Genomic DNA, 71085 nt, shown 5'->3' with positions numbered 1-71085 from the left:
TTTTTTCACTCTAAAGAAGTGATAATTACTCATTTATTATCATGTTTCATATGTACAAACTCAGGACGATCCGTATATCATCACCAACAGTAATTACTATTTTTTTAAAGTGATAATTGAGCAATTATTCCCACTAAATACCCCAGGGTACCAACCATCGGAGTGAATACGATATGCCAATGCTAAGAAAAAACCTTGTGTACTAGTAGTGGTATTTGACCGAGCATGCACGGACCAACCGTACCCTTGAGCTTCGAGACCACATGGGCGTGCCGTCGACAGCTGCTGATGCGCGCAGCGCTAGCGAAATGTTGGGGCGCGAGTCACTCGCAAGCAAAGCGCTTTGTTTGCGCGCGCGAGTCCCGGCGTGCAAACAGAGCTTCGTCAGCGGGTGCGTGACGCCGGGGCGCAAAAGCTTTCTACGTGTGATGCTTCGGGTGCATGCGATTCCGGGCCGGCCGTGCCGAGCTGCGCCTGCGCGCGTGTGCGTTGGAGAGGTCGCTGCTCCCTGCCCAGCGGCTCTTTCTTTTTCCTCCTCCACCTCTTTCTTCTCCTTTCCTTCTCATTTCTCCTTCTCCTCCACCTCTAATCTTCAATGGAGTTTCAGGGGTTGGATCAGCTCCTGCTGCCCAGAAGTCGCGCAGGCGATTTGTGTTTCCCTCGGACGAGAACTCTTCCAACCACCGTAACATTTTCTGATACAAGTACAACCAGCTCTGTCGGACAGAATCCGGTTTGGGCTGCAAGGGGAGGTCGGGGTCGATAGTTGCCACCGGCTCCGAGCACTGAACGACCGAAAAAGTAGCTCGCGTAGCTAGGCTACCGACCTCCGAGAGACGCTGCACAGATGCCAGTTGCAAGAACGGCGGCGTTTCAAGTCTTGTCGTGGCCGAGAAACGAGCCCCGATGGTGTCGACACGAATTCAGCAGGGAACAATGGCATGCTCGCCCATTCCTGTTCTTTTTCCCATCTTTCTAGCTCGTAATGGCATGACAGCAGAGCGGCCGCCGGGGGTTTGAGGCGTGTCTCAGTCCGTCGTCGATCCTGCCGGCGTGGAGTTGAATGGGCCGAGCCATTTCTTCGCCTCCTTCACATAGGAGCAGCCAAGAATGGCCTCAGTGAATCCATTGCTTTCTAGCGCGACCAGGAGCGAAGCTAGAAATTTAATTAATGGTGGAATTCACGATCCAAAGTAAATATTCATCTTAGAGCTTAATTTATAGTAGTGTATATATAATCAAAATAAGATAAATAATACTAAAATTTTGATTTACATAGTGCACTGCCATAGGGTACCACACCCTAGCTTCGCCGCTGAGTGCGACTCTGAGAATGATGCCAGTGCCTGGCCGAGGAATGAATTCAAGTCCGCGTTGGTTGACGCCGCACAATTACAGCATCAAGGTTGCCTAGCAACTATGTGCTCCTATTTTTTCTTCTTAATGGTTGTGTAGGAATGGAATGAACAATGCGGTTGAAAGCAAATCTAATCAGCTTGCACGTAGCAATGGCATGTGCCACTTGCATATATACTAGCCCTACTAAATAAGTGTACCTCGTCCCACAATTTGATTTCAGTGTACTTTGGCCATTCATTTTTAACATATTAATATGCGAATAGTTCAAATTATTATTAAAAAGTATGTTTGACGGCAAACCTAGCAGTACAATTTTCAGCTAATTTCATAATGTTTAAAAGTTGTTGTTAGTCAAATTTTGAATATTTTGCTTATTGGAAAACGGTGGGAGTACGAGGTATGAATAAAATCCGTTCAAATAAATGTATTAATAAAGGCATGGGCTACAACTGGGCCTGCACAGTACTACCAGTATGTGCACAGACACATGCGATTGAATTGAATCGGGCCGTGCACTTAGAACGCACGAAAAAACCGTAATGGGGTGGGTAAGGACCGGGTGTAGCAAGAACATATCTAATCCGAAAACCGAATAAAAAATCTAGCTTGAATTCAAACTACCAGATGGGTGCAAAATTACATTCGGTTTTGAACCCAATGAAGACCTAAAACTTAATGAGAACCCACCAATGTGACCCCTCTATAAGAAAACACACAAGTATGCATTGAAAAACTATCGCTTAAGACTTTATAAGAAAAAATCAATCTAACAAGCATATAATAACGTAAGAATTTATAGTACCATGATTAATATTTTAAAATAATCAAATAATTAGATAAACTCATAAGGCAAATAAAAAAGAATCCAAACCACCTAAAGGTACAAAATTACCTCCGACTTCAACCCGACCACCAACCGGCTCCCGACCCACGACGGACTGAGATCCTCTGCATTGGAGAAGCCAATGCAGAGAAGTTACAGTTCTCTGCATTAAGGTGAAGGTGCACCGTCCGATCAAAAACAGAGAGCCCAAATCTGTCGCTACAGTATCATGTGAACAGTAAAGCGCGTTGCTACAGTATACCGCAGTACTGTTACTACAATATTCACTACAGTAATATTAATTAACTAATGCAGACTACTATAGCTACCGGCTCATTACACTGTTTACACATTGATTCTCTGTATTAATCGCGATTAAGACAGAGGATCCAGGTCCACCCACGACCCCATTGGACTAAAATTGCACTCGCCCGCCATCACGAAAGGTAAAACCCAGGAGGACCCAGCCCGACCTGAACCATTGCTAGGCCTAGCTTGGCCTCCATCTGCTACAGCTCACACTCTGACACGCGGACCCACCAGGACGACCCGGTCCACCCCAGCCTCCGCCCGCCACGTCACGGCCGACGCCTCCTGCAACAGAAGCAAATCCAGAACGAGACCGAGCCAGCTAAGGAAAGGCAGCTCCAGACGAGACCCGACCAATCCAGAACGAGAGCGCCAACGCGACGCGGACCCGGAAGTCGGAGCCCGCCTCCCTTCTTGCGGCAAAAGAAAGGCGAACCGAAGCCGCGTCGGCAACGGCGACGCGCCGATGCCCCCAGCGCAAGCTATAAAAATCCACCACCGTCTCCTCACCGATCGCTCGCTCATCACGCAACCCAATCGCGGACGCCACGAGAATTCAGAGAAGCTTAGGAGCGCGGGCAAGAGGAGCGAGCAGAGGCGGCGATGGCGCGGCGGGGCACCGAGGCGTTCCCGGACCTGGGCGCGCACTGCGACGAGGCTGACTGCAACCAGCTCGACTTCCTGCCCTTCCCTTGCGACGGCTGCGGCAAGGTCTTCTGCACGGCGCACCGGACGTACCGGGACCACGGCTGCGCCAAGGCCGCCGACCAGGGCCGCACCGTCGTGGTCTGCCCGGACTGCGGCGACGCCATCGAGCGGGTGCCGGGGCAGGACGACTGCGGCATCCTGGAGGCCCACGCGCGGTCGCGGCGCTGCGACCCGGCCAGGAAGCGCAAGCCGCGGTGCCCCGCGCGTCGGTGCAAGGAGGCGCTCACGTTCTCCAACACCAGCGAGTGCAAAGGGTGCGGCCAGAAAGTGTGCCTCAAACACCGGTTCCCCGCGGACCACGACTGCGCGGCGACCGCCCGTGCAGCGGCTGGAGCGGCGGCCGCTAGGAGGGCCGGTGCAGAGTGCGGCCGCGGCGCGCAGACGAAGGACGGTGGCGCGTGGGCACCGCCGGTATCCATCCGGAACTTCAAGATATTCTGAGGCTTGAACCAGGGACATATTGCAGCCAGGCTTGCGGACTTGACAATGTTCACGGCAAATCTCACAATTCCCGTAGGGTCTTGGGGAATTGGGGAAAACTCTCGCGTATGGGACCAGTGATTGATATGATTGGCATGGATTGCCTTGTGTAAATCGTACAATTCCCATATCTAATTTCAGGATTTCCTTTCACTGACATGTGAGACCCATACAGAATAGAAGATGAGAAATGATCAAAATAACAAAAATTCGCAAATTTCGGTATTTTGCGGATGAACGAAAAAAATTATAAAATAAAATTGAAATCACTGCTCGTGTTTACAGAGTATCATGGCTCAGAAACGACTGATTGATATGATTTGTGTCTATTTGTTTCATGTAATTGCTTGTTGGATTACAACACGGACGGGAATATATTCCAAGTCGTTTCTGTCTCAATTTTTAATGGTAGGCCCTAAAAGTGCTCATACATGCTTGATTTTCTTCTCAAAAACTCAGAAAATAGAAGATGGTTACGTACTCCACTTCTGCTCGTAGACCAATGCTTGAAATGGTGCACACCGTATATGAATCAAAGAATCGCCACAATGCAATTAGAATTTCACAAACTTTGTCATTATTGATAAAATCATAAATAAAGAAATAGGGGCACTATGTCTTCGGTTTTTCCAAATAACAGAAAGAGTAAGAATTTTAAACATTATATCAGATAGAATATGAATTACAAATCAACTTATCCTATTTCATGTATATGACATTTTTGAAATGTAGAGTATATGAACCAAATAAATATGTACCGATCAAAGCAAGACCACTTCTTTCGGATCCAAAGTTAATAAAAGTAAAGAAACCCATTTTTTCAAAAGAAAAAAAAAACAAGTGAAAGTCTGATGCTGGAAGCTATATGAATTCTGTGGTTCAAAATTGGAAGTATAGTTGAATTGCTTGAATTGACAGTTCAAAGTAAACGATGAAAGTATTTTATCTGCATAGTTGAAAGTGCAATGAATCTGATGAAATGATGAAGCAGGATGTACAGTTTGGGCACATGTGGGCGAGTTTCTTGTGGACATTCGAATGCCCGAATGAAAATTGAGCCGTCGCATAGTCCCGAAGCATCAACATGTGGGTTTTAGACACTAAATTAACATGAAAAATTCCTCAAAAATACATGTAGATATACTTGTCAGATTACTTTATCTACTTGCACAATTGCAAGCTCAAATTCAAAGCCATGTGAACGAAGACAAGTCCATACATATATTTGCACAACTGATTGGCATGAATTGCTCAGGAACAGCTGATTGATATGATTGGTCTGTATTTGTTTCATGTAATTGCTTGTTGGATTACAATACGGACGGGAATATATTCCAAGTCGTTTCTGTCTCAATTTTTAATGGCTGGTAGGCCCTAAAAGTGCTCATACATGCTTTCGGATCAAAGTGTTTTAATGGCTGGTAGGCCCTAAAAGTGCTCATACATGCTTTCAGATCAAAGTGTTTTAATGGCTGGTAGGCCCTAAAAGTATATGAATCAAATAAATATGTACCGATGAAAGCAAGACCACTTCTTTCGAATCCAAAGTTAATAAAGTAAAGAAACCCATGCTTTTCAAAAGAAAATTTAAGTGAAATTCTGATGCTGGAGCTATATGAATTCTGTGGTTCAAAATTGATAGTATAGTTGAATTGATTGAATTGACAGTTGAAAGTAAACGATGAAAGTATTTTATCTGCATAGTTTAAACTGCAAAGAAACTGATGAAATGGTGAAGCAGGATGTACAGTTTGGGCATATGTGGGCGAGTTTCTTGTGGACATTCAAATGCCTGAATGAAAATTGAGCCGTCACATAGTCCCGAAACATCAACATGTGGGTTTTAGACACTAAATTAACATGAAAAATTCCTCAAAAATACATGTTGATATTTATGTCAGATTACTTTACCTACATGCACAATTGCAAGCTCAAATTCAAAGCCGTGTGAACGAAGGCAAGTCCATACATATATTTTTACAAAATAGAATCGGTACATATTTTTACATTATGCCAGAGTGCCATACAGTACTAGACAGACATAAATCATCCAAAGTATTTTCCATCGAAAACCCAAGAAGGGCCAAAGCTCTTAACATTACTCCTTATTCTGTTTGGACGGGCTACACACAGATGATATAAAACAGGTGCTTAAAACGTATATATGTATACTGCTAAGAAGAGCAATATCAAACCTTCATAAATTTGTAGCATGGAGAGGAAGATGGTAGCTAGTCGATGACTTCCTCTCAGGCAGTCAGGTGGCACAGCTCCACCAATTTCCATGACTCCACATGTCCAGGTTCCGTATTGTAAAGCGCAAGCTCGGAGATCTCAAATTGCAGTCCCCGTATGTCCTTGTCCAGCTCCTCGACCTTCTTCCTTGCCGCTTCGTCGTCGTCCTCCTCTCTTCGGTTTCCGTACATGAGGCTGAGATGCGGCACGTATGCTGCAATGACCCGAATTAACTCATCATGTTGTGATTTTTTCCCGGCTGAGAACAAGATTCAACTACCACACTCACGGGCTGGTCTCTGATAACCGAAGTGGCTGCAGCAGTGATCGCTCGCTGCCATTACCTGACAAAAATTCAGAGAATTTGATGTAACAAAACCACCGTGCATGCAAATGGTTCTAAATCATACTGTACACGGTGGCATTTTATCTGGGGTTGCACATCCAATTGGAAGCCCCAGCCAACTGGGCAAAGGAAACCTTTGGATCCATAGACCAGTCGCTGCGTCGCATTCGCGAAGCCGGAGAATCGATCGCTACGAGGAGATGAGATGTGAGGCGAATTACCTCGGGGGTGGGTTCCAGTAGGAGGCGGCCGCGGCGGTAGAAGCCCCGAGGGTCGCCAGCGACGCGTGCGGTGTAGGGGCGGACGCCTGCGGCCGCCGCGCGGAGCGCCTCGACGGCGACCGACCGGTGGAGACGGATGGCGCCGACGACGGTGGCGTGCGGCTCGAAGGCCGGGCCGCCGTGCGCGGCGCCGAGTCCGGCCATGAGGCGGCGGAGGCGGCCGCGGACGGGCTCCGGCGGTAGGGCCCACACGGAGTACACCTCCTCGGGCGACTGATCGGTGGAATCCATGCGGGCTAAGCCACTGACCACTGGGGTCCGGGTCGGAGACGAGAGCGCGGCCCGGAGGCGCGGGTTGCCAAGTAAATAGGTCCCACCATAACAAGAAGAGGATTGGTTTGTAGAAACTCTCCTACGGTTATAAAATATTAGGAAATAATTTTTTACTGGTAGGATAATAGGATTAAACACAGTTTTTAAATAGGTATTGAACGGATGACATTTACCGTTTATATATTTATACCCGTTTGCTTGTTTGCAAACAAAAGATTTTTCCTAAATAAATATGGATGGGAGCGCTTCGCCTCGCAGTGATGGGATAGTAGGATTAAATATAACCTTCAGATATGTATTAGATGATGACATTTACTGTTTGTATATTTGTACTGGTGGCTTATTTACATCAATAATATTTCCCAGTAAATCAATACTATATATTAAAGCTATAAGAATTGGAGCGATTCTAGGTCCAAGATACTGTAGCTATTGTTTATACGAGTCCTGTGTATGTATATATGTATATATACGGATACATATATATACATATACATATATATGTATATATATAAATATCTGTATATATATATATATGTATATGTGTATATATATATACATATATATAAATATCTGTATATTTACATGTATAATATAATTTTTGGAAATTCCAAAAAATAGCGAAGGTATAATAGTTATATCGATAAACCGGTTGAAATAATCTAAAATGCACAGAAAAATATCTATAACTAAAAAAATATGAAACAAATTTTGTTAGGTTTGTATTAGTGTCATCTACATATTAAAATTATGTGTATACATAAAAATAATATTATTTTTCTCATAATTAAATGAATGTGTTAAATATTAATAAATTCATAAATAAATATTGAGATGCCCAAAATTGGTGAATATAATTTTTTTAGACTTCTTTTGTTATGTTCTGTGAAAAAAATAGACGCGGCGTAGGTGCGCCAATCCGCCTAGTATGGATGGGAGCGCCCCGCCTCCTGTGCAATCGACGTGGTGCCTTGGATATGACTAGTGGGTCCGTGATTGTGACCAGGGGCCAGCGGAGCCACAGTCAGTGGGAAGTGCTCCTCTCTGAATACAGGGATACTCATCAGGTAATCTTGAAGGGCATCTTTAGCAGAATCGGTAAAATCGATCGTAACACTGTGGCGATTGGATTTCTTGTCCTTTTATCGATTGGAGCCGAAAGCAACGTGCTCCAGCAGCACCGGTATCCAGCAGCATAGGGATACGGGCAGGAGCAGACGGCGGCAAATTTGCCGACCGAAAAAGGAATCTGCATCACTGTAGCTAAGGATGATTGTAGGTTCGAGGAGAGATAGAAAGTAATAGAAATTAGAAAATAGTGTAGCTACTGAGGATGAAAAAAATAAGAGATGTTGTAATAGTGTTAAAGAATACTGTAATAGTATTATAGGTGATAAATTTTTAAAGTATCCGCTAAAGATATTCTGAAGGACCATAGAAACATTTGTGCCTGTAGTAGTGGCCTTGTTTATAGCTCTGGCAATTTTGACAAGGTCCATTTCCTATCAGGTAGTAGACATTTGATAAGAAAAAATAACATAAGGTTGAATCATTCCAAGGGATGACCAGAAAAAAGTAAAAATGTACGATGTTTCACAAATTTGACAACATGACTAGTAAGTTGATACCATAAATCCAAGGTAACAGGAGGCACAACATGACCAATAGATCATCTTATCTATGAAGTTTGTACATCAATTTGTTCCATTGAAACAATATCAGTATAAACCAAATGGAATACCACACACAACTCTTTGTATAATCTGAAACCCACCTATGGCATTTTGATTCCTAAATTTCCTAGAAGACAAATGTAAAAGAGCAGCACTGTATAAACATATACATTACGTGACAAGCAGCCTATGAGCAGAGCAATATTGCATGGTAGCACTTAGATTTCAACTAAAACAGATGCACACATTATCCAAAGAAACGAATATAAAGCAATCACAAATAATAACTCTGAGATTACAAGGTGTAACCAACATTAGGTACTATCAGAAAATAGAAACTGAAAATAACATTCACTCCAGTCAGTTTGCAGGATTACCAACAGTGACAAGTCCCTAATTAACAACTGAAGGCAAATGATTAGATAACAAATACATCTCTGATGCCAGCAATTAACATAATTCAGCAGTAGCTACTAGCTCAGCACAAAAAATTGAGCAGATTCTGAATGTGCCAAGATTAATACAGAGAAAAAGCTAACTATGAACCAAGTGCTACTACTAGAATTGATATTAGTGCAGCTAGTTATCAAATTCGCAGAAATCAAAAACTGAATTGCTGAACAGTCCTCTTCAACGAACTACTAATCAAATCTATCAAAATTTTCAACAAAATCAACACATGTCACTGTCGGATGTACCACAAATCAGCACCAATCTACCTCTATTACCACATAATTTGAGGTACAAGAGTAGGATTTTGGTTTCACACCTTCCGCCGGTGAGAGAAGCAAGCCAATAACAGAAAGAGGAAGCAAGAAGCTTGGTGGCCAACGCCGCAAACCCCGACCTTCCCCGTTGGGAGCCAACCCTGTTGTAATCCTCTGCCACCGCACAACTGAGTCAGATTAGGGTTTCATGTTTTGTGATGTCACACAACATAGAGGGAAGGGAGGAGGAGCACGTGGTTGTACCTGGCATCCGTGTAATGTCTGAGATCGCACCAAGGCAAATCTTGGCAGAACAATAGAGGTAAATTCGGTCCTAGGGATCTATATTGCTATAGAACCAAAATGTTCACCGGCAGTTCGAAGGAAGAACAACAGAGAGGTAGATTGGAGAGCAAGTAAAGGGAAAAGAGTCTGATTACAACTTGTTTGTTATCTCCTATGTGTCTACCATATTTCAACCAAGGGACCATGGCTTGTAGGCCAGATTTCACACACCTACGTGAACAACAACCCAAAGCCTAACTGGATTCTTGGGCGCCAACTCTCCCGCTAGCCATTCCCGCCTCCACAGCTTCCCTGGCGCCTAACCTCTATGGTGTGTCTCGTCGTTGTCGGCAGGCGCGACACTACTCCCCCCTTGAGGCGCAGCGTGTCCCCAAGCTGTAGCCGATGGAAATATATCCTTTAGGGCATAGTAATCTTCCCATATCGCCATGTCTTCAGAAAAAGTAGACCACTTAATCAACACTTGTGTAACTATAGAATTTCCCTTGTTAGTTAGTCTGCGATCAAGGATTTGTTTTGCTTCCACTTCAGCTGAATCCAATGCTGACAGATTGGGAAGATCATTGAAAATCAGGGAGTAATCAGTTGTGAATGGTTTGAGTTGAGAATAATGAAAGACATGATGGATCAAACTCCCATTGGGCAACTCAAGTTTATAAGCTGATTCTCTAATTTTATCCAATATTGTGAATGTCCTGAAGTATTTGAAAGCTAGCTTTGGATAAGGACGACTCACTATTGAAGACTAAGCATATGGTTGAAGCTTCAATAGTACCTTCTCACCAACCTAGAACTTTCTATCAGATCTTCTAGAGTTGGCCTGAATTTTCATCTTGTTCTGAACTCTAGCAAGATGTTCCTTGAGCATTTCAGTAAATAACTGCCTTTCCATCAATGTGTCAGTTACTTCTGTGCTTGCTAAATTGGTTAAATGAGGAACAATGCCGTAAGATGGATTTGTGCCATATAATGCTTTAAAGCGAGAACATTACAGAGCTGTATGACAGGATGAGTTGTACCAAAACTCAGCTAGAGACAACCATTTGACCAATTGTTTAGGTGTAGACTGAACCTGCATATCTAGGTAACATTCGAAGGCATTGGTTAACCATTTCGGTTTGAACATCAGTTTTGAGGGTGATAGGCCGAGCTCAACTACAGTTTTGTGCCCATTAACTTAAACAATTCCTGCCAAAATGTGCTGGTAAACATCTTGTCCCTGTCAGATACAATAGATCTTGGAACTCCATGTAATTTAACAATATTGCTCAGGACAAGCAATGTAAAGGGACGTTTTAATGGAAATAATTGTGCATATTTTGTAAACCTGTCCACCACAACTAGGATGACTCAATAGCCATCTGATTTAGGAAAACCTTCAATAAAATCCATAGAAACATATCACCATGCATTGTCAGGTACTGGTAATGGTTGTAGCAGGCCAGGACATTTGCAATTTTCATGCTTGGCATGTTGTCATATTTGATATTGTTTGACAAATGTCTCTACCTCTTGTTTGAGTCCAACCCAGTAGAATATTATTTTGATAAGTTGATACGTAGCCTAGATACTAGAATGTCCACCCACTGTAGAAGAATGAAAAGCACTGATAATTTTAGTATGCAAGGCTGCATTGTTACCAAATACCTTCTTCTTGTATCTAATGAGACCATTTGTCAGAGAGTAAACCTATGTATTTGGATTCACAATGGACAATTATGTGAGAAACCAAGTTGAAATTGGCTTGGTTTATATGTGATGAGTGATTGACAAGTGTGTTGATTTGGTTTGATGATTTTTGGATGGCATAAGCATATATGTACTGCAATTATGATCATAACTAACCAAAGTTGTAGAAAAAATAGATTTTATATTATTGTGACTGAGTCCAGGAAAATTGTACACGCCGGATGATCTAGCGCTGAAGAAAATGAACTCATCGGATGATCTGGTGTTTATATGCAGTAGACGCCGGAGCATTTCAATGAAGAAACAAAATTTGAAGTACACGTCAGATGGTCTGGCGTTAGGTATCAATGAACGCCGAAGATTTTTCTTGTAGAGAGGTTACAAACTAGCTCTGAGAGACTTGTATACGCCGAATGGTCCGACACTAGGCAATGTGTACATCGGATGCTTCGTCGGAGTAATTTTTTTCAAAGAGGGTGCAAAACGGTTTCCGGCAAGAATGAATATGCCGGATGGTCCGGCGATGGGCATGAATACATGCCAGACTATTTCTTGAAGAGAGGATTTCAGGCGGCCTGATCTGCTGAGTTGAACATGCCGAAGGGCCTAGAGATCAGGAAGAGTGAACACCGGATCATCCGACGTTCACAATTTTTTAGAGACATGTTATTTTTGTAGGTATTTTGATCTCTACTAACTTATGATGGAGTTAAATGGTGTTGGATATACATGTTTGCATGTCTTATGGTGTGTAGGTGATGGATGCAACTTAGCGGCCGATGATAAGAAGATCGGGGCTAAGCAGGGAGCTTGGTGCTGGACAATCGAGGGAGCCGGGCGGAGTCAAGGATGATCCTAGCTATACGCATGGAGGTCAAGCAAAGCATGAGATGAAGGATGAAGATGGCGTGTTGATAAAGTCAAGTGAAATGGATATTGGTGCAAGTGACAAGGCGGCCTGTGGGATCAGGAGCGGGAGAGACTTACTGGTGGTCAAGATCACAAGACGGAGGACATGCGTCGATATCGGAAGAATTACTTAAGGTGTAAACAAGTGGATGTGAGTCACACTTTGAGAAACGTGCAAGTCGGTTTCCTAGTTTGATCACCGCGGGAGAATGGAGTGCATGTTGCATCATCGTGAAGCTTGCATCGAGGCAAGGCTAAGTCATTCGATGGACAAAGAAAAATTTAGATGAAACTACCCCCGATGGTAGGTGGGAGTGCATTGTAAGTGAAGGGTAGTTTAGAGACATGATTGCTTAAGGGTTAAGCAAGCCCCCTAGGTCTATAAATAGTGGGTTATGGCTGGTAGAAACATGAGGGCCTGTTTTGATATGATGTGACTTCAGAGCTTCTGGCTAGATGACGAAGCGATTGTGGCTGTTGAATTTTAATTGTTGGCTTTTATAATAAACTTTTAGCTTCTCATTACACCCAAAAGATAGAAAAGCCAGCCAGAACCTATTTCTCAGCTTTTAGTTAATTTCAGCCACATTCGCTTCCTCAGCCAGCCAAAGCCACCAGAAGCCGGGACTAAAAGCCAGCCATTTGGATACGTTCTGGCTTTTTTTTCAGGAAAAAGCTGAAAAAAAAACTATCCAAATAGGGGGGGGGGGGTGTTGAGAGCCTTCCACTTGTGTTGTGTAGAGAGGGAGAGATGAGTGCATAGCTTATGTTTAGGTGAGAGCTTTTGTGAGAAAAACACTTTACAATCAGCCAAAAGAGGGCGTCCGTTTGAGCTTCATGAAGAGAGTGTTTTTGCATACGCTTGAATTCATCTCCTTCTATTCTTTTGCTTTTGGCTCCTATATTTTGGTGCAAGTTTTTTGTGTTTTCTTGTTAATTTTCGTTTTCTTTGAGAGCTGCTCATTTTGGGTCTTGTAAGAGGTGTTATTCTTATTGCTAGAGGGTTAATCTTCTCATATGAGTTGGTCTTAAACCATCCCAACCCTCTGGATCCATCAACTTAAAGAATCTTTTCTTTCGGTGGCTAGTTTTCTTGTGTTTAGGAGTTTTTCTTCAGATTGATTGCTTTCTTGCGCTATGACTCTTGTTATGGCCTTAAATGAAACCTAGAGTTCTCATCCATCGAAGAGGACCATTTGTTTTAGAAGTCTTGTAATATGTTATTGTCTCTTTTTCTTCCGCATGTGGTTTTGAGGTGTGTTGGGTTAAAAATAGTATAATGCCATCAATTTCGTAAGAAATTTATTTAGGCGCTTATTCACACCTCCCCCCTCTAGTCGCCAATATCGATCTTACATTATGTGAGTAGTTGATGTGAGGAACAAGATAATTAGAGATTTGGCTAATTAGTTATGATATTTTAGTTGATGCACATATTAGTCTAGTACTTAAGAATAATTGCCGCTTGAAGTAAAATTCTACCTATGGCTCATGCATATTAGAAATGATCTACAATCATGTTGGATAAGGATGAATGTAGTAGCTTAGATTTTTACCTTGAGGGCCTACACATAAACCATACAACTGAGCACTCATTGATTTTCTCATATGGATAAAGCTCAAGCTATATATTTGCACATCAGCAAACACATTGTAATTTCACTCTCACGTATCATCCACGTCAGCAGTAGTACGCCAGCTCACAAGTTTCTGCATACAAAAATACTAGCAGCCATAGGAAAGACTTAGCTCCAACACAGCTCATTGTATCAGCTAGCTACCCTTTGAATTTGCTATGTCGGTTAGCCAACTTGAGCCACTTCCATGTGGGGCCAAGTCAGTGAGCCAACATATTTTCACTTTCCACCAGCAAGACTTACTTGACGTGAGGGCCAATCAAAAGCCAAGGATCAGGATGTAGATATTTAACTAATGTTTGATCTTCCGTAGGGGCCAAGCCAACTACACCTTTAAATAGAGTGTCACACCCCCAAAAACTACAATCTAGTTATCGAGTATGCATGCATATCATGACATCATACTTTATGTATTTGGCTTTTGTTTTGAGTACTTAAAAATATTTTGGAAACGTTACGTCGTTAATAAATGTGTGTTCCCACCATATATATGTATGAGTGAGAATTATTTAGAAATAGTTAGGAAGCTCCAAAAACATTTATGAAGGATAAGGAAAAGAATAGGGAGAAATGAGAAAAAGAAAGAGGACTTTCAGCACGTGGGCCTAGCCCATGATCTGATCGGCGCTAGCCGTGATCTGACCGCCAGAACTCAGATGCACCACTTAAAGCCCATCAACCAACTCTTACTCTCACTCCCTCACTCACTTCCTCCTTCACCAAATAAAGAGAGAGAGGAAGGCGACCATCTCGACCACCATGATGATCGGAGATCGATGGAGAAAACTTCCCCGAGCTTTCCAGAGATCCTCCTTGCTGTCTTCTTCGCAAGAGAAACTTCCACATGATTTCTTCCACTTCAAGGCCAACCACCACCATGGAACCCAATCTTCGAATCAAAGTACCCCCGGAGTTGGCCAACCCTCTATAAAGCTTTCCCAAGCCAAGGTGAGACTTTTACAACCATTTCCCCATCATTCTCGAGCTCCAACCGGTCCCCTATTAGTTTAGACCCAAATTTCACCTTAGCCATAGACTTCATCCATGGGGGCCTCAAGTTTGGCCCCGTTCATATCGCCTAAATCATCTAAGAAACACCCCTAGTCTTCTAGAGTGTTTTGATACCACTCTTGGTCAAAGACATCACCGGAGCCTTTGCTAGCAACCTCACCGAGATGCTATCGGCCAGGCCCAATGGTCTGACTGCCACTAGGGCCGGTCTGACCGTCGGGTTGTGACTTAACCAATCAAACTTCAAGTCAGACTCCATAGTCAGGAGTCAGACTCCATAGTCAGGAGTCAGACCGTCACTTGGGCCGATCTGACTGCTAGACCCAACGATCTGATCACCATGGGTCCGGTCTGACCGCCAGGTCTACTCAGTACTATTTTCTTCTCTGTTTGACCCCTATGATCTGACTGTCACCTGGGCCGATCTGACCGTCAGCAACTCAGTACCCACTAAGCTTAGGTTGTCTTATGCGAGAGTTAAACCTCTTCTAACCCAATCGCTTAGGCATTCTTTTGTAAATATTTTTATGACATGACACATTGTATCTCGTTCACAATCATGAATCATAAGCATACATCTTCATTCTTTCATTTGTTCATTCAATGCGTTCTTCGATTATTTAGAGAGTGACGCGTCGACAGTTCAAGCGGTCAAGGCTGATACCGAATTGGAGGTGTATGTGAGCGAAGCACCAGAGCAACAAGGCAATGATCTAAACATATTGCACCTTTACTTTGGATCTTTTGGTGTCTAATTTGATAAGTAATTGATATATGTATGTTATGCATGTTTAGCGAGTGAATGTCGGAATTTGTGGGTAGAACCTATGTTGATGCATTATTCCTACCATGATGATTGATGATTCTCATCCTTGTAACTTAGGTTGATGAGGATGCGATGAGATATGGGCGGTGCTAGGGGTAGGTCGGGAGAGGAACCCAGATGCCATGTCAGGAGAGGAACCCAGATGCCATGTCAGGAGAGGAACCCAGATGCCATATACCGCTTGCATCGATTAAGCATCAACCGTTGTTTGCCGTTGGCTTAAGCACTTTTCATACTTTCACATATTCAATAAATATACGAATGAGCTAATTATAATACGTCGTGATAACACTTGACTCGTGTTCCTATGATGCGTAAGAGAAAAATGATGAGGAGAAGCAAGATGGCAGGGAGCCGGAGGTATCCGGGACACACTCACGGTAACCCCGGTGCCATAGGGGTAAACGCAAGTGGATTGTTTCAGGTATGAGAAATGTTGTCTCGGGGGCCAAGAGGATGGACCCGAGTCGTGTGGGTAAAGATGTACCCCTGCAGGTGTAAGATCAATTCGAATTGCCGCGCTCTTGGTTATAAGCATGCTTATGTTCATCTGCATCAATCATAAAATTCTGATGTTGGGTTGTTTATAGTATGTTGGGAAATGGCTAGCGATGGTATATGTCGATATGAGTTTGTTCAAGTGACATGCGGTTATGGTTATGATCTCTTGATATAAGGGTACAAGTTGTTAAATTTTGTAGATATTCACACTCTTGAGTCGATAAATGGCTTTTGCGTATAAATTCATTTAACATTGTGCCCGATTACTTGCTACACATATTCAAATGAATGATCCTTATAATCAGGTTATTATATGTACTCACTATTGAGTAAGGCTTGCAAGTACCTTCATACCCACCTTGCTTTTGTTAAGTTTTTACAGATGATGATGAAATAGTGTACGTTACTTTATGTCTTCCGATGTCGGTGACGAGCAGTGGTAGTGGTGGGCTACTCGTGGTGACTCAATGGTACCTTAGGGCAAATGGTGCCACATCTTTTGTTATTTATAGATGTTAATTTCGATGTGTAGTAGCTCTTACATGCTAGGAGTTGAACTTGTTGTATTTTGTTCTTCTAGCGTTCGTTGATTTTTAAATCGTTGAACTTGTAATAACCTAAAGGCTTGTAATATATTTACATAACTCGCTCTTTATTATGCTTTGATATGATGAAGCTTGTTGTAAAAGCGTGTGTTCTAATCTTGGGCATAAAATATATGCCGGGACTACCGGGATTGAATTTATGTTAATCATTGGTGGTTGCGATTGTTGCGGTGAGATGTGAGTTAGCATGTGGCATGTCAAGAGACAGACGTATGCTAGCTCTCATCTTATTAAATGATCATCCAAATGATTAATTTGAATACAATTTAGACAATTCCTCGCATAGAGCAAGTCACCTGCTACTATCATGCATCCACAAAATGCTCAAGCCTCCTTTCAACACTCATACACATATACACATACACTCCCATATTAGTATTAGTCTAAAGCTAGCTATATATTACCATTAGGGTGCTATAGCCTATAGTTAAACTATAGTGTGGTATTCTGTCAAGTTATAGTTCGAGTTTTCCACCAAGATATATAAACATTGATTTTCGAGCAAAGGCGTTATATCTAGTCAACGAGAGAATTTTGGTTTTGTTAGTAAGAGGCAAGCTACGTTCACACCCCTCTTAGAGTAACATATTTATATTAGAATTATTATATGTTTATATTTCAATATTTTATTTTCATTTGTTATGCATTATTATCCATTAATTTTATAGCTTGATATTATATTTTAATTAATGCTTGTATTTCTAGAGTAGAAATACAAATGTTCAGTCAATTATTCATACCGTTGTTAATCACTAACGGTAGAGTGGATAGTGACATGGACAATCGATAAATTTTGAGTTACCGAAAGTACCTAGTGAAAGATTTAGTCATGTAGCTGGGACTATCTTATTCACTTATGTGATGCAGCATGTGCATTGAAAGTATTATTTGAATTGTCCATAGGGAAAGCATAGGCCCTATCGTGGTATAAAACGCGACGTGATATTAGTTATTAGACAATATCTACAGAGTTAATAAATAATAAAATTTGGATATCAGAATAATTCAAGTTTAATTATACAAGCAATGTCTTTATCCTGCTGAGTATTTTATAGTCATACTTGTCTTGGGTGTTAAACGCAGAATCTCAAGCTTATGGTCAAGACATCGATAATTAGGTGCTATGCGCGGGAAATTTTGGGATATATCAATAGTGTAGTGTTTAATATTTTCTTTACATCATAATAAGTTGTATAAGCAGACACTTAACCATGTAAATTATGACTTCTCATATAAATAAAGCTTCCACCAGTTGCTCTGTAAATCACTGATTTTATTTGAGTATTTTTTTTTAGCCTTAACATGGTTATGAGTTTTAATCCATAATTCGGCTGTCACGTAGACCTGTGTTCGGGCGTGACAGTTGACGAGCTTTGTCATATGCAATATAAGAGTTCACAACCTCTTAGATCCAAATAGGCACACATATTGGAATATCATTAGATTAAAAATATTGTCTCACTCTAGATAATGCATCAGCCATTTGTTTTGTGCACCTTTATTATATTGAAATTTGATTGTAGACCAGCTAGTTTTGCCACAGCCTTCCTTTGTAACTTAGTAGATATAGTTTGATCTTGTATATGACACAAGCTTTGATGATCAGTCTTGATAAGAAAGGGGCCCCTCTATAAGTAGCTTCACCTGTCAACAACCATCAGAATAACTAAAATTCTTTTTCATAGGTAGATAACTTTTGGTTGGACACACTGAAGGGATCGGTGACGTCCTAAGAGGGGGGTGAATTAGGACACTTAGAATCTATTCGGCTCTAAAAATTACATAAGATAAATATATATCAACTTCTATCTAAATGTGCTCTAGGTTATCTAGTGTGTCTACTCTACCGGTCAAAAAAACTTGCAACTTATCTAAGAAAGTAAATTACAAGAATATAAACGCGGAAACGTAAATAAGGTAGAGAGAGCAAACTCGGCACAAGAATTTTTATCACGTGGTATCGATGACATGAATGTCACCCCTAGTCTACGTTAGAGCTCAACAAAGGATATACTCCCGATCGGTACCCGGTCATGGCTCTTGAGCCACCAAGGCCTCAAGCCGGATGAGCCACCAAACCACCAAGGTAAGGTCTCACCACAAGCCTCTCTTCTGGTCACTTGCCACCGTGATCACTTCGGAGCTTGAGCCAGCAAGGAAAGGGTATCCGCGTCCCCATACATGTGTCTTGTCGCCGCTCCACACCAAGTCGAAGGATCAACAAGCTTAAGCAACTCCAGCTCAACTTGTCAGCGAGTCACCAAGACTCTAAAGCGCCGGTGTACCACTTGGTACAAGCTAGGATCACTTCTTGATCCCTTCTTCAAGCTGCAATACCTAGCTACAACTCACTCTAGGCCTATAAGCACTAATCACTCACTAATTATGTGCTTAATTGCCTTAGATGATCACTTTAAGCACTTTGGTGGCTTGGATATCTTCTCAAGTGTCTCTATGATTCTCTGGACTCCAGCACCTTCAAATAGCCGAGTGGGTGGGTATTTATAGTCTCAAACCCACTAAATAGTCGTTGCCCTAATGGCTCAACTTTACTATAATCACTGGATGTTCTGGTGTTAACAGTAGTACCATCACCGGAACATCCGGTGAGTACATCCTTAGAACTAGGCATTGGACTTCCACTCAAAGCCTCTATGAACACCAGACACTTTGGTGTATACTTCATCTCTATCACCAGACTATTTGGTGAGTTATCCTGAGCCAGATCACGCCACTTCTTCTCTATGAAAACACTCCGGTGTAATCCTCCAGTGCACTTCCTCTTGACACCGAACCATTCAATCCGTTGTTCTCCAATCTTCAACACTTTCAACCCTCTTTGCAAGAATTTCTCTGGTATTTATCTTTCACTGATCACTGGACCTTCCGGTGAGTTCAACTTTTTCTGTCCTGAGCCAAAATACTCCGGTGTGCACTCTTCTTCATCAACACTGGACTATCTGGTGGCTTCTTTAGTTCTGCTCTTCTCTGTAAATAAAGATCCGGTGCAACACCTTGGTGAGCATCGAACTATCTGGTGAAGTCTTCAGCCTTCTCTCCCCCTGCCAGAGATGCTCCAGTGAGTTCAGCTTCTTCTACACCGGACTATCCAGTAGGTTATCTTCCCACAGTTCATTACCCTTGCTTCATTTTAGCAATTGTTCTCCTACTATTTCCTTGAGCTTAGTAGTTTGAGGTGGCAAAACACCCTACAGCCTGATCATTTTACCCTTGTACTAAAATTATATCCACTTAAGTAGCCAATCACCATTCATTGGTCTAAATTGTTCTAGCCAATCCATCCCAAGAACTAGGCCGTAAGCCCCAATGTCCAATACTTCAGCATCAATGCAAAAAACTATGGCCTGAAATCCACCATTCTAGACCTTTAACTTCTTTGTCACCCATTTGCTACTTTGACTTGCATAGGTGTCACTGCAGAGGTATAATAGTGTAGCCTATCAAGCATTACTGAATTCAGAAAAGTATGTGAACTTTCTGAGTCGACCAATATGAGAAACACCTGATCTTGCACTATGGCTCTGAGTTGAATGCACTTGTGTTGATGTGTACCAGAAATTGCATATAGGGACAAGTAACCATCATTGTCAGAGACATATGTTGTAGGGCCTTTCAATGCATCTATTATTTCATCAGACAAGGGGCCTCCTCCATCATAAGTATCTATGCAAAGAGTATTTAACTGACCAATAGAATTTTTTGTGAATTTTTGTGTTAGAGAGTATTTGTCTCCACATTTGAAGCATAACCCATTAGCTCTACAAAATTCCATAATTCAGTTGGAGTGAAGGAAAGTTTTACTTTAGATTTGCTAGATGAAGAACTATTGCTCTTGTAAGAATTAGGCTTTATTGAAAGTTTTTTTTTGTTTTTCTCTAGCGAATTCTCCTGTACAATAGCTAGTATTGCAGCTCTGGCAATAGTCTTAGGTAAATGCATTTCAACAGAAGCTCTAAGTTCATCTTTCAGGCCCAATAAAAATTGAGATACTAGCATTATTTCACTGAGACTACCATCATATAGACGTATGTGATAGACTAGCTGTGAGATCATGTGATGAAAAATTGATTTGAATGATGAAATTGGCAGGGCAAAGTGATTTAGCATAATAACATTAGGATAACGTTCATGAGTTGCTAAGATATTGCTTGGATATGCTTGGATGCGCTATCAAAAGTTGGGTTTGCTTCGTGTTGGTTTCTTGGAGTTTGTGTGGTGTTGTGTGAATTGATCTTGAGTTAAATTAGGAAGTATTTATACTCGTACTTGTTTGTTGATTCATGTGCAGGTGTTGCTCGAAGGCGAACGTGGTTGATGACAAATCGGTGAACTAAGTTCAGGGAGTAACTGAGGTTCAGCGACTAAGTTTAGGAGGAACTAAGGTTCAACAACTAGGTTTAGGAGGAACTGAGGTCATAGTGATCGAGGATGTCATGCAAGACGTTCAGACTAGAGAATAGTGTATATGAAGACAGGGTTGCAGGTGTGCGACTATGTGCGTTACAGAAAAGGGCAAACGCATGCGAGGTCGTGGGCAACCATGTTGTGTGATGGAGTCGTTCGAGTACATGGCAAGGTTAGGCTAGGATCTGATTGGTCGAAGAGTCCAGTCCCATAAGGAATCGAGTGCTATTTTGAGTTGGACTTGAGCACGGATTGGATTCGGTTATGGGTGGACGTGTTTTGGTATGGTTTGTGTTTAGATAGGATACGATCAGGTTATTTCCAAATCAAGGTCGATTTAGGGGGCTATATATTGAGAGGGTCTCGGTCAGGGTGAGGTGCATGTGTGCCAGTGCCAAGAATGAGATCAGATTTAGACATTTGATCTAGATATTAGATCTGTCTAGGGTTTGGGATTTCATGAAAATCCTTATTGGATGTTTTGGAGAGACATCTTGTAAACTCATCTATGCAATGGAAATTAGGTTCGTAAGTTGATGAGTTGCTGATTCAGAATTTTCTCTCTGTTCTATATTCTGCATACTTGGTTTTAGTTTTTGATTAATTTCGTGTTTCTATCAAGTTTCATCTTGGTTTAATCCATCAAAAACCTTACTAAAATATCTAGTGTTTGATCTAAGAAAATTTCGAGTGATTTTGGTTTGATCTCGAGTAGCTTTTTTGTCAACTCGACTAGGTTTTGATCTACTCAATTCTGGTTGACACAGTCTGCTTCGACTAGGCATTATTGATCCACATATCCGATTGACTCGATTCTTATTGGATTAGTTTTTTATTTGAATCTAGGTTCAGCTGTTCAAAATTCAAGGCAATCGGACCAGCGAATCTTTCTCTACATTATTTTTTCTAGAGCCTCTACAATCTATTTTGAGTGGAGTGCCGAGTTTAAATCAATTTTTGATTTGGATGTATTAATATTTAAATTAGGTTTCCACAATCATTCACCCCCCTGTCTGATGGGGCATTCACCTTTTTGCCACTCTGAGAAAGTGGCAATTGCTCATTTGTCATCCTATCCCACATGTATAGACTCAGGGCTGCCCGCATGTCATACTCAGTAGCAATTGCCACTTCTTTAGAGTGGCAATTGAGCAATTATCCCTTGTCTGATTGCCTTATTAGAGTATAATTGATTCTAGAATTGGTATCAGAGCCTTAATTCTTTCAAATTGATCTTAATCGGTAATTAAAAACGTAGATTCATATATGTATTCCACCAAATCTTGTGTTTTTAATGGAGTTGATTTTCAGTTTTGGAAGGCGAAGATGGAGGCCTACATTCAAGCATAGGTCTTTGCAATTTGGAAAAATGTCTACAAGCCATACGTGGTTCCAGAGAACAATGAGGTGATGGTGTAGAATATGCTGATCGTTGAAACGAACATCAAGGCAAGGAATTTGAACATCCAAGGCTTGGGAAGAAGCGACTTCGACCGCGTGATACATCTCAAATCGGCATATGAGGTATAGAAAGCACTCTGTGATTACCATGAAGGTTTGTCTACAATTAAAGAGGTACGTCAAGATTTATATAAGAAAGAATGCATAAAATTTGAGATGAAACCCATTGAGTCTCTTGATGATTTCTTTGCTTGCTTTAATAAAATTCTTATCAATTTGCGTGCTATTAATATTGCATATACTGATGCTGAGAATGCACATCAATTACTATGAGCTTTAGATATATCAGTGTGGGAGATGAAAGTTACATCTATTAAAGAATCTACTGTCATTAGTACACTTACATTAAATATTCTTTATTCTAAATTAAAAATTCATGAGCTAGATGTCTTTGCTAGAAAGAAAGTTAATAAATCAATTTCTATATCTTGATTAACCGATGATCAGCTTGAGTTGATTCCTGAAAAAGATTTAGCACTACTCTCTACTCGTTTCTCTAAAGCATTGCAGAATGTGCGTATGAGAAAGAGAGTAAGTGGAGGTCCTAAAAGATGCTATGAGGTAATTTCAATCATATTCATTCTAATCGTCCTAAGCTTGTAGAAAAGGCATCAAAAGAGGAGAAGGAGAAAAAAAGCACTCATTCAATGACAAGAAGAATAAGAGATTTAACAACTATAAGGTTGTGCATCGAGTTCTTTCGGCGCTCGGAGAAGTCAACTTGAGTGCGTTGATTCGGAGAGTAGCGAGGATGACACAACAACCAAGAGTAAGACATTGTGTGATTTGACTAGGTTGTGTCTCATGGTAAGCAACAAAGAAAGCCGCACTGAAGATGAACTCGACAGCGACGGTAACGAGGTATTACCTACTTATGATGATCTATCTAATGTTGTTGTTCATATTGGTACACTCTTAGAGAAACGTAACAAAAAAAATTAAGAAACATGATGTTTTAATTGAATCACTAAATTCTAAAATTGCAAGACTTAAGATTTTAATCACGGATGATGATGCTTGTAAGTCATGTGACTTAATTTATACTGATATCACTTCTATTAGAGATGTTCATGCTTCTACTCTTGATAAACTCAGAGAAGAAATTGAGAAGAATGAGAAACTTGTGTCAAATTGCAGACAAGTTAAAAATATTAATTGTTCAACATTTGATTTGTTTGATTCAACTTCCTGTTCTAATTGCTCAATTCTAGAATTGAAGTTGTATGATGCTAATGCTAGAGTTTATCAGATAGCTAATGACATGATTGCTCATGAGGTTCTTTCATGCTCAAATTTTTGTAAACAAAAGAAACCTATGAATATTGCTTATAATAAGTGTCCAACTCTTTGTAATCAGATTGATTACTTGAAAGGAACTTTAAAACGTTTTTCTAAGGGAAAGAAAAATTTGAACCTGATTTTAGATTCATCTAAGTCAAGCACATGTAAACAATGTTTAGGTTTTGATCCCTATGCTCGTTCTAATACAAATGCATCCACTGTTGTTAGAGCTCTTGGTAGTGAAAATTTTGAAACACTTGCTGAATTTAAACCTAATAATGTTGTTTTTAAGTCTGTTGGATTTTTATCTTCTACAATGAATGCAAATCAGCTTCTTCCTCTAAATCCACCCACCGGGTTAAGTACACTTGCACTCATTGTGGTAGATATGGACATTAATAGAGTTTTGCTTTAGACTAGCTAAACAACAAAGGAAAAAAAAGTTTAAGGCTAGATCTAATTACCGAAAGTCACGTGTTATCCCTCATACGGTTGTGGCACCTAACTTTATGCCTCGGGTGAAACAGTCATCACCTTTTGTTGCTCGTGTAACTCGTCAAGAGCCTACTCGGGCTTCTCGAGTTGAAACTACTCGAGCTGCTAGTGCTTCTCAAGTTGAATCTACTCGAGCATCTCGAATTGAGTCTACTCAGGTTACTCGTATTTTGTCATCTCGTATTTCTAGTCGAGTGACTCAATACTAGATCCCTAAATGCTTTATTACTAACCCCAATACTAAGGCATCGACATCTTTTGTTGCTTTTTAGGTTTCTTGAGCAATGAAGGAGAACATATGATTAGTTGATTTTAGATGCTTAGTCATATGTCCAGTGATAAGAATTGGTTCTCCTTCCTTGTACATGCATCTCGTACTGAAGTGTTACTTTTGGAGATGCTTCTTCTACATCAATTGTTGCAAAAGGTACAGTGCAGGTAAATGACAAGTTTATATTTAAGGATATTTGTCTAGTTGAGAACTTGAAATTTAACTTGCTTTCTGCCTCACAAATGATTGATGAAGACCTTGAGGTGTGTTTTAAGAAAAATGAATGCAAAGTATTAGATGCTTTAGGTGATCTTGTTTTTAGTATCTCACATTTTGGAAGAGTTTTTAAGGCTGATTTTGATGCATAAACTTCTTGTAAGCTTAGATGTCTTGTTACAAATGATTCTAAAGATTTATTCTTTTGGCATCTTAGACTTGGTCATATTGGTCTAGATCATCTCACTCGAGTTAGTAGTTTAGATCTTATTCGTGGCTTGCCTAAGCTTAAGGATGATAGCGAGTTAGTTTGCTCTTCTTGTAGACATAGTAAAATATATTCAGATTAATATCCATCTATTACCATGGTTATAACAAATGCACCTGGTCAACTTTTGCACTTTGATACTGTTGGTCCTTCTAAAGTACAATCTTCTAAAGTACTTTTTGGTTTTCTTTATGGCATATAAGGATGAAGCTTTTGATCATTTTAGGAATCTATTTCTTAGATTATCTGTTGATCTCCCAGGTTCACTTAGAACTATTAGAAGTGATAATGGAACTAAATTTAAGAAGTCTTCTTTTAATCACTTTTGTGCTGAAAAGGGGATTGAACATCAATTTTCATCACCAAGAGTACCTCAACAAAATAGTGTAGTTGAATAATATGTTATTCCAAGAATGACTACATTTTACATTGATTGGTAAGTATGTGACTTGTTCATGAAACTCTTTGTTTATATCATGGTCGCATATCATTGTGATGATACATAAGACCAGCACATATATTGATTGATGATCACATTTCATGGTTCATAGGTATAGAGATACCAAGTCAATAATGTGGATATTTGTGCTAGAGAACATGGTTGGATAGACCCACCTTGAGATACTGATGGGATTGTTATCTATGATGTGCCATCAGTTGTTATCTCAAATGGTGTACCTGCAGGATCCTTAGACTTAAGGTCGTCATTGATTCCCAAAATGTGTAATGGCATACTTTGAGGCTGTCAAACGCTATTCCGTAACTGGGTAGTTATACAGGTAGTTTTCGGGCTTGTCATGAAACATATCATGGGATGTGAGCGATCAAGATAGAATTTACCCCTCCTTGATAACGGGAGAGATATCTCTAGGCCCCTCGAGGTAGTTGGATCGAGAAAGTGCATGACTATGCCAATATGATTAAAGAGTTAGTCATGATGCATCCACTACTTGATCGAGTGAATGGTCAAGCTATCACAAGGGTGGCACGTATCTCGCCTTGAGCTTGACTGGTATCGTGAGGCGAAGGGATCGGTGCATGTGTATATCAAGGTTCAGCCGATATGATCTTTTGTGTATACTTAGGAGTCAACATGTCTTGCTAGGGACCGCTATTGATTTCGGTTTGGAAAGGATTTACGAGTTGTAGCCGTTTGTACATGAACCTAACGGGTCACACACTTAAAGAGTTGAAATAGAATATGCGAATTGGATTCGTATATGGGTTTTGATTGGATTGTGATCCACGAGAAGTTAGAGTCCTAAAGGGCTTCCAACATCGGAGCCCATTGGCGAGGTCTATATAAGGAGAGGCGTGGGTAGGGTGTGCTAAGGTTGATCCACTCTGAAACCCTAGCCGCAACCTTCTACATGATCTCTAAAAATCCTAGCCGTGTGTGCGGTGCTAGCATATCGACGCTCGGCGTTTCTACCCAGTACGTGTGGATACCGTAGAGGCGCTACTGCTATTGTAGCGCTGATCTTCTCGGCGAGTTGATCGCGACGTGTTCGGGACTCATCGCCGACCGTGACAAATTGGTCGACGTACCTGCTCGTCTGATCGTGGAGCACAATGCGACCACTCAGATCTGGTCGGACAACATGACACGACCACTCAAAACTGGTCGAGGACGCGACAACCTGATCGGGAGCTGGTCGAGAAGTTGCTCGAGGAGTTTAACGCGCACGAAGTTGGATTAGTTTGCTCTAACTCTTCTTCCGCTGCACTACACGTCGAAAGGTAACGATCTATGATCTCCTACTAGCATAGTTTCTTGGGTAAATGCAGTAGAAAATTTTTGTTTTAGGCTAGCGTAGCTTGCTCGTTACCCAACATTTTCTACTCCTAGAAAATTTTGGGTTGAAGATATATCTACTGCTTGTTATGTTTCAAACCGTGTTTTCTTGAGATCTAAATTGGGTAAAACTTCATATGATCTGCAGTTTGGATATAGGCCTAGTGTATCTCACTCTAGAATTTTTGGCTGTAAGTGCTTTGTGCTGAAATTTGAAAATTTGGATAAGTTTGAGTCCAGATCAACTGATGGAGTTTTTCTTAGATATCATTCTCATACTCATGGCTATCGTGTGCTTTTTTTTAAGACTAACAAAATTATTGAAACATGTGAGGTTACCTTCGATGTGGCTAGTCATGTAACTAGACCAAATGCTACAGGTATAGGTACACGTGTTCAGGGGGAGTCTGAGAGCATATTTGTGGATGAGGAGGAGGAGGATGTGATGTTAATTCCTGTGACATAATCAGTTGAAGATCATTTGGTATCTTCGACTAGTTCGGTTACAGTTGGACTTTCTCAAGCTACTACATCATCTATGTATGTTGAAGGAGAAGAAGAGATTATTTCTGGAGTCAATGCTCCTTGCACATTCAGCGGAGTCATCCACCTGATCAGATGATTGAAGATTTGCATGAATGAGTCACACGGTCCAGGTTTATTGATTCTAATTCTCATGCTCATTCAGCGTTTGTTGCTTCTTTTGAACCCAAAGATGTTCCACATGCATTAACTGTCGAATCTTGGATCGATGGCATGTACGAGGAACTTGAAAATTTTGAACACAACAAAGTATGAAAGCTTGTCGCATCTCCTCCGGGTCATACACTTATCGGTACTAGATGGGTTTTCAAAAATAAACAAAGTGAGGATGATGTTGTTGTTAGAAACAAAGCTAGACTTGTAGCACAGGGTTTTATACATGTAGAAGGGCTAGATTTTGAGGAAACTTTTACTCTTGTTGCTAGACTAGAAGCCATTATAATTCTTTTAATGTTTGCTGCATCTAAAGGTTTTAGATTATAACAAATGGATGTCAAAAGCGTTTTTCTGAATGACTACATTAATGAAGAGATTTATGTTAAGCAACCACCTGATTTTGAAAATCCTAAATATCCAAATCATGTATACAAGTTGTCTAAAGATTTGTATGATTTAAAACAAGCTCCTAGAGCATAGTATGATAGGCTTAAAACTTTCTTACTTGAAAAAGGTTTTGTAATGAAAAATGTGGACAAGACGTTGTTTGTGCTTAAGCATAGTAATGATCAACTATTTGTTCAAATTTATGTAGATGATATCATCTTTGGTTGTTCTTCTCATGATTTGGTGTCCTAGTTTTCAGAAACGATGAGCAGAGAATTTGAGATGAGTATGATGGATGAACTAACATATTTTTTGGGGTCTTCATGTCAAACAAACCAAAGAATGCACTTTTGTTTATCAAAGTAAGTATACATAAGACCTGCTACAACATTTTGAGATAGAAAATAGCAAGCCGATCATGACACCTATTGGAGCAACAACGACGCTTAATCCTGATGAAGATGATGAGCTAGTTGATAAAAAAGAATATAGAAGCATAATTGGATAACTTTTGTATCTCACCGCTTTAAGGCTAGATATACAATTTGTTGTATGCTTGTGTGCCCGATTTCAAGCTTCCTCACGTGCTTCATATTGACAAGCTGTCAAACGGATTTTCAGGTATCTTCATGGCACTCAAGACTTTAGCATATGGTTTTCTACTTCTTCTTGTATTAGCTTAAGAGCTTTTTCTAATGTTGATTTTAGATATTATAGAATTAATAGAAAAGGTACATCTGGTGCATATTATTTCTTGGATAATTCTCTTGTTGCATGGTCATCTAGGAAATAGTCCTCTGTTACACAATCTACTGTTGAACCTGAATATGTAGCTGTTGCTAGTTATTGTTCATAAACTCTTTGGATAGTTGCCACACTTAAATATTATGGGGTTAATTTAGAGAATGTTCCACTTTTATGTGATAACATTAGTGCTATAAGTATTGCTAAAAACCCTGTGTAACATTCTCGGACTAAACACATTGACATCAGATTTTATTTTCTTAGAGACAATGTGAAAAAGGAACATTAAACTTCTCAGTGTGGATACTGAACACCAATTGGCAGACATTTTCACAAAGCCTTTGAATTCTTCTAGTTTTACTTTTCTTCGGTGAGAACTTGGTGTTATTTATCCTATGAGATTGTTTTGAGGAGGAGTTCTTATGTCTTGGAGCTTTTTCGAATGAGAAAATAATGAAATATGATGACATCATATGTGATACATATGTTGTCGAGGGTAAACCCTGACAGTGATTATGGGGTATGTTGGATAGTGGGTGCATGATCTTCGATTGGGGAGTGCCTACTGAGTTTGTTTGTGTATGTGCGACTCAAGAACACCGAGGGTTATCCAAGTTCAGGCCCCCCTCAGGGTAATAGCCCTACATCCTGTGTATTCTTTTCTTGTGGTCTAAGTTGGTTACGGATAATGTTCTTGCCCAGCCTTCTTCTCCTCATGGCCTCTCTTTTTCCCCTCCCTTTACAAGCCTGGTACTCCTCCCTTTATATATCAGAGGGAGAGAGGATTTACACATGAGTCAAGACATAGACCCAGGCCTAGCTAGAGCTTCCCACCTAGGCCCATCATTACTAAGAGCAGACGTATCCCATTTGCTCTTCTGTGCTACGGAGCCTGTCCCATCGATCCACCGCCTACGTCATCCTGGTCGCCTGGATTGCCCTGTCCCGTCCCCACGCACCGCTTGCGCACCTGCAAAAGACCTCCTGACATGCCTGTCAGGCCGTCCCATAGCATTTAATGCTACAGGACGGGACACGGCAGCTCTGCGCCGACCACACCTTGGACAACTAGAAAGAGAACTTGGGGAAGGGAAATACTCGAGTGAAAAAGTATTTATTATGATTAGACTGTTTAGACACATACCTGCCCCGCGACCAGAAAAGATTGGTCGAGGGGTTAGCTCCTGCGACCTGGTGACTGGTCGCGAAGCTTGGTCGGAGAGCCTGGTTGCATGGTCGCTGGCTGGTTGCATGAGGTGGCCACGGTTCCGGACAAACGTGGCATACTGCACCTGCTGATATCTTATCGGTGTGGGTCCGCCCGTGAGGGGACCCCACTATTCTTTACACCGACATATGTGACTTTTGAATTCAACGCTTATGCTTCATGGGAGTTTTTGCACTTTCATATCTATAGTAACTATTGCCATGATTTTTTAATCGGAATGAAAACTCGAATTAAATCTTGTCATGGTCAAACTCTCTTGATTGCTTTGATCTTTAATAAAAAATGCTATATGTGAAAGACTCAAAGAAATAAAAAAGTATTGAATGATAGTTGATAGGAAAAAGATCAAGGAAGTATGTGTTGTCGCACTTCTTCTTTATGAGATTGCTTATCATTGCACTTTGATATGAACTTGTAAGAAGTCGTGCAAGACCGTAACCATTGTCTTAAGCTTCTGATTGTCTTTAACATAGGCTTGGCATGGTTGGATAGAATAAGGCTGATGGTGCATATAATTCCTTGCAAAGTAATATGAGATGTTATTGACAACACAATTGGTATCTTGTTACATGTGATTTTAATCAAAACAATGACATACTTTTTGTATCCGTATTTTAATAGCATATAAATTGAGGATTCGGGTAGTTGAGATTCCGAGAACATGCCTTGCAAATAAATCATTATGTATACTTGATAAGATGTGCACACATTATATTTTTACATGTGTAGATGGATTGGTATAGATATTCTTTTAGTGTGACTTGGTCGAGTATATGTTATATATGTGGTTGATCTACGATTCTCATTATGATAAAAACAACAAAAAGATTTGATTCTCTCTTTTGAATTTTTGATGAAATCATTGTCAAAAGGTGAGAGAGAGTTGCTCAATTTGGAAAATATTTTTGTTTTTTCTCAAAGGGGAAGAGATTTTTCGTGTTTGAATTTTTTTTGTGTTTCACTTTGCGTTTGATTTTAAAATCAAATTATGTCTCTTAAGAGGTTGCCAAAGTTTACATGAGGGTTGCCAATGTTTTTATCAAAGGGGAGATTGTGAGATCATGTGATGAAAAATTAGTTTTAATTATGAAATTGGCAGAACAAAATGATTTAGCATAATGACATTAGGATAATGTTCATGAGCTGCCAAGATATTTCTTGGATATGCTTGGATAGCATAGATGGTTTGATGTGCTATCAGAAGTTGAGTTTGCTTATGTTAGCGTGTTGGTTTCTTGGAGTTTGCATAGTATTGTGTGAACTGATATTGAGTCAAAGTCGGAAAGGACTTGTGCTCATACTTGTTTGTTGATTCATATGCAGGTGTTGCTCGAAGGCGAACGTGGTCGATGACGGATCAACGAACTAAGTTCAGGGAGGAACTGAGGTTCAACGACTAGATTCAGGAGGAACTGAGGTCGTAGTGATCGAGGATGTTATACAGGATGTTCGGGCTAGAGAACAGTGTATGTGAAGACAGGGTTGTAGGTGTGCGACTATGTGCATTGCAGAGAAGGGAAGACATACACGAGGTTGTGGGCAACCAGATTGTGTGATGGAGTTATTCGAGTACATGGCAAGTCAGGCTGTGGTCTGATTGGTCGAAGAGTCAAGTCTCATAACGAATCGAGTGCTAGTCTGAGTTGGGCTCGAGCACAGATTGGATCTGGTTATGGGTGGACATGTTTTAGTATTGTTTGTGTCCATATAGGATACGACCAGGTTATTTCCAAACAAGGTCGGTTTGAGAGACTATATATTGAGAGGGTCTTAGTCAGGGCGAGGTGCATGTGTGCCAGCGCCAAGAACGAGATCAGATTTAGACTTTTAATCTAGATAGTAGATCTATCTAGGGTTTGGGATTTCATGGAAATCCTTATTGGATGCTTTGGAGAGGCACCTTGTAAACTCATCTATGCAATGGAAATCAAGTTTCGTAAGTTGATGAGTTGCTGATTTGAAATTTTCTCTCTGTTCTATATTCTACGTACTTGGTTTTGGTTTTCGATTAATTTCGTGTTTCTATCAAGTTTCATCTTGGTTTAATCAATCCAAAAACTTACTAGAATATCTAGTGTTTGATCTGACAAGATTTTGAGTGACTTTGGTTTGATCTTGGGTAGTTTTTTGGTCAACTCGACTAGGTTTTGATCTACTCGATTCTGGTTGACATAGTCTGCTTCGACTAGGTATAATTCTTGATCCACAAATCCGATTGACATGGTTCTTATTGGGCTAGTTTCGCATTTGAATATAGGTTCAGCTGTTCAAATTTGAGAGCAATCAGACTAGTAGATCTTTCTCTATATTATTTTTACTAGAGCATGTACAATCTATTTCGAGTGAAATACCGAGTTTAAATTGATTTTCGATTTGAGTGAATTAATCTTTGAATTCAGTTTCTGCAATCATTCACCCCCTCTCTGATTGACTTATTAGAGTATAATCTAACCTACACTAGCTGATCAAAAGATTTTCTATAGTCTTATTTTTGTGAGTGTTAATCTCAAATTCAGCATTGGCAGCTGCTACAAACTGATCTTAATGCTGAAAACCTACAGTGTGCTTGTAGGATTGATACCAATATGTAGCCCTATCAATCATGTGCAACGATGCAGCAGTAACATGAAATGCAACAGGAATTTGGTACATCAAAAAATAAGCATAGCATTTATCCAACCAAATCTTCACATCAGTACCATCAAATTTTGGAAAATCCATCTTCAGCATCAAGGCCTTCTCGAGTTAGCATTAATACTCATCTAATTAACCTCCAGAACATTAATTTCAGGACGACAACTGAAAGATTGATGAGACGTTTGATTCACCTGATTTGGTGGTGGTGGTGGTGGTGGTGCTGGTGGTAATCCATCTGGTCAAACTCCGGCTAGTCCTGCATCCACGTGTGTCGCGTTCACAGGGCTAGGGATGGTAATTTATTTCGATTACCTATTTACCTGCGGGTAAGTATCCGACGGGTACGTTAATGGTAGAAAACACTACCCGACAGGAAGACATGTATGGGTATGTGTAAGACGTACACATACCCATGAAACTCGTATACCATATAAATCGATGACAAGTGGGTCATTCCACCAAACCCTAACATTCCACATCATATAAATACTCTACTCCCTCCTCTCCAACCCACCACACGCCGCCCCCACCTGCCCAACATGCTGCCCCCCCCCCCCCACGCGGCCTCACCTCGCCTCGGCATGCCTCATGCGACCTCGTTGTGCAGACCCACCACGTCGCCCCGCCCCGGCCAGTCCCACCTCCCTGCCCTACCCCACTACCTTGTCGCGCCGCCGCCTAGCGCCCCGCCCTGTCGTGCCGCCCCACCGCGTTATTGAAAGTGTATCTAGCCCTTATGTGTGGTTTTGGTAATTAATAACAATACCTATAAACTAATAATGGTATTGAGTTTGTTAGTAGGTTGTTCCATAGGTAATACATTGAGAGATATACATGAGCTCTAGGTGTATGGGAAGATTGAAAATGCATCAAGATAAATGAGCTCTAGGTTATTTTATAGGAGATGTATAAGTGATGAATCATGGATTTACTGAGAAATACCATGAGAACAAAAGAAATGCATCTTTGTCAATGAGCTCTTAGTGATTCTCATAAGTAGAAAGAAAAGCTCAAAAAGATTGGCAATAAACTTGAAGACTAAGTTACTTGTGGAGATCAAGTAACTAAAGATATGATATTGTCAATAGAGTTTTATGGACTAACCTGTGTGCTATGTGCTTAAGAATGAGTGGGGTTATATTCTATACGAAGATTGACAATATGCATGAAGGCTAATAATACGTGTGGAGATCAAGTAACTTAAGGTACAAAAGTTGTCAATTAGGTTTTATAGACTAACCCACGTGTTTTGTGCTTAGGAGTGAGTTAGGGTTAGGATCCATAAGAAGGCATAAGTTGAATTAAAATCATATATGCCAAGAATGAAGAACAAGAGTGGACTCCATTTTTGATAAAATGAATTCCTTAAAAATATCAAATACAAAGTGGTTTTCTATGGCAAGACGGTGAAGGATAAGCAAGACTCGGGTGTGATAGACCATCCATGGTGAAGGGCAAGCAAATGGCTTGGCGCCAAAGGATCAAGGTGGTGGTGAAGAGTGAGTGAAGGCTTTACGCTAATGGACCGTGTGAGGCCATGGGAAGCTATGAGTAATTCGCATCAATCATATGAAGAATCAAGAAAAGATGGAGTGAAGAATATATGAAAGTTGACGACCCTCAAGGTTTGAATGAAAGAAGCGGTACTCGAAAGTTATTCAAAGGCTCAAAGTGGTTTAAACGAGTTTTATCTTTGAACTTGAGTATATGTATGCCGCACTATTAAGAGAGATGCAATGTAGAGTTAATTGTCGTGTCTCATTGTCCAAGAGTTTCTAACCAAACCCAAGTGAGAGTTGTTTTTAGAAATCCCGGTGTGGAAGTGTTCGAATTGGGTTTTAGAGTGTTCCTAATTTGACCCAATGTGTTTTAGATCATGAATTCAGTTGGGATGTGTATCCCTCTGAATAAGCTTTTCATAGAGTCAAAAATCGTCAAAATCGGACTTCGGGATCAAAAGTTATCACCGTTTTTCGAAGGTCAGCTGTGCTGAATCCGGATATTTCGGGTTAACCCGGATTATCCGAGTTGTCCGGAGTCTCCGGGTGAGGTTCCGAGGAGAGGTCTCGGTTTGGGCCTTTTTAGTTGACCTGGATACTCTGGGTTCCAAATACTCCGGGTGAGGTTCCGAGTCTGGGTGCTCGGTTTTTCCTTCTTTAGCTTACCCGAATACTCCAGGTTGACCCGGAGACTCTGAATCAGTACAAAAAAGTGCTGTAACGACTAGTTTTTGGGGTTGGGTATTTATATCCCCTCACCCCCATCCTTTGGGGCTGCTAAAGGGCACGAAAGAGAACATTTTTAGAGCCAAAGGAACTCCCTCCCACTCTAAGTTAGTGAGAGATTTGAGAAGAAAAGTGAATTGGGTTGTGAGATTGGAATATTGAGTGCAAGTGAACTAAATCCAATCTTGAGCACTTGAGTTCATTGGCAAGAAGTTCGTGAAGCATTTGTTACTCTTGGAGATGAGTGTTGCCCAGTGAGCTTCCGTGCTTGTGGTGAGCCACGAGAAAGTTTGTAAAGGCTTCGATTTCACCTCCGCAAGGGAAGAAATCAAGAGTGGAAGCCAAGCTCAAGTGTGACCGAGCATGGAGAGGAAAGTGATTGAAAGAGACCTGACTCATTGGAGCTTCCTCAACGGAGATGCAGGATTCACGGTGGTGAATCCGAACTTCGGGAAAGGTGAATCCGAACTTCGGGAAACAAATCTTGTGTCTCCTCTCTTGTTCCCTTTCATTTGAGTTCTTGCTTAATATTTGTGTATTTTGCTCGATCTACTTGTTCGTGTGTATTTTATTGTAGGTTCTCCGTGGATCTACTCGAAATCATCACTTGGAACACACAACATCACTTGGTTTGAGCTAGAACTCTTTAGGCGTACTTTAAATTCAGTTTCGAGCTCAGTTCTGTACAAAACCCGGAGAATCCGGATTTACCCGGAGGCTCTGGAACTGTACAAACCGGAGACTCCGGGTTGACTCGGAGTATCTGGGTAAACAGTGTTTTCAGCCTTTTTCAATTAGTGCTTTCTTGCATATCTTTTGCTAGAATTGAATAATTCTTGTCACCCTAGGATTGTAACTTTCACATTTATTTAGGGTGATTGTGCACTAGTTGAGCCTAGCATATTTAGGTTTTCACAAAAAATTTATTCCGCTGCAAGTTTAGGCCAACGGTAAAAGGGGACGAATTTTTGTAAAAATACCTATTCACCCCACCTCTAGGAGACATCGTTGTCCTTTCAGTCACCTCACCTCGGCCCCTATCCCACCGCGTCGCCTCACCCCGCCCCACCCCCACCCCGTCACCTCGTCACATCGCCCCAACCTGCCACGCACCCCCCGCCCCACTGTGTCACCCCGCCGCACCGCGCCACCCCCACCCCATCGCGTTGCATCGCCCCGGCGTGCCGCCTCACCCCGGCCTACCCCACAGGTAAATGGGTACACCCGCGGGTGATGGGTACCTGTGGGTGACGGGTATGAGGCCGACCCTTCGTCTGCTGGTGTTCTTGAGTATACCCGCGAATGGGTAAAAATCGGCAGGTATGGATATAGGTTAGCACTACCGTACCCGTCGTACCCAATTGCCATCCCTAATCGGGGCTGGTGTGGATCCAAGTTTTAGGTGTCTAGCCACTTGGATCTGCTCTTATTGGATCAAACTGATTGAACTCATCGATAGATCCACCTCGGCTTGCACATTCCCTAGTGCTGCTCTGTGTGTATAAACCTTCTTATCCATCTCCTCAGGTGTCGTATTGAACTCTGATCCAAGTTGATCCAAGGGCTTGTATAGCAATACCAATCCGTGTAATGTCTAAGACCGCGCGAAGGCAAATCTCAGCAGAACAATAGAGTAATTTGGTCCTAGGGATCTGTATTGCTATAGAACCAAATTGTTCACCGGCAGTTGAAGGAAGAGCAGCGGAGAGGTGGGTTGGAAAGCAAGTAAGGGAAAAGAGTTTGATTGCAACTTGGTTGTTATCTAAAAATCCTGATACGAGCACGCGCTCGTATCTTCCCTCACGGACGATGGGTTGTTGGGTGCCGCACGACCTAGGCGGCAGGCGTGCGGCCTGTAGGGGCTGGGATCATGTGGACTGCGGGTAAAGGCCATCAGGGGGAGGGCACATGAGGCCCAAGCGAGGCTAGGTGAGGCCCAAGCGGACCAGGGCACGAAGCATGGTGGAGTGGGCTGACTTTTCTCAAAGTTTTCCCTCAAAACTTTTGAGCCACAACGCCTGCAAGCCCAACTACACCGAGTTGACTGTGCCATGTGGGCCTTACCCATGCGGCCTGCTCCTGAAGCAAGCCGAGCTACGCATCATTTTCCTGTCCCGTGTGTTGCGTGGCCTGCTCCCCTGTGTTGCGCGTCGTTTTCCTGTCAGAAAGGTTCGCTAGTCGCACTGCTTGTGAGCGCTGATTAGCGGTGTCTGTTGTTGTCTCCTCTGTTTCTACCATATTTCAACCAAGGGACCAAGCCTCATAGGCCGAATTTCACACACCTACGCGAAGAATGGCCTAAAGCCCAACTGGATTCTTGGGCGCCAACTCTCTCACCAATCGTTGCCGCCTTCACAGCTTCCTTGACGTTTGAGCACTATGGGGCGTCTCATTGTTGTTGGAAGGCATGACAATCCGGTCGTCGCCGGCGAAGTGCGGCGAGTCTCCTCACGATCGCCCAGCTTTTGTTTCTTGGAGAAGGGGAACGAAAGAATGGGAAAAAAACATTACCAACCTTTATAACATTTATATTTTCTTATGTTATTTTCAGCACTAGATCGGCCAACCTTTGTTTTCTAGGCTGTATTTGGTTGCTTAAACATTACCAACCTAATGTAACATTGTCCAAGGTATATTTGAGTAGATAGAGTTTTTCTTTGAGATTCTTAAACATGTCCAGTTGAGCCAATTATAAAAAACATTACCAACCTTATGTAACATTTATATTCATCAAATCAAATTTGGTATTCATCTAAAAAGAATCTAATTTGGTCTTATTCACAAATTACACGAGCAAAACAAACTTGGTAAAAAAAATCTTGTACGAGCTCATACCGTCCCATTCAACCAACCAAACATATGTATGTATCATCCTCTGTACTATATTTCTAGTTCCCTCAATGAATGAGTCTTTGAAAGAAAAAGAAAGTTGATGTTGCTCAAAGCGTGTTTCCCTAAGGGTGGCAATGGGTTGGATCAGGACCGGGTGGAGAGAGAACGTACCCGACCCGAAACCTAAAACTTAAAACCCAGCTCGGCCTTGAAAATCAAACCGGGTGCAAAATCGTCCCCGGCCCCGACCCCGGTGAGGACCTGAGACCCGAGACCCTACGCGATGAGCCCCGACATGGGCACCCCTTTGGCGCCCCCAAGTGCGGCGGTGGCCTTCCCCAAGCGCAGCGACGGGCGCGGCGACGGACACAAACGCATCGGGCGCGCCTTTACGGAGCGTCGGCGACCTTCCCTAAGGGTGGCGTGGGGTGCGGCGGCAGACGCGAACACGTCGAGTGCACCATTACCGAGTGTGAGGAGTGTGATGGCGGCCACGGAGGGTGAGAGGCAGCGGCGAAACGAGAGATGACGGGGTGAAGTGGGCCCCCGCAGTGACAGTGGCGAGGAGGCGAAACTCGGAGTGGCTGGCCATCACGCCGAGGAGACCGGGGCAGCCAACCTTCGGAGCAGCCGAGCAGGGGAGGGGGAGGCGCCGCCGCGCCAGACAAGTGTGGCTAGCCACTACCGACAGACTATCAAATGAGTGGCTGTCGTCGTAGGTGGCCACTGCCACCGCCCTACTAGTGCTCACGGTGGTGGAGTTAGTGGTGGCGGCGGATTTGGATCCAGGGTGGGGTGGGGTGCGAGTCAACGAGGGTGAAGAGGAGATGGGGATGGGGCGGGGGTTTAGGTGGGCTGGTGGGGAGGAATACATGAATGCGCTATGAGGATTTCAAAGCTCGTGGGACACCCACGGATGCAAAACCACCCTAGTCCTGAACCCAACCCGATTCAGAGCTCCGACCCGATGTCCCCACATGGTGGTTTCTAGATCCAAACCCATCCCCATCGAGTCTGAAACCCGCGAGAACTCGACTCAACCTAACCCACTACCACCCTTATGTTTCCCTCTATATACTTCGGCTATGAACTTGTAAAATATATCCGGATTTGGTCAGATTACGAGAGTCATTCCAAAATTCTTAACTTTCATTCAATCTGCAGCAGTTTAGAATCACGACTTCTTTTGAGTACACCAGAATTGAATCAAAATCATTGAACCTTAACTCTCTTCTATAGGTTGGAAGGCGGATAATTTCCAATAGGTTGCTAGTTGACCCGATCGGTCTCTTTTGACACGGATAAGAAAAAAAGAAGAATCCAGAATACAAACATTCGTCGACAACAATAGAAGTCGAAAATGAAAAAACTACATGTTTCTCTTTTGTACAAACATGGAAGGCTACAGTATCAAGATATCGATGCTGTGCGTTTCTGAAGTCCTTGCTTCTTCAGCTTGTTTCGGAAGCTTCTTTTTCTGCTGAACGCTCTCTCCTGTTTAAACACACAAGTGTATGTAAGCATTTTCCATAAGGAGATCGTAACCGCATCAAATGATGATAAGCATGGAGCAGAAGCTTACCACTGGCTGGGCTAGCTCCTCTGCTTGACGGACCGCTCTCACGAGGTCGCGATTTGCCTCTGTGTATAGGCTGGTCACTATTCCAGATTGGCCAGCTCTGGCCGTGCGACCCACCCTGTGCAAAAAGTCAACAGCACAGGCAGCAAACTCCGCCTACAGAAGCAAAAAAACACCGGATAAACTTTTTAATGAGATGATACAAGAAAAAAAGATCTCATGCAGCTGGGTCAATGAACAAAAGAAAGATATGATATGATAACAATTCCTTACGCATAACTACATAATTCTTTTTGGTGTTATGAAAAAAAAGAGTAATCAGGAAAATGAAATTCAGCTGAACATCATACTTGAATAACATGAGCAACCATTGGCACATCAAGCCCACGAGCAGCAGCATCAGTGCATACAAGGACACCACCTTTTTCCCGAAAAGATTGCAAATTGTTAGCCCTTTCCTCCAGGGTACTCTCACGGTGGTACAAGATGCATGGAATTCCAACTCGCCGCAATATGTCAGAGACTGAATTTGCAGCATCAACAGTGTTCGTGAACACCATAGTGCGTTTTGGATCATGAACTTCACTTTTTAGGCCATATTTTACTGCGTCCAGAAGAGCATCAACTTGTGTATCAGCAGCGACCTCTATCCATCTTCGCTCTAATCTGCATACATGGTGCACTATATATCAAAAACATGGAAGTCAAAGTGGGAATATGAAGTGAAGAAAAACATTTAGGATTTTTAGATAAAAAAAACATTCAGGATTCTAAGAAAAACAGTAAGCAACAATTGTAGTGCTGGTGAGAAATCCTCCATGATCACGCTGAACAAAATGGCCATGCACAATAAAAGAAGTATGTCAACAATACAGGGATTCAGAGGCACTCCCACTGTTATCAAATACATGTTCTTTTAGAATGTGTGCAAATTAAACTTTATAAATAGATCACCAACATACATAACAATATTAAGTTTGTCACATAAAATGATAGTAGTCGATCTGTCAAGATAGATACTTTCAAATCATTATATTTTTAATCCCTTGACTAACATATATTCAGAAAAGTAATGGTCAAAGGAATGTATGGGAACTGAGTTGATGTCCAAAATGACAAATAAAAAAGAAAAGAAAGAGTAGTAAAACAGAGTGTATACCTAGGGTTGTGGCGGTGGAGATAAGTGCCACTAACCCATACAGCATCAGGAAACATACGTTTCAGCACCCCACCAGCAGTCTTTTTGCCACTCTGAGGAAGGGTGGCAGCAACAAAGACATATTGCTTGCTGCGACTATATACTCTTCTAACCCTCCTCCAGTCCTTGCATGCTCGAGCGTGAGCATTCTCCACCTTGACTAGTCTATCTTGAGCATGACTGTCTTCATTTTCCTCATCAACACCACTAAATTCATCACTCTCAGATTCTGAATCCTCATGATATTCGTCGGCACCCCCAAGTGATACTTCCTTTCTAGAATCTTTCGCCCTAGACAGTAGCTTTTCATCAAATCTCAGCATATGGATGAGGCGAATGACCTGATTTTCAAAACTTCCACAAAGTAGCATGTCCGCCTCATCAAATACCTATTCCAAATCAACTGCTGTTAGAACTTTCTCATAGCCCCAAGATCAAGCATTAAAATTTAAACACTTGCACACACATACAATGGAAATATAAGAAATGCTTTCAAACAAGAAAGCCACACAGATATTCGCACCTTAACTCAAAACTATTCCATAACTTTTCTTATCCAAGTGGCAGAAAAGGAAAAGGAAGAATATTACAACCATACCTTCGCCAAGTAGATTCAGCAAATCAATGATTAAAAAGAACATAACACACCAATAAGGATTTCGATCATAACCAGACAGGTAGGTTCAGCAAATCAATTGATTAAATAAAACAAAAATACCAAGATGACAGTACAAAAAAAGAAGAAGTTTAACTCAAGTACTTACTATAAATTTTACACTACGCAGGAATCTCTCTCTTCGCCTCTTTTCTGGGTCATAGTCAAATAGATAATTTAAGAGAGCAGCTGGAGTGGCTACAAGAATATCTGGCTGAACTGTTGGCCAACCCTGCAATGAAATGTAAATTAAGAAAAATATTAAATGACCACACATTATACCAGAATAAGTTTCATTACAGCATCATTGCATGAGGCGTTGTAAGAGTACTGCAGCAAACAGGAATCTAAAAGCCTAAAACAAAGATCCAGAATGATCACACAATTGAGACATTCGGCAACTGCTGTGATTCTTTTGCGTAGCAATTGAAATTATTAAAGCGGGCATTCAGTTGAGGAATGTGATATGTATGGCTAAGTTTGTATGTATCCATAAGTAGAAAAACAAGGATGAGATGACTTTATCATATTATCAATTAGCACAAATGGTGTTAAGATAGAGCATACCTTTGGCCCACAAACAGCTGCAGCACTCTTAATAGATTCACCACTTTCATCAATCAATGAATTAGCCATGCGAACAACTTGCTCACATAGCATGACATTGGGACAAAGGACTAACACAGTATTATGTGTCCCTGGGGCAGTGTCCTGGTAATTACCATCTTCTGTAGAAGAAGATTTGGAGCACAACTTTTCAATCAACGGAACAAGGTAACCATGAGTTTTGCCACTTCCAGTCTCTGCTGCAACAATTACATCATTCGTCGTGAGAACATGTGGTATGCAGGCTGCCTGCACAACATCATTTGAGGATTTATGTAAGCACTCTTTATGCAACACCAAGCTCTGAAGAAGGCAGTTCAAAAATACATATATGAAACACTACTAGTACGTAAGTACCACTGAGAGTATTATTACATTATCATCTGACAGATAATTTTATTCAGAAAGTGTTGTAAGCATATAACCATTAATTTAAATGTCTTCCAATGATGACAACACCAGTAAATTTGTAGCACAAGGAACTGAAATCTAATTGCTTTGCAAAGGCAACGGTAATTGACAAAGTAACTGATGTCTTTTTTATTTTATGGAAGAAAAAGTAACTGACTTGACCATGACATTGTAATCCTACAAAGCAAAAGGAAAGGAAGTATGTGACCTGAATTCTCTGGTGCTCAATTGCTTATCTAACTAATAAACTGCTTGTAATTTAGGTTCATGATGGTAGAAGTAACAATCTTCATCCCAGCATATAGTACTAGCAGCGTAGGCAAACCCTGCACGAAAGGACATTGGTACTGCCCAATGAGGCAAACGGATTGAGAGATGATTGTCTTGCATGGCAAGCTCGATCGCTTCCCATGAACAGAGACAGTACAAATCATACCTATGCAGTAATTCTAGAACAGGTAAGTATAAATTACACCTACCAACTGAACAGCTGATACTAAACACGCATCAGACGCTTAGGCTAGCTCTGACATTTTGTCGAGCATGTGGTGTGTGCTGCAGCGGTCAGCAGCAGTGAAGCGCGGCGAACGGTACCTGCACAAGGGAAGGCCTGGCGAGCCCAGCGCTGCGCAGGGAGGACGCGAGGCGATCGGATATGCTGAGGGATCTCCACGACGTGCTCTGCTCCGCGAAGAAGCCGTCGCCGCCCGCGCCAGAGCTCGCCCCGGCGTCGTTGGCCTCGGCCGCGGCTGTGGCGAGCGCGCGGGGCCTCGCGGCAGGCGAGAGGAGGCGCCACGGCGGCGCGAAGAGGCGGCGCGTGGCGAGAGGCGCGAAGCGGAGCGCGAGCGGCGCGTGGCGGAGGTGGTGCAACGCCATCGCGATGGCGCGGGGTGGGGCGGGCTTTCGGTTTCGGGTAGGGATGTGCTGTGTTTGGGAAAATTTTACAATTAGAGACGGAGATGAAAAAAAATTATGTATATGAGATAATTAATAGATAATAAATATTAGATGAGGGGAATTGATGAATGAAATTAATTATACGTGTAAAGGGTACGAGAGATTGTATTTCCGGATAAGTCTTTCAAACTTGGCTTTAGGGCGAGTTATTTTCATCTAGGTCCCTAAATATATTCATTTATGCGGGCGAGGTCCACTTCGCCCAAACTATTCATTTGAGACTTAGGGCCCCGTTTGGTTGCAATAAACGTTTCAGATTCTCTGGTGATTCTCTAGAATCCCTGCCAAACGCACCAAAACGTGAAATATTTCACCTTGAATCACCTGAAATGTTTCTCATTTTTAACACTACAAGGAGAATCACCCAAAATGGTGTTTCACCCGTTTCGAGAATCACTCAGGTCATTTTTCTTCAAGAATCCGAATCCAGAATCCCTGCCAAACATTTTCAGAAAATTAAGGGTGATTCACCAAAGAAACGTTTCCAGGGAGAATCTGAAACCGAAACGTTTCTAGAAGAATCTGGAGCCCTACCAAACGAGCCCTTACTTGGTTGAATTTGAGCTGATTCAATCAATTAATTACGAGAACTGGGAGGTGATATACAAACATGTTATTTTTCTCGTTTGTATTAGAAACAATAAGACAACAACTCTAGTTATATAGAATTCAATGTGAAATGCCGAGCATTTGTTACAGTATGGGTACTGAAAAGAAATTTTCTTGCTGCTTCAAAAGAGAGAAGAAAGGTAATAATAATATTTTCATACCGATAAGGTATATAAAAGTTTTAGTTGCGAGATAATGACCACAAGGAAACTAGTAGATAGATTAAGTTCTTATCTGGAACGTACATAACAATTTTGCTACAATATCATATGGAACAATTGGATTAAAATTGAAATAGGACTATTTTTCCTGTATTTAAAGATGACATGACATTATAATTAGGTACGCATTTTGCGGAATTGGACCGGATGAATCGAATCAGGGCTCAAATCCAAATCAACGTAGAAATGGAAATGAGGTTCCGATTCAACTGTTTTTTTAGTAGAGGAATTATTGAAATAGAAATCAAATAAAATTAATTCTAATTGATGTTTGATTGCACAATATGATAAATCCAAATTAAAATATTTGGCTCGCTCATCATCTTCTTCATTGACGTGTTTACGAGCGTGTCACCATGGTATAGAGCCTCGCTAGCCACCACCATGGACGGGACGGCTGCAATGGCCAAGGAGGACTTGGGGGAGGATCCATCATTGCCATGGCCAGCCATGGAACTCTACCCCTACACGGAGGCAGCCATGAAACTCAGAGCTACAAAGCCTCACACCGGCGACCATGAAGCTCGACTGTGGTGCCCATGGATCCGACCACTGTGGAGCTCGGCGATGGTGGCCATGGATCTCGCTATGAGCCCATAGCAGAGGCCACGAAGCTCGCTTGTCCACGTGCAGAACTGAGCACTAGAGAGGATGAAGGAGAAGAGTTGTGTGCAGATCCTGTTGGAATCCCACGCGCATCCTTCTCTGCCATGGTGGATGTTGTCATCTCTAGCCTTCATGGAGTTCGACAATAATGTCCATGGCTTTGGTGCCTGTGGGGCTCAGCGACGACGATCGTGGCGTTGGAGAAGATGAGGTGAGAAGCCACTTGCCATGAGGAAGAGGAGGAGGCCATGGTCGACAATAGCATGGGGAGATACTCGAGTTAGATCAGGTCATAGCGATGGCAAAACTATGATGGGATCTCATCGTCGGTGAGGGAGTCGCTGAAGGACCGGTGAGGTCACCGACGAGGTTGCCACCGAAGCTCGACTCGAAGAAGGTATCGATGAGTCAACTGTCGAGGCCTCACTTCGATTTAGATCGATTCAGGGCCTCAACAAGTCTGAATTGTGATGCTCCTATCCTAGTTGATGTCCAATTCCATGGAAATCGACTTCTAATTCTATTTTCGATACTATAGGATATCCAAACAATTGAATTGACAAAACCCAATTCCAATTCCTCATTTCTTGGTTCAATTTTGAGAACCAAACATTACCTTAGATTTCTTCTAAGAAACATCACCCTATGGTTCGTTTGTTGCCCACGATTAATTAACTAACTAGTGTCGAGTGCAAAGGATGATATTTTAATCGAGAATCTAGGTTTACGCCATCGTGTCAATTGCACTTTTAGCCTTTGCCACCACTTTAGTAATTATTCGGTTCATGTCACTGGTTTTAACATTTGTTAGACTCATGTCACTAGTTGGACCGAATCAGTAGTATAAATTGAACAAATTTTTCAGTCCAAACGCATCAACTAGTTCTCAACATGAATTTTTGCTTGGGTCATCATAGCTCTCGATTAAAAAAAAGAAAATCATAAGCTAGTTCTCAACATAAGATTGCCTCTTCAAATGTTCCATGTCAGCCCGCGGCTTAGATCAACTACTGCAACAAGTTCTATTTTTCTTTGGCCTCATTTGGGACGCAGAAAATCTTTCAGTTCGACAGGAATTGTACTGTTTTGTATAAAATTCCTGTAAATTCCTGCGTTTAAACAGATCATCATCAGCTTAATAAAAAAGTACTTACTGATTACGTGGAACCCAATTCTCACGCGCTCCAAAGCCGAACCACTCCACTCCCGTATGCTCCATCGCAGCCTCGCTAACGGTCGCGAGGGGCATTTCCGTCCTTCCACTGCCCCAGAAACCACCAAATTTCAAAACCCCGCGCCCGAAAGCGGTCTCTCCATTCCCCCATTCGGCCAGGCCTCCCCGATTCCATCCAGCCGCCGCCGACGAGAAAACGCGCGGAGCCCCAGACTCCAGCCATGCGACGGGACGACGCCGGCGGCGGAGGCACCGGGTTCCACGATCTGTTCGACTCCGTTCGCCGATCCATCTCCTTCCGCGCCGCCGCCGCGGAGCATCCAGCAGGCCCCTTCGGCGCGGGGGCCGGGGGCGGGATCGGCGTGCGGATCAGCTCCTGCCTCCGGAAGTCCCGGGGGATGGGGCTGCTTGGGCTCATCTCCAAGAGCCCCTCCCCGCCGCGCCGCATTCTGCCGCCGACATCCGACGAGTCTGGCGGCAGCGTACGAGGGGGTGGGGGCGGCGGCGGAGGAGAGGAGAACCCGCCGATCCGGTGGCGGAAGGGGGAGCTTATCGGGTGCGGCGCGTTCGGGCAGGTCTACCTCGGGATGAACCTGGACTCCGGCGAGCTCCTCGCCGTCAAGCAGGTGTGGGGGTTTCGACTTTCGCCTCGTGGGATTAGGTCTTTATGGGCAGTTTCGAGTTTTGGACGGATTCGGCGTAGTGATTTACTCTTTTCTGTGATGTTCTATTGCAGGTTTTGATCGGGAGTAGCAACGCGACACGGGAGAAAGCCCAGGTGAGTAGCATTTCTTCCAAATGCCTGTTGCTTTGCTAGCGAATTGAAGTTTTGAGACTTTTGTCTGATATGAGGTGCTTTTCGGTTTTAATTTTGTGGTTAGGCACATATTCAAGAGCTCGAAGAAGAAGTGAAGCTGCTCAAGAACCTGTCGCACCCCAACATTGTTGTGAGTGGATGCAACATGGATTATAAATTGGGAAGTTTTGCTTCCGTTGGGTAATTGCTAAGTTTTGTTGTTTGATTTACTCTGTTTGGTCTGAAAAGAGGTATCTTGGGACTGTTCGGGAGGAAGATACGCTAAATATTTTGCTGGAATTTGTCCCTGGAGGGTCCATTCAGTCACTTTTGGGGAAGCTCGGTTCATTCCCAGAGCCTGTAAGTAATCATGAATCTCTGTGGTTTGCAATTCTGCTGAGTTCATTGTGGAATAGAAACTTACCCATTGCATTTGTTGATCAGGTCATTAGGAAATACACTAAACAAATTTTGCAAGGATTGGAGTATCTGCATAGCAATGCAATAATACATCGAGACATAAAGGTATAAATGAGGTCTGAACATACAATAGCAGATAGTTGTCCTCGACTGTTTGTTGTTATGCTTATTGTGATGAACCTGGGATTTTGTCAAATTTTAGGGTGCAAACATTCTTGTTGATAACAAAGGGTGCATCAAACTTGCAGATTTTGGGGCTTCTAAGCAAGTGGCAAAGTTGGTAAGATCGAAATACCATGTTGAGTGTGCTGTTAAGGTCGAGTGTAATCGAAGGATGTCATCAAACTTAGACAATAAGACTGGTTTACTCAAAAAAGAAACTTAGAGTATTCCTTTTAATCAAACTTGAAAGAGTGAGTCCCATGCAGGCTTACATTCAGGGAGTCACATTTGTACAGTAGAGAAAAAAACATGTATGAGGAGAGGAAAGACAAAAGCAAAAATAAAGTTATGTTGCACCTCTAGAATACTGTAGGATGTAATAATTTCGTGAGACCATATGCCTTTAGCAGGGTCTACAAACGTAAGTATGGATGCCCGTACATTGAATTATAATAGTGACAATGTTAAATTACTGAAAGTAAGCAGGTTGGTATTCAGCTAGTTTGGTCTATTTTCATTACAAATGACAAGTGGTACCCCTAGATCATATTTTCTAATTATATTCTTGTGGCCACGATTGTACGTTCTGGTATAGTATCAGATAAACATCCTTATTTGCCTGCTCAAATAAACATCCTTACGTTTTTTCACATTTCTGTATTAACATATCTGCCTGCTGCATTTTTATTAGAACATATGATGTCAGTATGCATATGTTCAAGTTGTTCCTAATTTCCTGTGCCAATGCACTTACAACAATATGCCATGCTTTGTCAGGCTACAGTGACAGCCGCTAAAACAATGAAAGGAACACCATATTGGATGGCACCCGAAGTCATTGTTGGGAGTGGACATAGCTTGTATGTCGAGAAACTCTTCCAGTGCCTTGTTTCTTGCTTTTTTGGATTTGGTTAAAGCCCAGATTTTGTCTTCTTTTCTCGTTTTGCTATAATTGATCTCCCAGTAATATCTTTTCCTAGTTCTACCTGTTTGTACTGATTAAAAAATTAAGAATGTTTAAAGCTTCACTTCTATCTTGGAAACTGAAATTCAATTTTTTTAAAGAAAATTGTGGTCCTGATTTCAAACTATGCTACTAGCAGTACTGCTTTAAGTTTTGTGCAATCTATAGTTTTTTAAACAACATAAAACCACTACATAGATTGTCCCAGTATGAGTTGAATATCACTTCCAATCCCCATTTGCTGAATAGCAAATAACTAGTTATACTACATTTATTGTCCAAAAACAGAAAAAGCAGCAGGAAACATGAACAATATTTCTTACTTTGAGATAATTTTTTTAAAGTTCACTTTTTAATGATGTTCACTTGTCCTCAGTTCATTGTTATGAATGTATGACTTTTACCAAGGAGGAAAGATGATATGGTCGGGGATGAGGCGTACTCGCCCTCTTGGTCAGAGGCTCTGAGCAGCTATTAGATGGAACTATGCTTTATTCATTGCTTGACAATGCCGAATATCCCAAGCTCTTAAATAGAGTCGGCGCCTAACAATTCATCTAACAATCTTATCTCTAACTAAACTGAATAACAAATCTTATCTCCAAGCTAAAGATTCTAACCAAACCAACTAACTAGCCGAAATCTATCTGCCGAAAGAGACTTGCTTTGAACCCTCTTTCAGCGCCATAGTTATTACGACGGTAAGGCGAGGTGAGGCGTCCGACCACCTTCACACCTTTTAGGCGAATATGACGTGCGGCGAGGTGATGCCATACTCACTTCACATGAATATACAAGTCAACTACATAGAGCAACAAACACAAAGCACAAAGCAGAGGATAGCAGAGCAACTAGCCAAAGCATAGCCAACTACACACTCAATACCAGATCAAGTGAAGCTACACAACTACATAGAGGTACAAAGCAGATGAAGTAAGCCTCGTGAGCATGTACCTGCGGTGGAATCGACGAGCTTCGTCGACAGCCAGCGCTGCTACGGCCTGCATCTGAGCAGTGGACCGACGGACAACATGGGACCAGCGGATGGGAAAGGGATCGGTGGAGGGAAGGGGACTGGCGGACGACAGGAGGTGACGGTAGCGGAGGTGGACTAGAGTTCTGGAGCACCAAAGGCGGCAGGAGGCGGACGATGACACCGTGGCAGATCTAATGAGATTGCGGCAGGAGTCTCCAGTCAAGTATGGACTCTGGTCCCCTCCACCCGCGTGCGTTAGCTTGGCCTTGCAGCATCTGCCTCCCTCAATATGGCATCGAATCGCAGTAAGGAGACGCCTAATTGACGCCATATCCGGCAAGGCGGACACAACATTCAAATATGACAAGGTGAGAGCCGCGGCGATCTCCGAAGAGCGCCTTAATAACTATGTTCAGTGTCTAGGCTCCTTCTGTCGCCTGTAGGTGTGTCCGACAAAAGCGTCTACCACATTTTCGCCCGCTTAACGAAACAACTCGTCTTCAAGTTGGAACTCTGGGTATTGTATGGACTCTGGTCCCTTCCACCCGCGTGCGTTAGCTTGGCTTTGCGGCATTTGCCTCCCTCAATATGGCATCGAATCGCAGTAAGGAGACGCCTAATTGACGCCATATCCGGCAAGGTGGACACAACATTCAAATATGACAAGGTGAGAGCCGCGGCGATCTCCGGAGAGCGCCTTAATAACTATGTTCAGCGTCGTAGGCTCCTTCTGTCGCCTGTAGGTGTGTCCGACAAAAGCGTCTACAACATTTTCGCCCGCTTAGGCTCCTCAAGTTGGAACTCTGGGTATTGCTGCGTAAAGCTCTCCAACGTCTCCTAGGTAGCATATGCGGAGCTTTTGCCAATCCATTGCACCAACACTTCCCTTGTGCCTCGATTGAGCCTCAAACACACAACGTTTCATTGTAGTACACGACCATGCTTGATGTGTGGTAGTATGATAATATTCGTAGGAGGATCCCCATGATACTTCTTCAAGAACACCACATGAAAGACATCGCATCTCAGTCACTCCATCGCATCTTGACAGCAATGTCAGGAATTGCTCCAACGGATATGTTGACTTGTTGCATCTTAGTCACTCTATCACATCTTGACAGCAATGTCAGGAATTGCTCCTAGTATTCCTTGACCGTTCCCGTGCGGCGCAGGTGCATGAGCTTGTTGAATGGGTTACTTCGAACTGGCGGCCCAAACAATGCATTGACAGGCTCGATAAACTGTGGCCAAGTCGACACCCCTCTATTGCGTTCTAGGCGATAATACCATTGGCGAGCGGTGCCAGACATGTAGAACGACGCCAACCACATCTCGTCCTCCGGCGTGCGCTAGGCGAGGAAGAATTGCTCACATCAATGTATCCAAATAATAAGGTCTTCTTTGCCATCTGTTGGAGTAAGAGTTGGTCTTGCCCTAGCAAGTACGGCGAGAGTTTCTTCTAAGGAGGAGACTCAAGTTTAGAGACGTAGTTTAAGAGGAAGGAACATCATTGATGTATTGATGGTAGAAAAAATAGATCGCTCTGGGAGGAGCATCACAGCGTGACTTGGTGTATTTTCACCTCTGTGTTTTTTTCGCTGTCTTGCCCGTCTCCCTTGCTCAGATGACCATGGTCTCCTATTTATAGGGTCATGTATAGCTTGGTGTACAAGTTATCATAATGTACAAATAGTTAGGATCTGATCGAATTACTGGACCTTATCTCGGATAGCTACTTTCTACCATATCGAGGAGATAAATATCCACCGTGGTAACTATTATGGTGCCTGCCCCCTGGAGTGCGACGAGTTGGTCGCCAATTGTGGCCAGACGCCGCACTGTCAGGGGTGTCAGGATAGCCTCCATTACGTCGGAGTGTCAGAGCGGCGTCCATTAGCCTAGGTTTTTAATGCCGGTCACCTCCTTGCAGGCAAAGCACGACCAGTGCTCCCCTTCTGGTAGATCTTTTCTAAGGCCTGCTGACTCACCTTGTAACCTTCGGGAAGGCGACCCGAGTAGCACGAGGCGGGGGCCTCGGGAGGCATGGATCCGGGAGGTGAAGGCTTCGGGAAGTAGGGCTTCGGAAGGCCGAGGCTTCGGGGGACCAGGTTTTTGGGAGGCTGAGGCTTCAGGAGGCCGAGCTGGTTAAGCCAAGGGAAGGCTTCGCAGGTACGAAGAGGTACCGTGAGGGTCCGGAGATCAAGACTCCAGAGGGACCTGGATAGTAATCTTCAACTATTATTCTCAGGTTGGTTTATTTTCCCTCAACACCATCATAATCCGAAAAGCGTAACATGTGGACATGGGTCGCTGAACTTTCAATATGGACGCTGGCGTTCACCAGCGGCTTGTGCTCGTCCTACATCTGACCCGAGCCACTGGCGTTGCTGATGCTGGAGCCACCGGTCTCACGTGAGAGTTGCTTGCTTTGCAGATGATTTACGGCGACATTGAGGGTGGAAAACTGATTCCGCATATGAGAAATCTCATCCCAGTGATGGTCGACAACGAGTAAAATCTTGTCGAGCTTGGATGTGATGTCGGCCATGGTTGCAGGATCACCCATGATTGATACCAAAGATGATATGGCTAGGGATGAGGCGTACTCGCCCTCTTGATCAGAGGCTCGAGCAACTATTAGATGGAACTATGCTCTATTCATTGCTTGACAATGCCGAATATCCCAAGCTCTTAAATAGAGTTGGCGCCTAACAATTCATCTAACTAAATCGAATAACAAGTCTTATCTCCAAGCTACAGATTCTAACCAAACCAACTAACCAACCAAAATCTATCTACATCCATCTCTAACCTTCTGCCGAAGAGACTTGCTCCGAACCCTCTTTCAGCGCCGTAGGCTCCTTCCGTCGCCTGTAGGTGCGCCCAACAAAAGCGTCTACAACAAAAGTAATATATTGTGAAACAAAAAACTATTTGAGAGCAGTGTCCTTTATGTGTTCTCATTTTGCAAGCCGACCCTTACTGTTCCATTCTCTCAGCTCTGCGGATATATGGAGTGTAGGGTGCACAGTCATTGAAATGGCAACTGGTAAACCACCATGGAGTCAGCATTATCAAGAGGTAAGTTTTTATCGTCCTAAACCCTAAGCAAGTTGCTAAAATTTGTTATCTATTGCACTAAGAAAATCTTTTCAGGTTGCTCTTCTATTTCATGTTGGAACCACAAAGGCACACCCACCTATACCTGAACATCTCTCGCCAGAGGCCAAAGATTTTCTGCTGAAATGCCTGCAGAAGTATGCCTATTGTTGTCATACCTTCCATTTAGCTAATATTTCCTCGAAAGCATTAAGAAACTTCCTGCACATGAAAACTTTAGTTCTCAAATGTCTTGTGATTATTTTCTTCTTTTAGGGAGCCACAGCTGAGGTCTACTGCATCAGATTTATTAAAGGTATATTTGCACTGATTGCTGAATTGTATCTAGCGGTGTTCCTGTGGTTCTAAGTGTATGCTGATATTGAATTGTAAATGTGGCTTCTTGAAACATTTTCTTGCAGCATCCATTTGTTACAGGAGAATCGGACAACCTGCAGCCACTCAATCGCTCTGCACACAAGGTTGGATTACTAGCATAGTCTGATGTTGCTTCATCCACTCTTTGAGTTAATAACTTGTTCTAAACAATGATGCAGGAAACTTCCGTTAATGATATTCCTGCACATGATATGCCAAATGGCTTGTAAGTGAATTCTGTAATTCCTGTGCTCGCTGGACTGTCCATCATCACATTCTTGTTTCTATTTATGGCTTTGCAACTTATTTAACTGCTTCCAGGGGTTTGAATCATTCTTCCAACTGGTCGACTATTAACTCCAATAGACCATCAAAAATCAAGCCCTTATGGGAGGGTGGCTGTGATGATGATGACATGTGTGAGTTTGCTGACAAGGATGACTATCCAGCAGTTGGATCTGTAAGAATTTTGCTTCAGCTGTTCAATTTTCTAAGCATTTGAGCTTCCACATTGGTTATTATGTGCATTTCACAAAAATGAGGTTGTGAATTAACTACGTTATATCCTTATGCTCACTTTCCACTCTGTCAATTCCAGAGCTATAATCCTATGTCTGAACCATTTGATAACTGGGAAAACAAGTTTGACATAGGCCCGGAGCAAAATTCTCATCAATCAACGGAATTTGGTGGATTAGCCAAACATGCTGAAAGCAGCATAACTGAGAATGATTTTACTTTCCCTTGCGAGGGAAGTTGTGAAGATGACGATGTACTTACAGAGTCAAAAATAAAGGCATTTCTTGAGGAGAAGGTACTTAGTATTTATTTGCACAAATTCAGTACTTTACTGCTAGGGCTAAATGCTGTTTGCTGGTTCTCTTGGCAGGCCCTTGACCTGAAAAAGCTACAAACACCTTTATATGAGGAGTTCTACAACACAGTGAATGCAGGGAGTTCTCAGGGAGCTGATCAAACTTCCAAGGGAAAATTTACAAATAGTCCAAAATTGCCCCCTCGAGGAAAGTCACCTCCAAGTAAGATAAGAGGAGGCGCATCACCAACATGTGATAATATGAATAATACAAGTCCCGAAAGCTGCAGCGAGCAATTCTCAAAAAGAAGTGTGGAGAGCAGCCGGATTTTGAGAGAAATAGCCTCTCCTCAACTCAATGAGTTTGGGGATAAAAGCCATCCTGATATCCCAGATAGCCCAAGGTTCGTTTAGTTTTCCTTGTTTTGGAACTGAAATTATATTCTGCAAAAACCTAACCACCTAACCAATGCTAAAGCACTTATATGCCCATTTATTTCTGCTATGGCCAGCATGTGATCTAATTGGTGAACTATTTCTATTAACAGCATCAGCTTCGCCGAGAGGCAGAGGAAGTGGAAAGAAGAGTTGGACCAGGAGCTTGAAAGGGAAAGAGGTAAGCGGAAGCTTTGATAATCTATGCACTCGTCATATTTCCTGAATGTTGATCTCATCTATGAATTGACCAACAGTGATGAGATTAGCTGGCTGTGGTAAAACACCATCTCCAAATAGAGGCCCCAATGTGAAACGAGAGCGCCATGCTGCCCAATGAACAGACAACGGCACTCTGATTTCTTGATATCATCCCACAGAAGACAGAACAACTGGCGGTAACTATACAATGCCAGAGATTGGTGGCAACAGTGGTATAGACTGCACTGCCATAACGGTTCGCAGTATGTTTTGACTCACTATGGCTGCAGAACCATCTACTTTGAAGTGGACTGGTAAAGAGGCAGCCATCACGACCCATGATCAGGATCACTGCCGCGCACGGCCTAGAGAACTTAGCGTTGTGCTGAGGGTTTCCTGATTCTAAGGCCACAATTTTCATTCTTTTTGGTGCTATGCGCACTGGTTTGAAGTGGTCGCATGGTTCATACTGAGAACAAAGTGTTGTATAAATTTTGTGTTTGTAAGCAAGAAGGGCGTGGGGCTTGGTGTTTTATATTGGAGCTTGCTTTTGAGAGCGTGTAATAAGCCAAGTAATGCTGATTATTGAAGATTACGTTTGTTGAATGAATCTGAGCTTTTTCAGGCACTAGATGATATGATGCAGCCTGTCGTAAGGCACTGTAGAGCTGTAAGCGTGTAGTTACTTTATACACAAAGTCCTACTATAAGATAATTTCTGGTGCAATGTTGAGTAAGATCATTCACTGAAGAAGGGAGCACACCACCACAAAGTGGATACACCACTAAATAGATACAAACATTGATTTTTGTTGATGTTTTGTTATTGTTGCCCTGGCTTTGTCAGCCTATGCTAGTAGGCCGCAAGCCTCTGAGCCCCTCTGGAGTCCTTAGGCTATGGAATCGTCTCAAAGGCTCACGGCTTCGAGGTCTGCAAACCTTGAAGGCCACTAGTCCTGGTAGCTCTGGTGGGACTCATCGATCCTTTAGAAAGATTAGTTAGAGGGTGATCCATTGACATCTCTCTTTACTTGTCATGAAGTGATCGATATTTAATGTTGTCTAATTGGTGATCGATCTGACACACAGGATATGGTGACGTCGTAAGAGACGATCGGTTGGGCATTATGCCAACAGGGCCACTTGTCGTAATACTCGCATCTACCGGTCATGACAATATTTTACAAGGTTGACCCTATATCCTGATTGTAAAGTGAAAACCTGTATCCCTATTAACCCTATAGAGATATACCTGTACACTTGCACTTTGAATAATAATATAAATATTGACCTATTGCCATCACGCCAAAGGGGAGATATTTCCATTATCAGTTTGAGCATTTCTTCCTCTTCACTTATTCTCTAAACTTAAATAGTTCCAGTGAATCTAGTCTCATAGTACTTTATTGGTGGTAGATATTTTTTCACCAACAATCATGGAACAAAAAAGAATTACATAAGAATATATTGGATTCCTATTTCACAATAGATGAACCAAAAAGAAGAGAATAGTTTAACTCTTGAGAAAACGCACAGGGACTAAATCGTTAAAAACAACAGCCCTGGAGCCTGAAGCCCTGGACCGGACCAGATCAGCCGCGTCGGTCTCCGACTCGTATCGTGTTCGTGCCGCACCCGTCCTCCCCATCTCCAGCCTCCACCCACCTTCGCCTCCCTTCGCTCTGCCGACTCCTCTCTCCACTTCCGCCATGGCCCCCCAGCCCGCCTTCCTCTCCACCCTCCGCTCCAGCCTCCGCTCTCCGCTGCCGCCTTCGCACCCGCGCCTCCAGCCCAGCCGCGGCTACCACGTCGAGCTCGGCGCTCGCGAGAAAGCGGTAAGCCCTCCACCCCTCCACGCTCCCCCCTGTCTCGTCCTCGATTCGGCACTTCGATCGCGGCTTCGTGCTGTTTTTCGTTGCGAGTCGTGAGTTTGGGAGGTCAGATCGCGCCTCTATGACTGATCTGCGCGGAGTCGCGGGGTCCGTTGGTTCGATCTGGGTGGAACGGGCCGGCGTAGGTGCTGTGATTGGAAGGTTTCCTGTAAGCGCGGGGTGGGTGCTGGTCATTGGGGGGACGGGAGTATCGGTTGGAGAAGTTTCGTCTTGGCTCTGGTCCATGATGGCTGACCTCAAAGTGCCTCGTGTTGCTTTGGTCATGGTTACTGGCTAGGGTTGCCACTTGTTCATGTTTTTACAGTGTTGCTTAATCGTGGTGCTTACGAGAATGTAAACCCTGCAATCGGCTTGTGAGAATTGTCCAAATGTGCGCTTTGTTGTTGGACTGACGTATGCGATACGCGATAGCTAATGCATCAGATATCATCTGGATTGATCGATATAGTGCCTTGGTTTGTTGTTCCCTTGTAAATTATTCAAATGGGTTTCAGGAAGAGATGCTGTACTTCATCTCTTGCATGGTGTTTCCAGTCACTGTAGGCTGCAGCTTAATTATTGTAGATATTGTCTATTTTGGATTCTGGGAACTTGCTGTATTTGTTGCTCAGCTGCAGCTTCGGTGATTATGTTCAATTTTGCGCTTCTTTCTTGAGAGAATTTGGTGCTACTAGGTATGAGGGAGAAGATGTTAGTCTCGGTGGAGAGGTGGTTCCCAAGAAGTACACATTTTGATATATGGGATCGATGCTATAGATGGGTGGTGATATCGATGAAGATGTTAATCATAGAATCAAAACCGGATGGATGAAATGGCGCCAAGCTTCTGGCATCCTCTGTGACAATAGGGTGTCACAAAAGCTTAAAGGTAAGTTCTATAGGACGACGATTCGCGTCGTCCTATGATGTTGTATGGTGCCGAATGTTGGCCAATTAAAAGATGATATGTTCAACAGTTAAGTGTAGCAGAGATATGTATGTTGTGATGGATTTGTGGTCATACAAGAAATGATCGGATCCGAAATAATAATATACGTGATAGGATAGGGGCAGCGCCAATTGAAGAAAAGCTTGTCCGACATCGGTTGAGATGATTTGGACATATCCAATAGAGGCCTCTAAAGTTATATATGCATAGCGGGATACTGAGGTGCGCTGATTATGTGAAGAGAGATAGGGGTTGACCAAACCTAATATGGAAGGAGTCTGTAAAGAGAGACTTGAAGGAATGAAATACCTCCAAAGAACTATCCAAGGATAGAAGCGCGTGGAAGTTAACAATCTACGTGCCAGAATTATAACTTATGCATTAGTCTCCTTATACCGTTATTACTTTTACTTTTTTACTATTATTAGTACCTTTATTATTATTATTGTTTTCTCATCATCTTTTTAGTTGGATCTTGTGGGTTTCATCTCTAGTGTACCTCAACTTGCTTGGGACAAAAGCTGCTATTGTTGTTGTTTCTCGAGAGAATTGAACCTTTATGTGACTTTGATGGTTTCAGTTCTTCTACACCGTGGTAGTCTTCTGTGGAATCTATATTTCTATTTAACTTTTGATCACACTCTACATCTTTTTGTATTTTTGATACACATTTATGTTCAAATCGACATGTTCAGATACAAACAGTATTTTTGGGGTCTGAAGCAAAGTTGTGTCTTTGTTATCACTGCTATTATATATCAGTACCATGTGAGGTAATGTTTAGTTTGTCAAATTTACATTGTACTAGTGTTGCGTTGGTATGATTTTTTAGTGAGCTTCTTTGTGATATAATTTTTTCTGTTAATCTTCAGAAGCATGTTGTTTCCCCTTCTATTTTTTAGCACTTAATTATTGACTGCAGCTTTTGGAGGAGGATTCTGCTTTAAAAAGGTTCAAGTCGTACAAGAACAGTGTGAAACAGGTCTCGAAGATTGGGAATGTTCTCACTCTCGCTGTTGTTGTTGGTATGTCTTCTTAGTTTTGATTTTTCTTACCTTTTGGTTTTCAGCTTACCAAACCTTTTGGGACCGTATGGTGCAGTTATTGATGAACCTTGTGAATTCATGTTGACCGCTTGACCTACCAGCATATACCTATTATTTTGTTAGCTGTGTTTTCCTTCTTATGATAGAGAATGTAGTTGAAAGCTGTGGATAGTGAATTCCCTACCTTGAAGGAAAAGAAAATCCATAAGTAGATTGATATTTGTAGGAAACGGTAGTCTGTTTCTTTGTTTCTATATCTACAAGTAACCTCTCAAATTCTACTCTTTTCAGTAATTAAAGCAGTAGTGTTTTATCGTTTTTTAATGCATTGAACCATGCTAAGGCTATGCTGGTTGATATATTGCAAGTGATGCAATGTAGGCTATGCTGTTTGATATTGCAAGCAGTGCAAAATATAGGCTATGTTGTTTGATCTTGTAAGTAGTGCACGATAATACAGAGCTCCACTTGGCTGCTCCTTTGGAATGATCCTAAACTCTTATTCTCTGCCTAGATTCCACCACCGAGTGCTTAATTTTGGTAGTTTCTGATATCAAGGTTTTCAGTGCTAACTTGGCATTTGACAAGTCAGTTGCTGATGATGTATGATTAGTTACCATGTGGTTGTGTGCGAAGTTGTTTCTGTATGCTCATCATTTACAATTGCATTTACATACTTTGAGATATGATATTTGCATAGTAAGACACATTTTCCTTGAATACCCATGTTATTAGTTGGCCACCATAGTAAGCATCAGGAGGAGGTTATGCATTTTAGCATTCTGCATGATTTTCATAATCCTTCAACCAGATGAAGGTTTTGCTATGTTTTTCTTTCTTTCTTTCTTTCTTTCTTTTACACTACTTGTTTAAATGGACATAGCACTTACAGTAGGTTCTAGACTATAAGCAGTAGGTTTCAATGTTGTCCTTTATACCACCTGATTGAATGCACACAATGCTTACCGGAACTATTTTCTGGAGTAGAGCAAACACAAAGTGGCTACTTCATTTCATCGAAGCCGCCTTTGTAATAGAAATTTTATCATTTGATTGTTGTGTTCACAGTTGCGCTGACTGCTGTTTGTTTTTATTGTCGTGCAGCCTGCAGCTATGAGATCGCTGTATTGGCCACAAGCACAAAATGAAGGAAAGCACAATCACGCATGCGCCCAGAACTTCCAGATGTGATTCGTCAGCGTAAACTGGCATTGCATCACTTCCTGTTTTGAGCTTCCTTGGCCGATTATATAAAATAAAATAAACTAGGTTAACCTTGTTAGCGAATAACATTCTGGTTTCATGGCCTAGCGTTACTTGTAAACAAAGTGATCTAAGCTTTACATCTTGATTTCATTTCCCCGAGGTACCATTTTGCTGCAGATGTTCAATAACCAATTCACGTTCTTTTTCCGTTGAAACGAAACGTCCACTGAACATTTGACATCGAATTTTTTCCATGCCTTGCACACTCAACAAGCTGTGTGGGCTGTTCATTCTCCTATGGTTACCCTGTTGGACCTATCGCTGTTCTGTTCGAGTGCCTCGTGCAGTTTGTGCCTGATGAGTGTGAATTTGCAGCGTGTTGATCAGGTATATGCATTTGAGCTTCTGACTATATATCAGAATTATGGCGTTAACGTGTAATTTTGCGTGTTGCAGTGCCAGTTTGGGCGATGCCTGTTTCAAATAGCCGGCAGCCAGGTTTCCTTCCGCGGTTCCCAGCCGTCCATTCAGATCGGACGGTTTACGACAACAGACACTGCAGCATATGAAATCCTCCGAACAGATTAGTCGTCCCAGGAGGAGGCGGCCGACGAGCAGAGAAGCCCAGTAATGGCGACCAAGGCATGGGCCTTGAACCCTCCTCCTCTCCGCGCTCTCCCCTCATCTTCCTCAGTCCATCTCGTCGTCCCCGCGCGGCGTCGGCGCCGATGGAGCTCCGCCTCCGCAGCCGCCGGCCGCGGCCGGCGAAGTTCGTGTGCCGCCGCGCCAAGAACGCGGGATACGACGACTACAAGTTCCCGGACCCCATCCCGGAGCTCGCCGAGCAGGTCAGTCTCCTCTCCCTCCCTCCTGAAGAGTTGGAACGTGACCTCCCTTCTTCCTTCCGCTGCTGCGGTACGTGCTTGTCTTGTCTAATCCTACCATTTTTTTGGCGGGGCGTGTTTTAGGAGACGAGCAAGTTCAGGGAGCACATGGCGTGGCGGCTGGAGCAGAAGAAGGAGAACTACTTCGGGGAGCACGTCGAGGAGATCGTCGACATCTGCACCGAGGCATGTATCCGCACCTTAGTCTAGCGTCATGGAGTTCTTGGGTTGGATGGATGGTGACTAGGTGATTTGGATCTAATGATTTAAGTCGGGAGTTGCAGTTGCATCGAAGTCATCGAGAACGGATTAACATCTAGGAGAACCAATGTGTTCGGGAAATCAGTGAGGTGCCACTGCAAGGGAGATGTCCTGAATCGCTTGTGGAATAGGACTGAAAAGTTACATGTTTCCATTATCTAAAATAATGAATTAGGACTGAAAAGTTAGTATCTCGTCTCTGAAGGATGCAAATGTTTTCATGATGCTCCAGAATTCAAACTTCAGAGTTTATAACTTTATATGCATATATGTTCCTTGTTGTTTTGGGGGAGGTTGGTAGTTTGGTACACTCCGAAATGCTGGAAATCTGAGTGTGTTATGACACATCCTTACATAGGTTCCATCAGGATTTGTTGGAGTAGTAGTAGTAGTCTCTGCAGACCGCAGATACAGGAGAGCACTGTGTAAGTTATACAGGTTAGGACTAAAGGCTTGTAACTTCTAGGAAAAAGACTAAGCATTATGAAATTCTTGTGAGAAATAATCAGACTTGTCACCAGTACAGCTAGCTGACATGCTATTAGCTCTGTCAGTCATCAATTAGGCCTATGGTAGATTGATAAGAACATCGAAGCCTGTTACTCTGATGCAGTTAAGGCAAGAACAAGCTATAGTTCTTTTGTGTTTTTTATGTAGGCAATAGTCTGATGTTAGATGAGACAGCATTGCGCTTCTCCTTAACCAACATTACTGCAAGATTGGAAATCTGGTAAACCACTAGCATATGACTCCCTCACTGGCAGATCTTAGGGTCTTTCTTGGAACATGATTACTGCAGACCTGGCACGCTCCTGGTTCACCCATTCCTGGACATGAAGGGTGAGATCAAAGAAAGAGGACTCCCTGGCGCACCTCAAGCTGCACGCGCTGCGATCGCGTGGGCTGAGAAGAATATCGACAAGGATTGGAAGGCCTGGACTGGAGAATACTAGGGCTAGTTTCGTGTTTATTTCTTATGTTTGTTGTACCCACTGTTGTATTAGTAGTTTTGTCAGTTAGACTAGAAGCTAGAACTCTAGATTGGTTAGTCATCACATCTTCCGAGCTCTTGAAACACAAACGTTTGATCCTCCATTTTGTTCAAGGTGTGATCTTTCTTTTGCCGAATCGCGACTAACTATCATGACGGTTTTTTGATGACCGAAACTTTTTCAGCCACTAGTTGAACATACTATTTACCAAGGGTCCATCTATACAACACAGCATTTCTGGCTCCCTCAGCGTTCAATTTTTAGGAAAGTTTGATCTAGATCAGACAGTGAGATGATCTTCCTCCCGACCTTCTTTCTTCTCCTGATCTCAAATCCGCACAGGCAAACTTACACCGTGTGACGCCCCCACCTTGCCCTCTTGTTCATGTCTCCAGCGACAGGAGAGTCGTCGTATCTGCTATTGTCGGTCGCCGTTGCACTAACTTGGCTTCGTTGGGCTATCACCGTGACACTCTTGCCTTAACATTGCCCAATCGGCAGTCCTCTGCCTCCTGCAGTCGGCGGCGTCCTCGCCGCCTTGCAGCCCCACCACTGGGATGACTTGTCGCCGCGACATCCCTCTAAAGCCCATCGTTCTCCAGTGATCCCACTGTGACGACTGTTTTTGGCGCCAGCCCAGCCCAGTTCTTCAGCTCGCGAAGCCCAGCCCACCTCCTCGTGCTCTCATTGACACCCCAGCCCCACCTGTCAGTCGTCCCCTTCCTCCCGCAATTGCCGCGCGTGTCGCTCGCCCGAATTTTCTAGCGCACGCACGCCCCGATTCCCGCGCCCACGAACCCCGCAACTGCATGCGCACGCACGGTTACTTATCCGCCTTTGCAGTGCGCCGCTGCCCCATCCATCTCCCACTTCCTTTCGCTGAGAAACCGAGTCGCCATTGTTGCCGTCGCCGAGCTCGCCGAACACTCCTCTGCTGCGTCCGAGCCCTCTCCGGTGCACCCGAGATCGTCATCAGCTTCGCCGAAGCACGTCGATCTCGTTTCACCGCTTATTGTCGCTGTTCCGCTGCCGCACGCGCCTTCCCTCCGAGCGCCAGTAAGTCCCGCCGCCACCTCGCCGTCGACAGCCCTAATCGATGCATCCCGCGGCCAATTGATCATCTATTCGACACCACAGGACCCCGTGGAAGCTTCCTCGCTCGCCAATTTCACTCCTTCGCTGCCGTAGCCGAGATCCCGTCGAGCTCTATCGCCGACCACCGCATTTCTCCGTCGCCGACCACCGCAGAGACCCCTCCAGCCGTCGAAAGACCCTCAGTGAGAATCCCCATCATCATCTCGTTCGATTGCGCCTTTTCCCGTCGTGTTTGGTAGACCGTAGCTCGTTTCCGCTCTTCGCCAACGAGACTCGAGGCGGCGCCGCTGTCCTTTTGTCGCCGCTGGCGTTAAACCTCCCCAACCGCCGAGAGTTGTTAGATCGTCCACCGATGGCCCAGATTATATCGGTCAAATCCATACCCCTTCGGTCTACCATGGACCAGTGGACCCAGTCCACGGCGCCGGTCCACAATCCAAGTCAACAGCCCCGTAGGTGCCACGTCAGCTCCTGAGCTAAGTCAGCAGCCCTGTAGGCGTCATGTCAGCCCACTCGAGCCCAGTCAGCCTGCTGACGCAATAAATAGGTTTTTCAGCACAAAAATAATTCCCTTATTCTCTGAAATTAGGTAATTTTGCATTTAGGCCCCCAATTTTTTCTGTTTTCACAAATATGCTCCCTGAACTTTTGTATAATTATAAATAGGTCCCTAAATTTTACATATAGGTCCCAGGAACTTTCTATTTTTGCAATTTAGCCCTTGTACTTTTTCAAAAAAGCCCCTGTAGATTAAAACCATCACAACTTTTTCATACCAACTCCGATTTAGACGATTCTTGCGCTCCCACAATCGTAGCAGCGTGTACTATCCATTAGTAACCTTTTATAGTACATTGCTGCTGTTTTGTGTATCAGTTCTTAGATGTTGTGTTTGTTTATTTTCGGTGTGCGCGATTGCTTTAGGAGACGAGCAGGGTGTGAACTTGCAGGATCAGATGTTCGAGTAATTTGATCAACCCGCATTAGAAGGCAAGTGTCCTTGATAACTTTGACCCCATTGTAGGACAGTATAGCTTTTATTTTTCTAGATGCATGCTTGTTTAATATGTAATCCCACGGTTAGGGTTATACTAGATTTTGTTCGATATTCCTTGTCGTCGTTGATGAGTCATGGGAAATAAAGGGTAGATGTGCTAGTGTTGTTATGGTAGGGGTAAAGATTAATGTGCACCAATATTTATACAACAAGAATTTGGGTATGGTAATCTTAGTAACATGGTATAGGGATCCCAACTGGATGGTTAGTTTGAGGTGGTGTTGCACAGCAGGTCTGTGGTTGTTCCTGTGGGGATCCTAAGGACCGGTTTGTGAAGCCTGTTACTCGGCATAACAGCGCAACCACGAGGCTTATATGGGTACGACCTGGCCAAATAATTAGTTGTCCTTCATATTTTGTATGCACCAGTGGACGGTTAAGTGGCACAAGAGGGGGCCTCTGCAGTGGATGAAATCTCTGTTAGTGGTGAAACTTTAGTGGGTGCGTACGAATTTGGAGGCGCTTTGTAAAGGCCTTGTAGTGAGACCCCGGCTCTACACCCTGTAAGTGTAAAGCAAAACGGGAATCACGACTCGTGGGTAAAGTGTGTAAACTCTACAGAGTGTAAAACTGATCGATCAGCCGTGCTCACGGTTAAGAGCGGGCTTGGACTTATTCATAATTAGTGGGGATCTTAAATGGTTGGTTTTGGGTAGTTGGGTGGTGGAACCCCGATGAGTCGGTAGCCGGATATAGGATATCATGTGAGTCTGGTAGTCGGATGGAATTCAATAAGTTGTCTCCTTTAATGTTGGAGTCATCACCTAGTAAATAGGTTGCTATGTCTTTTAAGTCCTAGATTAGTTTGGCATAGTTGCAGTCAGCCCGAGTCAAATTTTTCCTTGTCTTAAAGCCTAGATGACATGTTTTCTCACACTTGCTGAGTACTCTATATACTCACGCTTGTCTTCTCCCAACTTCTGGATGCTGCTCAGAAGGTAAAGTTTTCGAAGATCTTTCGAATGATGGAGCCGAGTTCTAGGCGAAGGAAGACGTTGACTTGAAAATCATGTCATAGACCGGCTCTCCCTTGAACAACGCCTGTGGATAGATAGAAGTCCTGCTACCGCTGGAAGCTATCTTAGTATTTTTTTAGACCTGTGGGTCCTTTTGTAATGAATATTATCGTTATTTAATAACACAGTTATGCTATCACTGATGATGTCCCTGCATGTATGAAAACTTGATCCTAGCATACATGTGGAATACATCTAGTTTGTTCTCTTGAAAATTGAATGTGACACCCATCCTGAGCCAACTCCAAAACCTAACCCTAACCTCACTAGAGAAAACCCCCCTCCCCTAGCCTCACTTGAGCAAAAGGAGGAGCTAAAAAACCACTTATCTTGGTGTGGATAAGACGAACTAGAAAATCAAGTGAGAAAGGGGAGAGAAACACCCAAGTTGAAAATAGGATTCCCCTTTACCAATGTGGCTGGCAAGCTTCTTTGCCATTACAATGGTGACTAACTTTTTTTAAAAAAATAAAATTTTATTAACTCTTATCGTTACACCAAACTAATACAACTGTATAAGAGTTTATCATCACATACAGCCACCACTGTGACCCACTAAATCCTTTGCCATGATGCCATCTCCTGTTTGCATGTCACAATCCTGCAGATGACGCCACCAACCAACCCTAATTCAGGGAGATCTCTAATTCAAGCCGCTCCTTGCTGAGACGCAAGCACCGGAAACCGCAGTGACATCATACACAGGTCCTGCACTAACTCCCTCTGCCCCTCGCAGGGACGAACGATGACGAGGTCAACGCTTGCGACGGCTGCCGGGACTGCAAAACGTGGCTCTTCACAGTTCATTCAATGGAGATGGGGAGATGAAAACCATGGCGTGCGCTTCAATGTTTACCGCCACGCAGGGGCCAGCCTGGTGTACTGTCCTGGGTCCATGCCATTCAAGGGCCTGAAGCTGAATGATGCAATGCAACGTAGAAGAAGAAGAAGCAGGGGTATGCTTCTTCAATGGCTGCCTTTCTGCTCTGACGGATCGTCCGTGCATTGTCCGGAGCTTGCCGATCCATCGAGATATGGTGCGTGGCGTGGCGTGGCCATCTCTTCTCAGCTCTAGCTCTAGCTCTGCCGGTGGAGTAACTACCGGACCCGTGAGCAGCTCTGTTGGCAGATTGGTCCATGTAGGTGAAGGTAAGGTATGCGTGCAGATATGGTCCTCCCTTTTTATTATTTTGGGCTAATTAGATCCATACCGCTGCAAAATTGCCGTGTATAAAATATGCCAATACAAGGTTAAAAGTTGTAAATATATCATCACGATTTGGTTCTTCTTTAAGATATTTCCATTATGTAATTTTTTTGACCAAATTAGTCCTTTTTCTTCCTTCTTACTGGCCAGCAAAGGAGGATCGGAGGCGATGGCAGTTTGGTCTAAAGAAATTACATAATGGCGTTCTTCAATGAAAAAACAAATCGTGATGATATGTTTATAATTTTTGACTCCTTAGTGACATATTTTAAAACTAACAAAATTACAGTGGCATGTATATAATTAACGTTTGTTGTTCTATCTGTTTCACTCTGGTGTGTGCTAGATCATGTGTTGTCGTGTAGGCAAACTAGACACCTCCGCATCCAGTCCATCGATCATCAAATGATCGACGGTTGCGGTTCCATGTTTGATCTTGGTCATGTACTCATGTATGCGATGCTTTGTTGTGGGGATACTGTTGTAATGGCATACGAGACATGAATGATCGTTTTTGGTGTGTAGCGGTAGGGTTCATGAAGTTAATTCCTTCTCTACATGGCTCGATTGTTCATTGTTGAGTCATAAATTCGCAAGCATACCTGAACATCGATTGATAGGTAGCCTTGTCCCAAATAGTGTCACTTCTTTCGTATATATCCACAGTATCTTAGGCACATAATTTATAACGAATGCACTTCTTTTGCAAGAGGTTTTTTTGGGTCCCGATAAACATTTGCACTGGTTGGCTCGGGAGGGAAATTTTTATAAGAGCATATGTAATGTTTATTAGGATCATTTATTTACGTTGATATTTATGTTGTACGGGTAAATAAAAAAATTATAAAATATATGAGAGAATTAATAGATAAATAAGTATCAGATGAAATGAATAGACGGTTAAGATAAACCATGCATTCCTACCATATTATAGAGTTGTATTTTCATAGTCGGCTTATATGAAAATTTATGAGGTGTACATGCTCAAGCATCGAGCCTTCGTTCCCATGGTGCCATGCATACGTCTGATGAACTAGTAAATCATACCACCCTCCGATAGTGATGGATGTAGATCCGATAGGTAGAGATACTCTATTTTCTTCTTCCTCTATCTCTATCTCTTTTTTTTTCTTTTTTGTCTCCTTCTCTACTTTTAATTCTTAATGGAGTTCCAACCGGGAGGAGAGGCCAGAGCCCCATCCTCCGTAGATCCGCCCCTGCTCCCCGGTGTATTATCGTCTTCTGAACACGAGGAGGTCACGAGACGAGCCGTATCGACGAGACTAACAGATGGATCAGACCTCCCCCTGGCTCGAGTAGATCTTGACCATCTGTGCTCCAATCATGGCCGCATGCAGCTGCAGGCATAAGACCTACCCTAGTCACTACGCCTGGCCCCACATGTCAGCATACCCCTTTCTTATGTGAAATGAAATCCATGTTTGTTTTGTAAGTCGCGAGAGCAGCCACACGACACACATCAAGTCTAAGAAAACCTTAAAAACGGAATTCTTAATCTACCGTTAAGTACATCAGCTGTTATTTCAAAATTGTCTCCCACTGTCTCACTGACATGTGGGTCTTTGTGTGGCGTCGTATCCTCGAGTGACTTGAGAGGATGACATGTACACAAGTATAAAGGATGGGATGGTTGGTTTCTTACTTTTACCAATCAGTCCTTATCAGTTATGGAAACCAATTTTCTTCTCCTCAACCACACAAAGATAATCAATAGTGATTTTACACCCCCAACTAGCCCAGCCCGCTCACCCAGCAGCAGCTCACCCCACCCTAACCTGCTCGTGCCAACCAGAGCGAGCCACGTGGCCGCACCAGCTGCGCTTGCGCTTGCACCTACGCGCCACGTGGCATTCCAGCCACGCCTGCCCCTGCCATGTGCCCGCCCAGTAGGTGTCAGTAGTTGTCTCGTAGGTGTCGCTCAGTAGTTCAATAGTTGTTTATTAGTATCATAGAGATATGTGGCAGCATGGTCTGGTTGTGTTGGGCCGGGGTGTAGAATATATATATATATATATATATATATATATATATATATATATATATATATATATATATATATATATATATATATATATATATAATAGCGCGCGCGCGCACACACACACACACACATATATATATATATATTACATAATTGATCAATGCACATTCCTATATATATGAGTGAAAATTATTTAGAAATGGTTAGAAAGCCCCTAAGCAAATTAGGAAGAAAGTGGGGGAAAAAAATGAGAACTTTCAGTATGTGGGCCTTGACCGTGGTCTAACCACCAGAACTCAGAGGGGCCACTTAAAGCCTAACAACCAACTCTCACATTCACTTCTTTCTTCTTCCTCCACCTAAACCGAGAGAGAGAGAGAGAGAGGGCAACCACCTCGACCACCACGATGGTCGGAGATCGACTGAGAAGACTTCCTTGAACTCCTTCTCACCGTCTTCTTCACCGAAGACGCTTCCATGTGATTTCTTCCACCTCAAGGCTAACCACCACACTGGAGTCCGATCTTCGAATCGAAGTTTCCCCGGAGTTGGCCAACCCCATAGAAAGTTTCCCCACACCGAGATGAGACTTCCCCAATCATTTCCTCATTGTTCCCGAACTCCAACCGCCCCCCCACTAATTTAGGGAACAATCTACGATTTGCCACTGAATAAGTACCTGTTCTACGATATACCATCTATTGTGAGAATGACATGTTGGACCTGGACCCATATGTCATTGGCACACTGGTGGCATATCATAGAATATGCAACTTATTCAGTGATAAATAGTAGAATCTCCCTTAGTTTAGACCCAAGCTCCACCCTATTGTAGGGATTGGTGACGTCCTGAGAGGAGGGTGGATGAATTAGGACATTTAAAACTATTTTAGCTCAAAAAACGACACAAGATAAACCTATATTCAATTTATATATAAATATGCTCTTGGTTTATCTAGTGTGTCTACTCTACCGATCAAAGCGCTTGTAACCTATCTAAGAAGGTAAATTGCAAGTAAGTAAATGCAAAAACGTAAATAAGATAGAGAGAGCAAACTCGGCACAAGAATTTTTTCCCGTGGTATCGATGGCATGAATACCACATCTAGTCCACGTTGGAGCTTCACAAAGGATATGCTCCCGATCGGCACCCGGTCACGGTCTTTGAGCCACCGAGTTACAAAAACAAGTCCTCCACTCGGAAGAGCCACCAAGCCACTAAGGCAAGATCTCACCACTAGTCTCTCTTCCGGTTCCTCGCCGCCATGATCACTTCTTGAGCCACAAAGGTAAGGGTCTCCTTGTCCCTGCATAATCGCCTTACCACCGCTCCACACCAAATCGGAGGGTCAACAAACTTGCCGGCGAGTCACCAAGACTCCAAGGTGTATACGTACCAAGAGGAACACTGTTGGATCACTCATTGATCCACTCTCTAGGCATCAATCACCTAGCAACTCACTCTCTAGGCCTATAAGCACTAATCACTCACTAATCTTGTGGTTAATCATTTTGGATGGTCACTTTAAGCACTTTGGTGGTTTGGATGTCTTCTCAGGTATATATGAACTTCTCTGGACTCCAGCATACTCAAATGACTGAGTGGAGAGGTATTTATAGCCTCAAACATATGCACTAGCTGTTAACCCAACGGTTCTAAAAAACTACTAACACCGGATGATCTGGTGAGAACAGTAGTACTAACACCAGACCATCCAGTGAGTTCACTCTCACAAACTAGCTGTTGGAATCCACTCAGACTCGTCTGTGAGCACCAGATTATCCTGTGATAATTCACTGAACACCAGACACATGCACCGTATTATCCTATGTGCATATGTCCATTTTGGAGCTCTCTGGAAATAATAGTCTGGTGTGTTTATTTTGTGAACACCAGATCATCCGGTGAGACAAAAGACTCCGCTTCAAACTTTCTGTGAACACCGGACTATTTTTTATTGTTCACACCGGATTATCTGGTGTAGCACCGGACTAATTTTGATGTGAGCAACGGATTATCCGGTCATACAAATTTCAGCAGAACAACGTTATGTATTTTGAGCATAACTTTTCGCTCCAAACTCCAATTTTGATGATCTTGGGCTCTAAGGAAAACTTGTGAAGAGATCTACGAGATTATATAGAAATCCATCCCATTTGATCACATCAAAATTCATGGAACAAGTCCAATTCATTCCTCTCTTTGTTCCAGCTTCGGTGACTTCTCTTTTGTTGCATCAATAAGACCTACTAAAGCATATACTTGATAACCATGTTAGTACCATTAACTATATTATCATTAATAATCAAAATCACAATAATGGCCTAATAGGGTCATTTTCGCTACACCTATCCATGTACTTCATCCATAGGGTCCTCGAGTTTAGCCCTGCACATGTCGCCCAAACCACCCAAGAAACACTCCCCTAATCTTGTAGAGTATTTTGGTACCGTTCTTGGTTGATGGCATCGCCGAAGCCTTCGCCAGCGACATTGGCGAGGTGCTACCAGCCAGGCCTAGCGATTTGACCACCGCTAGGGCCGGTCTGACTACCGAGTCATGACTTGGCTGGTCAAACTATCATGCTTCATAATTTGTAGTCAGACCACATAGTTAGGAGTCAGACCGCCACATAGTTAGGAGTCAGACTACATAGTTAGGAGAAAGAAAACCCAAAAGTAGCGAGAGAAATCATCAACAATGACAAGTACATACCACTTCCCACCCGCCGAATGAACCCAGGAAGGACCAACAGTGTCCATATGAAGAAGTTCTCTCGGTCGTTCAGTCATCACTAGATTGACTGGTCGGTGAGAGGCGATAACCATCTTGCCATGCTGACAAGGAGCACAAATGAGGTTCTTCTCAAACTTGAGCTTGGGCAATCCTCGGATCAAGCCTAGGGCACTCAAACGAGCAAGCAAGTCAAAGCTCATATGCCCTAGTCTCCTATACCACATCAAAAACTCAGAAGAAGGTTGAGCAATCAAACAGCAAGAAGAACCATGGGACTCAGAACAATCAGCTCTAAAAACTCTCCCAATTCTGAAAATCTGGCAAATCAAAGCACTTGAAGAATCAAGAACTCGAGAAGTATCGCGTTTGAAACACACTTTCAAGTCCTCATCCAGCAACTGCGATACAGAAAACAAATTGTATCCCAGATGCTCCACCAAAGCCACATCATTGAGAGTAAAACCCTCATTCACCCTTACCATACCTTTGGCTTTCACCCTTCCTTTTCGATCATCCCTGAAAGTGATGTACTCGTGCCGCTTCATTGGGGGTGAGACTGGAGAACCATGATGTATCTCCGGTCATATGGCGCGAACAACCGGAGTCAATGAGCCACTTGTTCTTAGGCCTCCGCCTGCCACCTTCATGCGGGAAGAGTAGTAGGTGGATGGCTCAGTACTGGGGTTAGTCATAAACTTCTTGGGAATCCAGTACTGGGTCATCCGCCCTAAAGCAGTAAAAGCAGGTGCATGCAAATCAATACTAGTACGCTGGGGGCGAGAATCATGAAGAGAAAAACATGGTCTGCTAAAGCACTGGAACTCAAAGCCTCTTACACGTGGATCAAAACTATATAAGT

General features: G+C 42.9%; 5 protein-coding genes and 1 pseudogene across 5 annotated transcripts; 4 read left to right on the top strand and 2 right to left on the bottom strand.

The window, feature by feature from the left end:
- The first annotated feature begins 2845 nt into the window (after positions 1-2845).
- On the top strand, positions 2846-3865 carry LOC133896587 (zinc finger AN1 domain-containing stress-associated protein 17-like). The gene has a single exon (XM_062337186.1). The coding sequence runs from the start codon at positions 3095-3097 to the stop codon at positions 3638-3640; it is 546 nt and encodes a 181-aa protein (XP_062193170.1). The 5' UTR covers positions 2846-3094; the 3' UTR covers positions 3641-3865.
- A 1799-nt stretch (positions 3866-5664) lies between these two features.
- LOC133897304 (cyclic phosphodiesterase-like) lies at positions 5665-6837 on the bottom strand. Its single transcript, XM_062337983.1, has 3 exons — positions 6482-6837; positions 6204-6258; positions 5665-6128 (listed from the first exon to the last, which is right to left on the bottom strand). The coding sequence occupies exons 1-3, from the start codon at positions 6770-6772 to the stop codon at positions 5929-5931; spliced, it is 546 nt and encodes a 181-aa protein (XP_062193967.1). The 5' UTR covers positions 6773-6837; the 3' UTR covers positions 5665-5928.
- A 32006-nt stretch (positions 6838-38843) lies between these two features.
- On the bottom strand, positions 38844-43039 carry LOC133897946 (DEAD-box ATP-dependent RNA helicase 22-like). The gene is made up of 7 exons (XM_062338781.1): positions 42686-43039; positions 41642-41929; positions 41184-41306; positions 40381-40808; positions 39572-39887; positions 39225-39377; positions 38844-39136 (listed from the first exon to the last, which is right to left on the bottom strand). Exons 1-7 carry the CDS (start codon positions 42965-42967, stop codon positions 39053-39055), a joined length of 1674 nt encoding a protein of 557 aa, XP_062194765.1. The 5' UTR covers positions 42968-43039; the 3' UTR covers positions 38844-39052.
- Positions 43040-45778: 2739 nt separating this feature from the next.
- Positions 45779-54509, top strand: LOC133896688 (mitogen-activated protein kinase kinase kinase NPK1-like). The gene is made up of 17 exons (XM_062337282.1): positions 45779-46284; positions 46395-46436; positions 46540-46605; positions 46704-46814; positions 46899-46979; positions 47077-47154; positions 47814-47896; positions 51976-52057; positions 52133-52233; positions 52352-52391; positions 52498-52557; positions 52633-52679; positions 52775-52913; positions 53052-53267; positions 53343-53671; positions 53816-53883; positions 53960-54509. The coding sequence occupies exons 1-17, from the start codon at positions 45880-45882 to the stop codon at positions 54040-54042; spliced, it is 2031 nt and encodes a 676-aa protein (XP_062193266.1). The 5' UTR covers positions 45779-45879; the 3' UTR covers positions 54043-54509.
- Positions 54510-55476: 967 nt separating this feature from the next.
- LOC133897233 (succinate dehydrogenase subunit 7, mitochondrial-like) lies at positions 55477-59129 on the top strand. Its single transcript, XM_062337879.1, has 3 exons — positions 55477-55738; positions 57646-57748; positions 58874-59129. The coding sequence occupies exons 1-3, from the start codon at positions 55613-55615 to the stop codon at positions 58915-58917; spliced, it is 273 nt and encodes a 90-aa protein (XP_062193863.1). The 5' UTR covers positions 55477-55612; the 3' UTR covers positions 58918-59129.
- Positions 59130-59217: 88 nt separating this feature from the next.
- Positions 59218-61211, top strand: LOC133897232 (protein PLASTID REDOX INSENSITIVE 2, chloroplastic-like; annotated as a pseudogene).
- Positions 61212-71085: the final 9874 nt, after the last annotated feature.

The sequence above is a fragment of the Phragmites australis genome, chromosome 17 (genome assembly GCF_958298935.1).
Source record: "Phragmites australis chromosome 17, lpPhrAust1.1, whole genome shotgun sequence".
Classification (NCBI taxonomy): Eukaryota; Viridiplantae; Streptophyta; class Magnoliopsida; order Poales; family Poaceae; genus Phragmites; species Phragmites australis.
Note: the sequence above shows the minus strand (reverse complement) of the source record. Positions and strands in the feature narration are given on the sequence as shown.

Coding starts and splice junctions, on each gene's coding strand:
- LOC133896587 (XM_062337186.1), top strand. CDS start 3,095: ATGGCGCGGCGGGGCACCGAGGCGTTCCCGGACCTGGGCGCGCACTGC.
- LOC133897304 (XM_062337983.1), bottom strand. CDS start 6,772: ATGGATTCCACCGATCAGTCGCCCGAGGAGGTGTACTCCGTGTGGGCC. Junction 6,259..6,481: donor TACTGGAACCCACCCCCGAG/GTAATTCGCCTC, acceptor AATTTTTGTCAG/GTAATGGCAGCGAGCGATCA. Junction 6,129..6,203: donor CGGTTATCAGAGACCAGCCC/GTGAGTGTGGTA, acceptor GGGTCATTGCAG/CATACGTGCCGCATCTCAGC.
- LOC133897946 (XM_062338781.1), bottom strand. CDS start 42,967: ATGGCGTTGCACCACCTCCGCCACGCGCCGCTCGCGCTCCGCTTCGCG. Junction 41,307..41,641: donor CAGCTGTTTGTGGGCCAAAG/GTATGCTCTATC, acceptor ATTTCATTGCAG/GGTTGGCCAACAGTTCAGCC. Junction 40,809..41,183: donor TGCGTAGTGTAAAATTTATA/GTAAGTACTTGA, acceptor GATTTGGAATAG/GTATTTGATGAGGCGGACAT.
- LOC133896688 (XM_062337282.1), top strand. CDS start 45,880: ATGCGACGGGACGACGCCGGCGGCGGAGGCACCGGGTTCCACGATCTG. Junction 46,285..46,394: donor AGCTCCTCGCCGTCAAGCAG/GTGTGGGGGTTT, acceptor GTTCTATTGCAG/GTTTTGATCGGGAGTAGCAA. Junction 52,058..52,132: donor GGAGTCAGCATTATCAAGAG/GTAAGTTTTTAT, acceptor AAATCTTTTCAG/GTTGCTCTTCTATTTCATGT.
- LOC133897233 (XM_062337879.1), top strand. CDS start 55,613: ATGGCCCCCCAGCCCGCCTTCCTCTCCACCCTCCGCTCCAGCCTCCGC. Junction 55,739..57,645: donor TCGGCGCTCGCGAGAAAGCG/GTAAGCCCTCCA, acceptor TATTGACTGCAG/CTTTTGGAGGAGGATTCTGC. Junction 57,749..58,873: donor CACTCTCGCTGTTGTTGTTG/GTATGTCTTCTT, acceptor ATTGTCGTGCAG/CCTGCAGCTATGAGATCGCT.